This window comes from Sinohyriopsis cumingii, chromosome 3, assembly GCF_028554795.1.
Source record: "Sinohyriopsis cumingii isolate HCF-2022 chromosome 3, ASM2855479v2, whole genome shotgun sequence".
Lineage (NCBI taxonomy): Eukaryota > Metazoa > Mollusca > Bivalvia > Unionida > Unionidae > Sinohyriopsis > Sinohyriopsis cumingii.
This window is the reverse complement of record NC_142963.1, coordinates 134726588-134787535: the sequence shown is the minus strand read 5'-3', so window position 1 is coordinate 134787535 and position 60948 is coordinate 134726588. Positions and strand designations below refer to the sequence as shown.

The following is a 60948-nucleotide window of genomic DNA, read 5'->3' as shown; positions in this document are numbered from 1 at the left end:
GTGATAAATTTGTTCAAATGCAGAAGCAACATCAATTGCTGTTTTAGTTGATGATGGCTCTGCTTCCTTGCATCTACTTGCAACGTCAACGACAGTCAACGTGTATTTGTATGTTCGTCATCTACTTTTTCTGATAGTATCATGTGGTAAAAATAATATATCCGCCTGATGAACTTCATTTGGCATGCTGACATCAAAATGTGCATAAGTGATTTGTTTAGGCAGTGGTAGTTAAATTTGCCATATTGCCTGTGATGCTAACCATTCTGTGGTGGCAACACATGTGACATTTGCTGCGTTGGTGAGTTTATCAATTGCAGATTTACTCTTCCAATATCCTCTTGGGCTAAAATAAATTGATTCCACTATAATAATAATCAGTTGATATAGTACCGGCTCATAAAATTCTGTTTTAGGAAACTCGTTTCCCTATAATAATTTACCTTTCATCACAGATCTTACCAACCAATTAGCTAATGATTCTCTGAAAGAATTTTTTTTTTATAGAATTTAACACTTGAATGAATTTCACGTCTGCAAAGTATTGTTGTTGCAGATCTTTACTTTTATAAGCTACATCATGAACGTGACACGCTTTATCAATAGCATTACTGGATACTCTCTGGGTTTTGGCTGATCTTGTTTATCGAGTCTGATATTAAGTCTAGTACCAGAGTCGCAGTAATTATATCCTGGAAGATGTGTTTCTCCCAGGTATTTTCCTCATGGTGTTCCTGGCAATTTTTCAATGACATAGCGATATAACCACCTGTCCTCTTGGAAATAAATTTATATTTTTTTGTACCACATCATTCACACATGCCTGTAACCACATGCCTGTTATTCTTTGTTGTTATAGTTGTTAGCATACTAGTTGGAGTATGTGTTCTGCATTTTACATAATATAGATCCATATTATAAATATATGGATGTAATTGATTTCCCAGCGACTAGAAAACAAGAACCAGTCAAACATCATCCAAAGTTACCAAATTCTATCAGAGCAATTATCATAGGTCCATCTGGGTCTGGTAAAACAATTGTTATTTAATTTGATAATGAGATGGATTAAGTGGGATAGGTTATATTTAGTAGCTCCATCAGTTAATGACCAAGGATGCTACAATGTACTTAGCGACTTTAATGAAAATGCAAATTTTTTAAATGAAAACGGCAATGATATTATTGAATTTATTACTGATATTGATAAGACGCTGTCTGTAGATGGCCTTGATGGATTGGTAAACAATCTAGTAGTATATGATGACGTAATGCTGGATAAACAATCAAATCCAGCTAGAATTTTATATCAAGGCAGGCATAACAACACAGACTTGATTTATGTTACCCAGCAGTATGCACAAATAACAAAAGTGATCAGGGACAACTGTAATATCTTAGTTGTATTTAAAAGAGTTGATACACATATATTGCGAAATATTCACCAGCCTTTGTGTAGCAGTGATATGGATATAATTAAATTAAAAAATTTCTTTGGTCAGGCACAGTTAACCCCATACAGTTTTATAACAGTAAACCTACATGATCCACGACCATGATATCACATCGGTCTAGATAGGATATTTTGAAGACCACTGGGGGTGGGGGCGACAGACCATGTCGTGCTACCCTGTAGCATGCACGTATGTGTGTTTCTGTGACACCTCAGATGTGAGGTGACAAACAAAAAAAAATTTGTGGATTTTTTATTGCGATTTTTTTAGGCATTTGTTGAGGGTTTGGAAGGGTTATTTTGAAGGAAAAAATGGTTCTAAAAAAGTGGTCTGGTTGCCTCCTCCCCCATTGCTTGTTCTGACAATGACTTGGTATATTTCACAAGGGCAAGAAAAAGTCCAACAGTTAGGAACCCTAGCTGACTTATGTGAACAACAATGGTGCATCTTCAACACCTCATGCATGTTGATGACCATATGATTCAAACCCTACCATGAAAGAAAAAAGTTGCAGGAAACAAACCCAGACAGTTGGTCTCATCAAAAGAACTAGTACTGGTACTGTGTCGTTAGGACACATAATTACTCCTAAAAACCATGCTACTCAACTACAGTGTCTCATTCTCTCTGTCACTTTTACTTTGTCGTTGACCACGATGTCTACCAACCCTGATTTAACACACATTTCTCTTTCCTAAGACCAAAGTATGAAACAGAACAAGTTGTGAAGTTGAGCGGAGGTGTCTAAACAACAAATGTGAAGCCCATATGTTCCAGTTCTGTTTGTGATAATAACTTCTGATACTTCACACTTTCTAACGTGGAAATGTTTAAAAACCGTACAAAAGTTATGTGACTATAGCTTTTGACACTTGCACAGACTCTTCACTTATTAAGTGTCACGAGAAAACTATCTATCCTAATTTTACCATTTTTCAAAAAAGGCCGCCACAGGAATTTATTTAATACGTAGATCGTTTACAGTCTTGCAACGTGACCAGAATCTGTACTTCTTTATTTGTGGATATACCACAGACCCAACCCAGCATATAAAACTGGTTAAGAACTGTAGGAATATCCCCTCATTTTTTTCAGAAATATCAAAGCTTTTACGTGTATCTTCTCTGTTCCACCCTTTATTAGTGCTTAGGTATGTTCCCTAAGGACACAAACAGTTTGGAACAAAATTAAATTTTGAATTATGGTTTCTCTCTGTTTACCGGTATGCATTTTTTCAAGTTGTTGGTGCATGGCAGATTACATCCAAATACCTTCTCCAAGCGAGAGGCATTTCTACACATGCTATTGCTTTTGTTAAAATTGATTTTGTTGGTTAGTCATCCTTAATCTTTAATTCTATTTTCTGATGTACTTCTTTTTTTAAGAAGATGTAAGATTGTTTTTTGTTGTAACTGATTTATGTTATTTAGTCTGTTGCTGCAAAAGAAAATATCTATAGCAAAGTGCTTAACTTTGTTCAGTTTTTTTATTTCAAGCTCACAAAAGGTACATGTACCAAGTTTGTCTTGCAAGGGGATTGAAACTTAAGTTACACGGATGTGAAGGAAAACATACCTTTGTTACTACAGTTTGCTCTCTTTGTGTTCATTCTAATCATGCTTGCCTTATATCTTTGTGTTTTAGAGATCATATTTCTTCTAATGTAAATACATGCATCAATGGACAGACAGCTTTGGTTTATCATCCTTGAGGTTCACTGTACTTTAGTTTATTTACTTCATAGATACCTCTCCAAAATTGTGATCAGTAGTCAGCTTAATTACGTGAACTGTTCCGTTTGTCATTTAATTTTGTTCCAAAACTTAACACCCCAAATAAACTAGTTTAAAGAAAAAAACTACTACTCAATACTACATCATTTCTCTCTACCTATGCGAATGTGTGTATGTCATAATGTCCAAGTGAGAAAATAATTTTTTTGGGTTAGTTTTAAAACGCGAACAATAATGGCACAGTTAAGTATTTGATGTGGCAAGAAGAAATGGTACAATACGCAACACAGGGATTGTAAGTTCACACTCCAGTGTGTCTGCACTGCAATAGTAACAATGCAAGAGCCCAGGCAAAACAATGTGTCAGTCGTTAGAAGCAATTGTCTTGGCTATACCTATTTTCTACCACCTTAGCTCCGAATCGCCTTCAGTTGCTCTTAGTACAGTGACAAGCTCAGACATGTTTTTTCTGAGCCTGACCACTACACTACCTGCCTTGAATTTAGAACCAAACAATGTGTTCCTCATTGTTAGTGACTTCATTAGCTAACCGATATTTTCCACTGCCTTAGCTTCAAATTGGTTTCAGTTTTTATTCTCACAGCAAGAATATCAGACATCTTGTTCTGTACCTGTCCACTAGTCACTTAACAAACAATAAAACTAATGCACAAACAATCGTACCATGGGTGACTCATGGGAATTTCAGTCTTATTGCGAAATACACCATGGCATGTTTGTATGTACTATTCTGTGAGAACTTTACATGACGATTTTGACAGAATGATTTTAGTAGGATATGTCTCCAGTTCACTCTTGTGATATTTTACAATAGTTTTTTTTTCTCCCTATAGTAGTAATTATTTCAATGAGCTGTGTTTTTTAAATTTTGTAAGGAAAATATACCATACAAATGTAAGAGTCGTGATATTTTTATAATTAGGAATAACATTCTCTCTCTCTCTCTCTCTCCGTCCCAGTAATTTTGATTGAAATCTAATGGCATCTTTTCCTGATTGAAGATACCTCTCCAAAATTGTGATCAGTAGTCACCATAATTATGTGAACTGTTCCATTTGTGATGCAATTTTTTTCCAAACCTTACACCCTAAAATTGTAGAATGATTTTTTTATCCATCAGTAAATCATTGGATGAAATAAAATCTTGAGTTGACTTGGGCTTCAGGTATCTTTGCTTTATCCTATTTTTGCGACTGCTCTGGTGGACTAGTGGTTAGACCGTCCGCCTCGGAAGAAGAAGGTTGTTGGTTTGATCCCCAGCCGAGTCATACGAAAGAGTTACACAAATGGTACTAACAGCTGCCTCACTGGGTGTTCAGCATTAAGAGGTTAGTGTTTGGACTGGTCGGCCTGGTGTCAGGATAATGTGACTGGGTGGGACATCATGCAACATGTCTGCGGCATGATGCCCCAGTGCTAGACATCACTATAAAACTGCCACATTGCAGACATCATAGCGATATGACTAAAAAATTGTTAAAGCTATGTTAAAAATCCATATCACATCACACACATCCTATTTTGGCACTGCAATGTGTCACGGAAAAAAAATTTAACATTAGATCTACCATTTTTTTCCAAGAAAGGCAACAAACATGGCTTTTTCAAGAATGATGCGAGTGACATTGCACTGTATAACCCTGCCTATGGTTGACTTTAAATTCTAAAACCAAAACATGCATTCAGAAAAAATGTAACAATGTTTGACCTATTTTCTCTCAGTTTAGACTGTCGATAGAACAAGGCACGTTTTGGTGCTGCTTCTTTTCCTGCCCTTAGATTTGTGAAAACTCTGCAACATTGTTGGTAGCGTGCGCTGCGAAACACAGGACATCTCTTAAATTTGGGATCTACAGCAAAAGGTTAAGCAGTCAGTCGACAATAAGTATCACAATCTATTTTTTATAAAATTGATGAATGAATGAAAACAATGAACATTTCTCACATAGAATGTGTGGTGGTCTTAATTACCTTTGTCCAATAATACTGCAAAAATTAACAGACCCAAAAATGGTGTCCTACGTTTGTTTTATTTTTACCATTCTTTCTTTCTTTCTTTCTTACCAACTATTACACACATTTTTTTTTAGCAAAAGGATGCACACAGGTGTTACTGTAACTCTGTTAATGTTAGTGTAACTCTTACACACATTTTTTAAGTGAAAGCACGCACACAAGTGGTACTGCACTGGGTGACAGTAGAAGGGGCGGTACTTTAGTCTGGAGTGTTTTGAGAGATGGCCAGATAGAATTAACATTACTGGACGAAAGAAAGAAAGAATAAAAGACATTGTTTTCGATTGGCTTTTATGCCTAAGTGTATACAAGACATTGTTTTCGATTGGCTATTGCACCTGTTCATGTGTAAAAAGGTAAAAATTTGCTTTATGTACTTCTGAGTCAAAGATTGATACAATGCAAAGTTGTCTGCCTTGGCAATGTGCACATGGTGAGCATGTTTGTATACCTCTATACCACTTTCATGTACTGTGTCTGAAATTTCTTTACATTTGGTGATTATAGAAAGTATGTACTATCTAAAGCTGACAGCTGATATAAAATGGCTGATTCCATGTATTTGAAATATGAGATAAAATTGTCCAAAGTACACTAAATTGAATAGTTATTAAAAAAGGGAAAATTAATATTACCAGGGGCAGATAATACCAACTTTTGAGAGTGCAATGAATGAAGTAGAAAAGTTATCAGCTCCTTTTGGCAATTCACCTTTGAAATGAAAAAAGCAGAGCTAGCAATTTTTTTCGGAAGTGCACATCTGATGTAAGGCCAAGCTATATACTCTATAACCCAAATTATACCCATCAATCATACACCCCCAAAAAATGAATTACATTTTTTTAACCATACCTAAGATAAACAATGTTTGTTTTAAATATCCAAGATAACTAGTTAGGAAAACCTGGAAAATCTTTTTTTTATATTAAAAATCAAACACTATGCCAAGTGTTAAAAGGTAGAGCAAACCCTTAAACAAAATATGAACAGTCATGTAACTGCTTTTTATATCATGATATATGATTTTCTCCACAAAACAATACATTAACATTGATGTCATGTATTGAAATAAGCCAATTATGCCTATTTTGCTCTTGCTTATACAGAATTAAGTGTGGCAGTATTGTGTATGCAATGAACGTAATTAAGGGTAATTAGAAATCTTTGAACATGTAAATTAAGTCAACTTAAATTTAAAACTGCTGCATTAAGTTAAAGAACAGTAGAGTAAAAAAATGTTTCTTTTCATTCGTTTCTAATATTAAGGACAAAATTATGACAAAACTTGTTACCATTTAACCTATGAGTCGGTGAACCTGATCATTCCATTACTGTTCAAAATGACAAGTCTTTTAGGTGACATCTCAAAAATAATTAAGGAAAGTTTCATGTTCCTGTCTTTTAGCATAACATTAGTTGACTTGATGAGAAAATGCAATATGCATTTTTAAAATAACTCATTTTTCATTGGAGATGATGATGATGGTGGCTGAATGAATACTGTTGTTTAGAAAGAAATCCATTAGAATTATTCAAAAGGGTTGTTTAGATGCTTGTGACTTAAATATTTCACCTATACAACCAAAATTAAATCACACAATAATAATACCTATCTGGTATTTGTGGTAGCACTTGAACAGTTGGTATGGGAAACATACACAGTGGAAAGAGGGACCTGAGTATAAACTGAAGTTGTGTGCAGTGGCAACATGCACATGGAGATAATGTCTGCATACCTTTATGCACGTGTATGTACTGTGGCTGAAATTTCTTTACCTGTGGTAATTATGGAAAGTATATAGAGTTGACAACTGATAAAATGGCTGCTTCCATGTACTTTAAAAATGAGCCTGAAATTAGTCCAAAGTATACTAACTATAGCAATTATAAAAACAGCAAAAATAAATTTACCCAGATTAGAAAACACCAGTTTCTGAAAGTGAAATGAATGAATGAATTATACAATATATAAAAAGTAAAAAAAAGTTTTTATGTCATTTTATTCAAATCTGACTTTGAACTCCAGGATGTGAAAATAACCAAATGGAGCTAGCAGTCCTTTCAGAGATGCACATTCGAAGTAAGATGAAATTGTATACTGAATAATCCCAAAATAACACCCATCAATCATACACTAAAATAAAAGTCATTTTAGCAATACCTAAGATAAACAAAGTCTATTCTAAACAACTAGGATAACTTGAGGAAAGCCTGGGAAATTCTTTTCCTTTAAAAATCAAACTCTATGCAAAGTACAAAACTGAAGAATGGAACCTTACTGGACCCATAATTTGTATGTCCTAGTCCCTTTTATTCCATATGTAAAACATATCTTACTTGTCAGAAGCATTCATCTATTTGTGTGCAGTTCAGACCAGTCTGCTTTAGATCTAAGACCAAAAAAGTCTAAAATTTGGATACAAACTCCAGTTCCGTAACTAGTAATTTTCTGCCAAAAGAAAACAGTGTTGCAAAAACTTATGTTTCTCCACTGTATTTTTTAACACAAGTAGAAACTCTGTTATTTCGTGCCATTGTAGACCTACATCTTTCTCCTTTTCTGCAATACCACCTGCTCTAGTGAATGATGTTGACATTATAGAGGTAAGGAGTAAGGTACTACCCTATGATGCATAAACATGGCACACTGGGATAATGAATTAAGGTATACTACTCTGCACTGGCCAAACAGCTGTTACTGCATTCTATTGTAGTCCATTAGAAAATAATTCAGATTCGTTTTGATTTTTCATCGAGATGTGCTTACCAGTGAAAAATGATGTCACTTGCATTAAATAGAAAGTAGAGTTAAAGCTTGGATAAAAATAAAATAAGTCGAAGCAAAAAATAAAAGTTGATCAAGTTCAGCATTTTTGGTTTTGGTGCAAGATGACAAGCAAACAAATGTAATTTGGCCGGTTCCAGAAAGGTCACTTGTGACATTCATTCAGTCAAATGCATCTATTTTAGGAAATGCAATGTAACTTATGCTAATGTAAATGCATCTATTTTAGGAAATGCAATGTAACTTATGCTAATGTAAATGCATCTGTTTTTCAATGCATCTATTTTAGGAAATGCAATGTAACTTATGCTAATGTTTTGTATGTTGTGATTAGCTTAGTGCCTAACTTAGGTAAGATTGTCTTGGAACATCTATGCTTACAACTAATGTACCAGATTTAATGTACAACTAATGTATCAGTCTTAATGTACAACTAATGTACCAGACTTGATGTACAACTAATGTACCAGATTTGGTGTACAACTAATGTATCAGACTTGGTGTACAACTAATGTACCAGACTTGATGTACAACATAGGTACCAGACTTGATGTACAACTAATGTACCAGATTTGGTATACAACTAATGTACCAGATTTGGTGTACAACTAATGTACCAGACCTGGTGTACAACTAATGTACCAGACTTGGTGTACAACTAATGTACCAGACTTGATGTACAAGTAATTTACCAGACTGAATAAAAAATATGATGGAAATATATAAGGAACTTCATTTGTGAAATAATACCTTAAGAGACATAAAAATGAAATTTTCTTGCTTTTATATTTTTTGTGACGATTAATCTCAAACGTACAATAAAGAACAAGATGGATAATTAGAAATTGATATAATGCTGTAAATGGAAGCAAATACAAACCAAAATTATAACTATGATCCCAACAATTATGAAATTGTCTCCTATGTCTCTTTATCTCTTTAAAAGCTTCAAGTGATCATCCTTTTTAACTGACACAACAAGTGATCATCCATTTTAACTGATACATCAAGTGATCATCCATTTCAACTCATGTGATCATCCGTTTTAACTGACACATTAAGTGATCATCCATTTTAACTGATACATCAAGTGATCATCCATTTCATCTCATGTAATCAGCCATTTTAACTGATACATCATGCAATCATCCATTTCAACTCATCTGATCATCCATTTTAACTGACACATTAAGTGATCATCCATTTTAATTGACACAACAAGTGATCATCCATTTTAATTGACACAACAAGTGATCATCCATTTTAATTGACACAACAAGTTATCATCCATTTTAACTGACACATCAAGTGATCATCCATTTTAACTGACACAACAAATGACCATACATGTTAAATGACACAACAAGTGATCATCCATTTTAACTGACACAACAAGTGATCATCCATTTTAATTGACACAACAAGTGATCATCCATTTTAATTGACACAACAAGTGATCATCCATTTTAATTGACACAACAAGTGATCATCCATTTTAATTGACACATCAAGTGATCATCCATTTTAACTGACACAACAAATGACCATACATGTTAAATGACACAACAAGTGATCATCCATTTTAATAGACACAACAAGTTATCATCCATTTTAACTGACACATCAAGTGATCATCCATTTTAACTGACACAACAAATGACCATACATGTTAAATGACACAACAAGTGATCATCCATTTTAACTGACACAACAAGTGATCATCCATTTTAACTGACACATCAAGTGATCATACATTTTAACTGATGCAACAAATGATCATACATGTTAAATGACACAACAAGTGATCATCCATTTTAACTGACACATTAGGTGATCATCCATTTCAACTCATGTGATCATCCATTTTAACTGACAAATCAAGTGATTATTCAATTAACTGGATCTTTCATGTACAACTGAACCATGATAAATCACATAATGAATGACTTCGTCATGGCATCCCATCTGGTAAATCAAATGCTCCCATCTGAAAACACAATGAAATAATGCTAATACAGATACAAAAATTTTGATAATAATACAAGAAGAAGAAGAAGAAGAAGAAGAAGAAGAAGATTATGTTGATGAAGACAAAAGTATTAGATTTTTCAAGTGGAGTTTTGAAGCAATCGCAAAATGATTGTAAGGACCAATCTGAAGAATAAGTTTAAAGAAATGAATGCTTGACATATGTTTATTTCATATGCAAAATTTATCTTCTTTTTTATATGTAACAAAAGCTCAATTCAGTTGATTTCTCTTTTATCTGAATCATAAACAAATATGTAATATCACATCTTTAAAATCTTGATGAAGAAGAATTTGTAATCTTCAAGATGGAGAAAATATATAAGTCAAATCCTGTTCGAATACATGATGTAAAAGAAAATGGCATTTTAAATATTTCTTTTCAAATATATGTAATTATAATAAATAAATCTAAACAAAAATGATATCAGTTTAGTAATATATTTATACAGAAATAAAAAATAAACAGGTGTCATTTGTTTGGGCTTTTGTATAAATAACTGCTGTATTATTACAAAATACAATCACTAGAAACAGGTTAATTTATATTGAAAACTGGTTTAACTACATAAATTTATTTTCAATTTCACTATGTTCTAAAGAATATTAATTTCATTCATTACATGGTTCACCAGAAACCCTTTGTATAACCATGCATCGGAGTCACTGCAAAGCTATACAAGAAGTGTACAGTACTTACCTGTTAGCATTTATGACCATGAGATTGGCATATTTCCCCTTTTCTATGGAACCATGCATGTCTGCCTTGCCAAGGGCGGCAGCAGAATTTATGGTGGCGGCTGCCAGAACTTCAGGCATTGACATTTTCAGAAGTACGCAGGCAAGATGCATCACCAGGGGCTAGTAGAAACAGAGAACACTAACAATTAGAGGAAAACATGGAATTAATTCAGGTCTATTACTTATTATTCACTGTGTTTGATACTTTCCAATGAAACAGAACATATTATAAAGTTGAACTATATGTACTTATCAAAAGCAATGACAGCAGTAGTTTAGCAAAAAATTCCCACCCCCACTTAATTCTGGATCCTCCAACCATTAAAAAAATTGTTTGAAGGGAATTTTAGGCCCCTCAGCAGTGTGGGGGTTGCTTGAGAATTTTAGGCCCCTCAGCAGTGTGGGGTTTGCTTGAGAATTTTAGGCCCCTCAGTGGTGTGGGGGTTGCTTGAGAATTTTAGGCCCCTCAGCAGTGTGGGGTTTGCTTGAGAATTTTAGGTCCCTCAGCGGTGTGGGGGTTGCTTGAGAATTTTAGGCCCCTCAGCAGTGTGGGGTTTGCTTGAGAATTTTAGGCCCCTCAGTGGTGTGGGGGTTGCTTGAGAATTTTAGGCCCCTCAGCAGTGTGGGGTTTGCTTGAGAATTTTAGGTCCCTCAGCAGTGTGGGGGTTGCTTGAGAGCTGCAACACCACTGACTGAGAGATTAATTTATCCAGATTATGCAGATATTAATACATCATGTATTCTACTTTGTTACTTGCATGACACTTTCAGGTACTCTGCATTGAAATCAATGTCTTGAGACCAATGCAAAACACAGTCTTGAGATCAATGTCTTTAAAGGCTATTCTTGAGACTAATGCAATATAGTTTTGAAATCAATGTCTTATAAGGCTATTTTTGAGACCAATGTAAAATACAGTCTTGGGATCAATGTCTTATAAGGCTATTCTTGAGACCAATGCAATATAGTTTTTAGAACAATGTCTTATACAGTTGTTCTTGAGACCAATGAAATACAGTTTTGAGATCAATGTCTTTTGAGGCTATTCTTGAGACCAATAGAATATAGTTTTGAAATCAATGTCTTATAAGGCTATTTTTGAGACCAATGCAATACACAGTTTTCAAATCAATGTCTTTTAAGGCTATTCTTGCGACTAATGCAATACACAGTTTTGCGATCAATGTCTTTTATGGCTATTCTTGAGATCAATACAATATAGTTTTAAAATTAATTTCTTATAAGGCTTTATTGTGACCAATGCAATATAGTTTTTAAATCAATGTCTTATAAGGCTATTCTTGAGACCAATGAAATACACAATTTTGAGATCAGTGTGATGCAATTGACAATTTAACACATTTCTGAAATAGGATTGCCTCTTTTAACATGGATTCTCTGTAATACTTGCTGGTAAATGCATCCCTAAACTCTGATCAAAGATATATTTATTATGTCTAGTTCATGTGTTCAATTCTCATACAAGAAACTAGACTAAAGAATTCATATAATTCATATAATATTCACTCACCATAGACATACCGAAGGCATCTGAACTGAAGTCAGATAGATTGACTCACCACAGACATACAGTAGGCATTTGGACTGAAATCAGATAGACTGACTCACCACAGACATACAGTAGGCATTTGGACTGAAATCAGATAGACTGACTCACCTTACACCTACAGAAGCATTCGGACTTAAGTCAGATAGAATGACTCACCATAGTCATACAGCAAGAATTTGGACTTGAGTCAGATAGATTGACTCACCACAGACAAACAGTAGACATTTGGATTGAAGGCAAATAGATTGACTCACCATAGACATACAGTAGGCATTTGGATTGAAGTCAGATAGACTGAGTCACCGTAGACATACAGTAGGCATTTGGACTGAAGTCAGATAGACTGACTCACCATAGACATACAGTAGGCATTTGGATTGAAGTCAGATAGATTGACTCACCATAGACATACAGTAGACATTTGGATTGAAGTCAGATAGACTGACTCACCACAGACATACAGTAGGCATTTGGATTGAAGTCAGATAGACTGGCTCACCATAGACATACAGTAGGCATTTGGATTGAAGTCAGATAGATTGACTCACCACAGACAAAGAGTAGACATTTGGATTGAAGGCAAATAGATTGACTCACCATAGACATACAGTAGGCATTTGGACTTAAGTCAGATAGATTGACTCACCATAGACATACAGTAGGCATTTGGACTGAAGTCAGATAGATTGACTCACCATAGACATACAGTAGGCATTTGGACTGAAGTCAGATAGATTAACTCACCATAGACATACAGTAGGCATTTGAACTGAAGTCAGATAGACTGACTCACCATAGACATACAGTAGGCATTTGGATTGAAGTCAGATAGACTGACTCACCACAGACATACAGTAGGCATTTGGATTGAAGTCAGATAGACTGACTCACCATAGACATACAGTAGGCATTTGGATTGAAGTCAGATAGACTGACTCACCATAGACATACAGTAGGCATTTGGATTGAAGTCAGATAGACTGACTCACCATAGACATACAGTAGACATTTGGATTGAAGTCAGATAGATTGACTCACCATAGACATACAGTAGGCATTTGTATTGAAGTCAGATAGATTGACTCACCATAGACATAGAGTAGACATTTGGATTGAAGTCAGATAGACTGACTCACCACAGACATAGAGTAGACATTTGGATTGAAGTCAGATAGACTGACTCACCATAGACATACAGTAGACATTTGGATTGAAGTCAGATAGATTGACTCACCACAGACAAAGAGTAGACATTTGGATTGAAGTCAGATAGATTGACTCACCATAGACATACAGTAGGCATTTGGACTGAAGTCAGATAGATTGACTCACCATAGACATACAGTAGGCATTTGGACTGAAGTCAGATAGATTGACTCACCATAGACATACAGTAGGCATTTGGACTGAAGTCAGATAGACTGACTCACCATAGACATACAGTAGGCATTTGGATTGAAGTCAGATAGACTGACTCACCACAGACATACAGTAGGCATTTGGATTGAAGTCAGATAGACTGACTCACCATAGACATACAGTAGGCATTTGGATTGAAGTCAGATAGACTGACTCACCATAGACATACAGTAGGCATTTGGATTGAAGTCAGATAGACTGACTCACCATAGACATACAGTAGACATTTGGATTGAAGTCAGATAGATTGACTCACCATAGACATACAGTAGGCATTTGTATTGAAGTCAGATAGATTGACTCACCATAGACATACAGTAGACATTTGGATTGAAGTCAGATAGACTGACTCACCACAGACATAGAGTAGACATTTGGACTGAAGTCAGATAGACTGACTCACCATAGACATACAGTAGGCATTTGGATTGAAGTCAGATAGATTGACTCACCACAGACAAAGAGTAGACATTTGGATTGAAGTCAGATAGATTGACTCACCATAGACATACAGTAGGCATTTGGATTGAAGTCAGATCCAAGAGCTACAGCCATTCCACTATCAATCATCTTACGAACTGGAGGTGGATTCAGACGCAAAATGTAAGCAGTAGTAGGGAGAACTACACCAACAGAACCCGACTCCACCATGGCTGCAATTCCGTCATCAGTAATCTCTTCCAGATGACTAATGGCTGTTGCTGATAATTCTGCCCCCATCTGAAATATATTGTTTTTTCCTTTTAATTAAGTATGATTTGAAACTTACATTTATCAAGAAAAAAATGTATTTTATTTCTTAACATAATCCATGGCTGATCAGAAGACTAAACTGACCAATGGCTAAAAATATCTCAACTCAATATCCAATTCAGCCTAGCAGATGACTACAAGGCAAAGAAAAACATGAAAAGCTCAGTGTCTACAAATTAAAGTTGGAGAACATTAAACAGGTGTTTGCTGAGGAACTGTGCATTCAGCTAGTAACAATTCATTAAAACAGAGGAAAACTGGGCATCTTTGAGAGACTTTGTGAACTTGATTGCATACGTCGATGGTCCCTCTACACATCAGCTACAGATGGCCTTTTGGGAAAACAGCACTACATCATCTTTGATTCAGTCACACATAGACAGGAATGACATAAAAAAAAATCTCTATGAAGTCTTGAAGATAATTTATGGACCACAGCCACAGGAGTATCTCCAATACTGAGTGCTGATAGTACAACACGGCTCAAGGACAAGGACAAGATACCACAAAAATGGGCAGAACACAGCAATAACTTCAACGGGCACTACTCTTGCAAATGAATGACTGCCCTAAGTGGAAATCAACATTTCACTTGCTGATCCTTCAACTCTAACTGAAGTAAATAAAGCAACTGTTGTCAAATGGCACAGCACCTGCAGCAGATCTTATACCAGCAAAAGCTGACAAAGCTGGAGGCTCATACATGATTCTGAAACTGACCATACCCTTCCCATCAATGTGGAATCAAGGAACTATAACAGAAGAGTACAAGGATGCTTCCTTCATCTATTTATGCAAGCAGAAAGGCTTCAAACAACCATCAAGGCATCTCTGCGCTGTCAACAGTTAGAAAAATCCTTGCCTGAGTTCTGCTGAAACATGCTTCTGTCCGAGAGTCAATGTGCTATCAGGAAATGGCATGGTGTGTGCAGTTTGTCAACTCCAGAAGAAATACCAGGAACAGAACTCCAACTGTTATGTATATTTTATTTATATTGTGTGCTTCACCATTGTCCATGACTGAAGGTGTTGTTTCAGTCCTCCTGATTTTTGTCATGTTTGCAAATTATAAATACTGTCAGTTGTTTACTGATATTTCAGTTAAAGGTAAAGTCTTATTTACAAATGTAGAATCTTCTTGAAGTGAACTTGTGATGCACATCCTGGGCATTTTATTGCATCTTAGGTCAAGTGAAATTAAGTATATATGAATGAATCAACAATACTGTTCATTCCTATTTTAATCTCTCAGTGTATGGAATTACCTTTAATTGCATTAAGATATAATTTCAGAGGAATTTGTTTTAAAAATTATTCTTTAACACTACAAAGTGCTCATTTACTTCTTGGAGAAAAAACCCCACTGCTTTGGAATTATTGATGACTCATTCAAAGATATTCTGATTATAGCCTTGTGGTACATCAAGACTCCTGGTACATCAATTCATTCAAGACTTATTGGTACATCAGCACATTACAGATCACAGGAATTCATTCAGAATATTCCATACTTTTGGGATTGATATTTAATTGACTATGACACTGGGACTGACATCAGAACTGAACTGAAGGCATGCTCTTCAATCTGAGGAGAATATGGGCAAAGCATTAAGTACTGCCTTCACTAGTCGACAAGACTAAAATATGCCTCATATGTATGTCAGCACTGTAACTTATTGAAAAATCATATTTTGTTCACAGGAAATTTTCTCCCATCCCAATCTATTAGATCCACCTTGACTATTTCTGAATTGGATTGACTGTGGAATTGATTGAGATGTTAGTTAAGAATGAAAACAACAGTTTGACCAGCTATAACTTGCAAACTAATCCTTGTTGCATAAATAATCAAAGTGGTCCAAATGAGAACTCTCCACACACATTTTAGGTACGATCCATAGGTTGTGAATGTAAGATGAAGTTACAGGTAGTGACTCTTCATGATTACTGAGCACTGATGATGGTTCCCTGAATGCTGAATCTAAGTCTGACATGCAACAGAATATGTACCAGTAGACCATTGCTCAACATCTTGTGACAATTTCAGTCTCACAATCAGTATCAAGAAGATAGAGGTGATGTACCAGAATGCACCAGGAAAGTCTTACTAAAAACCTAGCAACACAGTGAATGACCATACCTTCCTGGCAGTGGGCATGTTCACCTATCTCAGCAGTATACTGTCACATTCAGTCCACATCAATAATGAAACTAATGCCAGAATCACCAAAACATGTATGGCTTTCTACAGACTATGCACAAATGTTTCACTTTCTTCAGACTATGCACAAATGTGTAGGAGTGCAGAGGCATCAGACTGCCCATAAAAGTAATAACAACAAAGCCACCATATTGCCAGCCCTTTTAACCTGGAAAGTGTATAAAAGTCATGCCAAAATATTGTATGATTTTAGCAGCCTGAGGAAATGGATGAAAATATGATGGTAGGACGGGGTCACAGACCCAGAGGATTTTACATTGGCAGGTGTAAAAGTAAGGCTAAGATGGGCAGACCAAATCACAAGGATATCAGAGTAGTGACAATCAAAGATGATCTACAGTGATCTGAATTGGCAAAGTGATTTTAGGGAGGTCAGAAGAAACACTTCAAAGACTCACTCTAGTCATCCTTGAAACAATGCGACAATGACCCTGTGTCCTGTGAAAGATCTTACATTTCATTTGGTACAGTCTCATCCATACTGAAGCTACAGACTATGAGCTGTGGAGACTCACAGAGTCAGTGCAGAAGCACAAGCTGTGTAAATCTTGGAAATGCAGGATATCCTCCATTGATCAAGCCATCCCAAGTGGCATCTCCTCTCCGGTGGCCACATATAATTTAGAGCACAAGTAGGCCTGATGAGCCACTCATGTTTTCATAGAAACCAAACCAGTTAACATCATGGTCATCTTCAAACTTGAAGGGCAAATAACACTTTACTCAAAGATAAAATAAAAGTAAAGTAAATTAAACAAATCATTTGAAATGAGGAAATATCTGGTGGTGATCAACTAGCCATTCTTCTAATCCTTGAAGCTGTCATTTATCAAAGTTATCGAAATATTTTAGAATAAGCAATGGCATTTTATTTCTTCTGGAGCCATTTTTTATTCAAAACACAATTCATGTTAATCAGAAATTAATAAAGTAGTTCAACTGGTATAGCACTGAACTCCTAATCCAAGTGTAGCAGGTTCAATACAAGGCCAACCTTGGTCAGCTGCCTTAGTGTGTTTTTTGGGAAAGGCACTTAGCTTCCATTTTCTTGGCACAATATTGCCATTAATGTGGTAAAACAAAACCAACTGCAGATAAATGAAGCAAAGCAGACCTACCTCTGCTGAGTGAGTTGGATGGAGTTCATCTCCATGAAAATTAATCAGTAAACCCATCTCCTTCCCAGCCTGAAGAATTCTTCTGGACTGTTCTGTATCAAAGACACCCTGTTCACAGAAGACATCAATATTATCAACCGTCAGTTCTCCATCATTCATCATTTCTTTTATTTTTGGGAGCTGGGCATTGATCACATCTTCTGTAGCTTCAGCTGATGTTTTTCCTCTGAAAGTGGAATGAAACACTGAAGTGCCATTGTGTTCTGCAGAAAATCTGCATGGACACAAAATTATTCATAAGTTCATGAATGAATGATTTTACTTTAAGATTATCATTCAGATCAGACAAAAAAAAAAAAGAGTCCCTTGAAGGGACTGATGCTTTACTAGTCCAAAAGAATTTTCAGGAATCAAGATAACCATCTGGCAGCCATATTGGATTTAGGATTGGCACTATTTCAAATGAAAACCAACTAACCATTGGTGTATTTGTTGAACATGAAATCTCAGTATAACAATTCATTAAGGAGGAGTAGCAATAACAGGATATGCAAAATGGCCACCATAATATAATGGTTGTAAAAGCATCATCATTTTCATTTATAACCAACAAGACATTATAAAAAGCATTCTGGTGAAAACCCCATGTTGATATAATTTCTGTTTAGGATGAACAGCAATAACACAAGATTGCTGTCATACTGGCCATATAGGACCTAAGGGTGGCATTATATCCATTTAGGACCAACCAGACATCATAAGAATCATAATGGCCATATAGGACCTAAGAGTGGCATTATATCCATTTAGGACCAACCAGACATCATAAGAATCATAATGGGCATATAGGACCTAAGAGAGGTATTATATCTATTTAGGACCAACCAGACATCATAAGAATCATACTGGCCATATAGGTCCTAAGAGTGGCATTATATCCATTTAGGACCAACCAGACATCATAAGAAGGTTCTAAGTATAAATCTGATGTCAATACCAACACCCATTCAGAAGAAGGCATGATAACAAGATTTTTTAAATGGTTGCCATGGCAACAATAGTGGATGTGAGATCAAAATCATTTTCATTTAGGAACAGCCAGACATAATAAGAAGTGTTTCCATGAAAACCTCATGTTGATATAACAAACTATTAGGGAAAAATATAAATACATGTAACTAGATTTTCAAATTGTGAGTCAGATCAGCACAATTTTCATGACAATCATCTAGATATATTAATAAGTCTTTTAGTGAAAACCCTATGCTGATGTGACCATCCATTTTGAAAACTGTGGCGACTAAAAGATTTTCCAACATAGCAGAGAATATTCACTATACTGGATGTCCGAGGGGCAGCATTTTTATTTAGGAACAACTAGACCTTCAGATAAACATTTCTCACCCATGCAACAAAGAAATCTAGATGATCTGCTAATCTTGCTTTTCATATCTTAGTCTGACTGTCTCAGTCTGGCTGTCTCAGTCTGACTGACTGTCTCAGCCTGGTTGTCTCAGTCTGACTGTCTCAGCCTGGTTGTCTCAGTCATGGTGTCAATGTACTAAGGAACTCCTTTTCAAGAGAAGAAACCCTTGTTGTTTCTTAAGTGCCTGATGGAGTTCTTTTAAAATCAAACAACAAAAAGAGCAACTTGTATATTACAAAAAGATCATTACCCATAAAGCATCTTATGGTTACACAAACTTTGATAAGATGCTATACAAACATTTTGAGAAAGACAGATACACACACGTAAGCCAAGCTTTTTGGCAGAGCACATAAATGAATGTATATCAATTTATCCCAAACTGCTCAAGTCATCAGTGCTGATCATATGAATGAAATGTCTGAATCCTTGGTGTTAAGCCCTAACACAGCATCAACTTTTTTAAACACTTTATGGCTTAAAAAATGTTGCACTCTGGGATATTGGGAGTTTAAGGAGAGACAGATGAGGAGAAGGAAAGATGAGGACTTTAAAACACAAGGAATGAAAACCAAGAATATACACTAACTGCACATTTCCAGATAAGTGTCCTTTATCTACAAATATTTTAAGAACAAATATCCCAGTGATTTTTGTGATCTGACCATACATTCTACCTCACCCGCCTAACCCATGTGGATGCACTTGGGTCAAATAAGCAATGGATTTTTATGGGCACAAGTTGGGGCGGAAAGCTGAGTACCTAAATGAGAAACAAGGCTTTGAAAACAAACCTGCCAAAGCTGACTTCTAAGCAACACACATAAGCAAGTGTGAGAAAACATTTATGCTAAAAGCTAACAGAAAACAGTTTCAGTCACAAAGGTTATACACAACACTGGCTACAAAAGAGCTACTGCAAAGTCTGCAACAACCAAAAATGTGTTATGTTGAACCTGCTCTCTTCAAACTTTGTCAAATACCCCCAACCCACCCCAGCTGAATCAAACAATAATGCAATTGCAAATTTCAACTCCCACTCTTATCAATCCAAGTGGTTCAATCAATAGTCCACACAAGAACATTTCCATGTAGTGTATAATTGCACTATTAATACCAATACATGTACTTGTCGGATTTCCAAGAAAATTGTAAATTTCCAAGAAAACCATGAATTAGAAATCTTCTCACAGTCATTACACACTTCGTTAGAGCTGTGTACCTAATACCATTGGGTACCATGGTACATTTCCAAATTAGAACTGATGATAATTAAAAGTTATCTTTAAAAAATTTAAAAAATTGTCTCATTCATAAAACTTGTGTACTTAGGGTGCTAATGATGCAACACATGTAACAATTATAACTTTTTCCTTTCCAAGAACAGCATATATTGCGAGATAATTACTTAGATTTTCATAAAAGAGTATAAGACTTGAGCTATACAAAATGTGAGAGGCAAAATAACAGTACCTGAATAATACTGTACATGTTGACTCGCTAACTATATTGCTCAAGTGCAGGGTTATTTTAATTTGAATGGAAAAAAAATGGGTGAGAAAAATAATCTATGTTGGTGTTTGTACCAAGACAAAGAAATCCCAGTCACTTATCCATTACTTGTCTCCCCAGTAGGCTCTGCTCAGTGGAGATAAAAATAACGAAACCCCATGGCTCGATTTCCCTGTCTCTGTGCAAACCCCACCATAGAGTCTATAAGCCTGGATAGATTAGTGGTAATAATGTGAGTAGTGATAGCGAACTTATGCTAATGAACTCCATCACACAGTCATCATGACCAGTGGAGATAAAATCACATTGAACAGTATCTCTGGTCTGCAGTTTAATGAAGCAGTAAAACTAAAAACAAGTCTAACTTGACGCTCAAGCAAATTACATAAAAATACAAACAATTGTCTTGAACCTTACTGCACAATAAGATCTGAATATTCATTATTTTAAATAGAGTAATTTGTCATATATCTTTATTTATAAACAAGAAAATAAAATTAAATAAAATTAAGTTACTTTGGAACTGCATGTGCTCCACAATAGGTTGAAGAGATATCAATATGGAAATCTGTCCTTGCCCTCTCTATGACCCGCAACATTTTAATTTCTGTGTCCATATCCAAACCATATCCACTTTTGCATTCTACCAAAGTAGTCCCTGTTTTGATCATGGTGCCTAGCCTTTTCTTGAAGCTACAGTACAGTTCATCTTCAGATGCACGCCTCGTATGATCCACAGTAAAATGTATCCCTCCACCTGCCTTGTGTACCTCCATGTATGTGGCACCTGCTAACTACAAGAAGAATCAAATTGATGAAATAAAAAAGTGATAATTTTGTTACAATTCAATATGTGTCGATCATTAAGACATTATTAAATATATAATGCTAATGGATTTAGTTCTTTTAAAGCAAGCATTAAACAATTTAGAGAAATACAGGCATGCGGCTTATGTTTTATTTTTCAAAAGGAATTATGGAGTTAAGCATACTGCTCTAACAAATGTAAAATCATGAGCTGGTAAAACAATAACTTACCTTCATACCAAGCTCATTCATGAATCTGAATGGCATCTTAATAATTACCTTCATACCAAACTCACGCATGCATCTGAATGGCATCTTAATAAATACCTTCATACCAAGCTCATGCATGCATCTTAATGGCATCATAATAACTACCTTCATACCAAACTCATACATGCATATCAATGGCATCATAATAACTACCTTCATACCAAACTCATGCATGCATCTTAATGGCATCATAATAACTACCTTCATACCAAACTCATGCATGCATATCAGTGGCATCATAATAACTACCTTCATACCAAATTCACGCATGCATATCAATGGCATCATAATAATTACTGTCATGGCAAACATGAGTAGTAGGAAAAGCCTACGTTCCAAAACAGTTGTCCCAATTTTTTTACCCAGCTCTTAAATTTTGGTAATTTCTTCATTAGATTTCATGAAAAACATTTTATTAATGGATTTTTGCAATAGTTTAGTTTTTTCACCCATTGTGTACGACTTTCAGGTCATTTTCCTGGCCTTTTCTGTAAGACCTAAATATCATTTCCTCACTGTTTGTTAGATACACCAAAACACATTTTAAAATCACTTTTACCCAATTTCATAACCAATATCTAATTTGTGTGAATTTTAGGTCAATTGTGGTCAATTTTTCTGTGAAACAACTTGTCAAAACTTTTACTAAAATTATAGTGGTCTTGACATCTCATCTGGCAATATTATAACAAGTCCATATAACTTATTTTAATGACATACAATAAAAATAAACAGTATTTAAGATATCTATACAAATACCCTAAAAGTCGACTTCCTGTTGAAAATATGAATCAGTTGTAGAGGCCAATTAAACTTGACTGCAAAACAATCATTAAATGTAAAAAGGAGCAATCGTTAAAACCTATAAAATATTCTGAACTATGTCATTGGATGATAAAAAGTCTACTTACACATGACATACAAAGGACAGAAAATTATTTCTCTATTGAAGAGTTTATGTTAGTCATGCCAAGCAGACATCATTCATTTATAAATATATAAAAAATGTAGTCATGATTTTAGATTGATTTCATTTCAACAGTGATAGATGTCTTCATAAAATATGCCTGGGCTAAAAATGTAAAAACACAAATTAGGGAAGACAAACATGAGGTCTTCATGGAAATATTTGAAGAGAGAAAGATGGTTACAATAAATCAAATCCAAGAGCCAAACGATGTGAGCAGGGAAAAAAAGATCTAAAGTACCGATTAATGAATTTTACTATCTTTCAACAGATGCTGATGAAATGCCAAATGTAAAATAGGTGATAAGGTCAGGATCTCAAAACATAAAGGCTATCATCCTAATTTCACAGAAGAGATTTTTTTTAATCGGAAAAGTAATTTTAGGAGACCATGAAGTATAAAAAGCATAAAACTTAGGGGAAAGAATACTGAGTGAATCTTTTATGAGAAGGAGTTTCTCTATATGACTAGCAAGATGCTGTCTTCAAGATTCAAAACTTTATAAAAAGTAAAGAAATTAAAGGCCAAAAATTATGTGCTGGTAAAAATGGAAAGATATGACAAACATACAAATATCTGGAAGGTGGAAGAAAATATTCTCTTACTAAAACAGGCACAAATGTCAAGTTAAATTAAAATATTTTCATGAAATAAAAAAAATGTTGAAATTGAACCAACAAATGATCCAAAGATTATGAAAATATAATAAATTGTTACTGGTATAACAAAGCAAGGAAATAAGCAAATCTGGTAATACAATCAAACTACATGTGAATTTGGAAAAACAAACAATGGAATTTTAACTCGTAGGAAAGCAAATTTTGCACTAGTTTATTTATGAGAAATAGTACAAATAGAAAAATAAACAAATCTGTTTGCTATGTAAATCTCACAAAATTTACATGAAACAAGAATATCAAAATCTAAAAGAAGGTAATTACAGCCTTCTCTAAATTGTTTTCTAACTAGAAGAGAAATAAAGATAATTAAACAACAAAACGTTTCGCAAGAAAGTTACAAGACAAACACAGATTTGAAGCTGGACAAGAAACTAAACAGAAATTTTATTTATTTAAAGAAGTTGAGCTATACTTTTCGAAACTTATGACCAGAAGATCTAGGTATTTAGGATCAGTATAAATTCAATTATATTTATCGATTCAACTTGTATGAATAGAAACAGTTGAAGATAGTTATATCGTTACTGGCATCTACACCGGTATAATAGAACAAAAGCAAAAAACATAATGAACAAAAATAAAACTTGAGGAATTGTTTAATATACTAGGTACAAAATCTCATCAGGTAGATACACACCATTTTTAATAAAATAAATTATTTAACTCATGTTGATAGATCTAGGCCAACAGCAGGAAAGTCATATGTAGTTTTACTAGACTGGATAAAAAAACAAGCCTGCCTTAATGTACAAAATACAGATGACATATATTTTCACAAGCAACAGAATCTACTTTACACACACATATGGATCATCTGTATATCCCACAAAAATATAACTGTGATAAATATAAACATTGGTTTAATAAATGTCCAATAAACATACAAGGTATAACAACACCTGAAACTGAATTTTTATCTCAGTCACTGCCCATGAACCAGCAGAAAAAACCTATAGGACCAGTCACAATAACAATAAAAGGAAGACAGACAGACCTGTAGATCATTTAATCATATCTAAATGTGACAATGATAATTCTTTCCATGGTCATTATTGTGGAATATAGAATTTATCAAAACTGGTATCAACTCAATTTAACAAAGACAAAATAAAAACCCATTAAATCCTGCATTAAAACAAGAACACAGAAAAGTATGTAACTGAATATCTAACACAACAGCATAATGCCAAATATCTAACACAATAGACATAATGCCAAATATCTAACACAATAGACATAATGCCAAATATCTAACAATAGACATAATGCCAAATGAGAGTTGTTTAGTCCAATTTAAAAACTAATAAATTAAGCGAAGACTCCTCATGTTCTTTATTGGGACTGTGAAAGTATCATTGGTGATCATTTATATTACAGGCAGCCCATCCATTATGTCACAGGCAATAAAAACAACAAAACAAAATACAAGAGATGACTGAATATATTGGATACATTCCAAAAACTGTTTATCAAGGACCAAATAATACTGCTGAAATTATAATCACTACTAAGGATAAAAAGCATAATAACTCCACCAATAAATGATGAAGCCAATGACAAAGTAAGAGATCATAATCACTTACATGGCAAATACTTAAGTCCAGCACATCTACTGTGTAATTTATGTTATAGTTTTTATTATAAATATTCAAAATTTGTTTGCATATGATTCTCGTCTCATTATCAACAAAGCTTCCATAAAATTTTTTTATTCTGATCAAGAAGTATCAATTATATCTTATTATATATATATATATATATATATATAAACACCTTTTGTGTGTAAGCTATTGGTATATCATAAAATAAAGTTGATATAAGGTAATGTGTGAAATTAAACGTGTTACATTCGGTTGTGGGAGGATAGGGTACAATCATCCTGCTTGTTAGTTTCTTAAACCTGAGGTCCATTGTCTATTTATATCAAATTTGGGGATAGGAGCTGTCATCTTACCCTGCATTTTCCTTATGTCAGGTAGCCTTGAAGCAAAAATAGCCAGAGGTCTGGGACAGTGGGGTTTTCAGACCAGAATAGTTGCAAAGACCAGTGGCCTCACATAAAAGTCAGAGGAATGCCAGGTTTTGGGTAACATTTTCGCAACCAGTAGCTTATTTGTAAGTTTTGACAATTATTTTGAAGACCAGTGGGTTCATTAAAATTCTGGCTATCAGTAGCTGATGCTTCTTTAGTAAAAGTTCGGTGACCAGTGGTCTCGCATAAAGGTCTTTTTTAAAACTATATAAAATCCATAAAGATTTGGTAAAAGTTGAAATACTAGATGAAATGCGATTTTAAAATGTATTGTTCTAATTTTTTTCATAAATCAAAGAAATAGTGAGGAAAATTATATGTCTGTAAAAAAAATGTGGTTAAAAATTAGTAATTTAGATGAAATTCCACTTTTGACATGTAATTTTGATATAATTTGTGAAAAGAAAAGTGATTTAAATTTTTTTTAAAGTGGTTAAAAAGAATGGGCTAAGTTGCCACAAACCTGGACTTTACCTACTACAACTGACCTGTACATGTATTGACATTGTACACATGAGTACATTAGTGTAAATACCTTCATCGCAAACTCATGTACTCTGTCACCTGCCCAGACAGGATGGGTGTGAGCATCTACCAATCCTAAAAAAATAAAATTGAAGAAAATTTGTAATGTAGAGATCCTTACATGAACATTTATGTACAGTGTATCTGTAATTTATAAAATGAATTGATTGAGATAATATGAGATAAGCCGACATTCAATTGTACTCAATATTTGTAACAGAAAACACTGGCATAAATTATTAATATCTAATTTAGACTTCAAGCATTATAAGTCACTATTGATCTCAGTGGAAAGAATATCTCCATTTACACATGTGGCAGGTAAACTCTGCCATGCTCTCATAATGTTTCTCAAACAGCCGCATAACTAAAGAATTCTACATCCCTCTTAACAAACTTTTCTGGGGATATATTGCATAAATAATCCATGTGTAAGTCTGAGTAAAGACATTGATAGTATCATAATTGGCTACATGTTAAGTGTTTTACTTTTTAGTCATGTATATTTTGCTGTTAGCCTAACTGTGGCTTTTGATGCATACACCAAGTTTAGATGGATTTTCCTCTCCATCTTGGATGTAGCTAGTTTAGCTCTGCCTCTTGTGTACCCTTAAAGTGTTACAACTCTATGGTCTTAAATGGAGTAAAAGCAAAAGCAAAACCAACAAGTTTTGTAAATTTCAACTAATAATTTATTTCTCTAGAATACAAAGTGAAAATTGAAAAGCAACTTAGAGTATTGTGAATTAAATTCCGAACAGTTCTAAATGTTCAATCACAAGTCCAAAATTATAGAATTCTGAATGAATTACAATACTGAATGTGCTGATATGCCAATAGTCTTGGATGAGCTGATGTGTAAACAGTCTTGATGTTTCAAAAATATATAATCCAGAATGTTCTTGAATGATCTCACAATATAATCAAAATAGTAATTTAGACCAAAATGGCAATGAACACTTTGTAATTCCAATTAATAATTTTTAAATAAAATAATTCCTAACTGAATATAACTAACAATAATTTTAGCGACAGAACTTTTAAAGTAAGAATGAAGAATTTTGTTTGCTTCTGAACCTTATAAAGAAACTTGAGACAAAATAAGATTACCATTATGTGGGACACTTTCCCATCAAATTCATTAATAAGTTCTCTTGTAGTTCAAGAACACTGTAAGGTTATACCTGAACTCAACTATCAGTTAACAACTTATTTATCACATACAATGAAGACAAAAGACAGATATGACCTCTAGAACCTTCTAAAGTTAAAAGGACTTGTCAACATGTTTACATTATCCTACAGTATAATCTACAATCATGGACAAAAGTTAAACACAAAATATTGACATAAATTACAAGACTTAACTTCTGTTTTGTTGTTTAGATCTGTAAGTTGATTTTAATTCTCTAGTTTTGCTCAAAGCTTATAATTACTTTTTTAGTTTGTTAGTTTTTGCTTGTAGGTTTACTTCCTGCACATTTGTGTGTGTGTGATTTGGATTCATAATGCAGCTCTGACAATGTTTCAGTCATATTGTTATGATGTGTGCCGTGTGGCAGATTACTGTGATGTCTAGCACTGGGCATCATGCTGCAGACATGTAGCATCATGTCCCAACCAGTCACATTATCCTGATAGCAGGCTGACCAGTCCTAACACTAACTTCTTAATGCTGAGCACATTTGCAAGTCAGCTGTTTGTACCACTTTTATAAGCCTTTGGTATGCCTTGGCCATGGTTGAAACCCATGACCTCCTGCATCCAAGGTAAATGCTCAACCTCTAGGCCAGTGGAGTGTTTTCCTGTGTATTTGTTATCTTAATGGTATATATTTCCCTGTATATGTTGTCAGTTGCTCTTAACATAATTGTTATAAGATATGTGCTTTCATTGCATTTACACCAATCGTGTGTGTGTGTGTGTGTGTGTGTGTGTGCATGTGTAAAGCTTCCAAGTGGTTTAGGAGGTGTAGCAACAAAATTATTGTGTTAACAGACAAAACGACAACACAGAATAGAAAGCAGGATATTCCAAAGGCTTTTCTTATTTATGGCCAGTGGAATCAAAACCTAAATTACTAATGCTGACACCTGGAGTCAATTAAAGCCTTCTGGTGGTGATATCATTCAATTAAATCACTACAAGCCAATTACAAGCCTTTCTGTGGTTATACCATGAAATTAAAATCATTGCAAGCCAATTAGAAGCCTTTTCACTGTGAAACCATTCCATTAAAAATCCTACAAGCCAATCAGAAGCCTTTTCATGCTGAAACCATTCCATTAAAATCACTACAAGCCAATTAGAAGCCTTTTAGCATTGATACCCATGCCATTAAAATCACTACATGCCAATTAGAAACCTTCTGGCATTGATACAATGCCATTAAAGTCACTACAAGTCATTAGAAGCCTTTTGGCATTGATACCATGCCATTAAAATCACTACAAGCAAATTAGAAACATATTGGCAGTGATACCATGCCATTAAAATTACTACAAGCCTGTTGCAGCGATATCATCCCAATAAGATCTTGCCATTAAATCACTACATGCCAAATACAAACCTTTTGGCAGTGATACCATGCCATTAAAATCACTACAAGCCAATTAAAAGCCTTTTGGCAGTGATACCATGCCATTAAAATCACTACAAGCCAACTACAAGCTTTTTGGCAGTGATAACATGCCATTAAAATCACTCCAAGCCAATTACATGGCTTTTGGCATTGATACCCATGCCATTAAATCTATATCAGCCAATTAAAAGCATTTTGGCAGTGATAATATGCCAATAAAATCACTGCAAGCCATTAACAAGTCTTTTGGCATTGATACCCATACCATTAAAGTCACTACAAGCCAACTAAAAACCTTCTGGCAGTGAAAACATGCCATTAAAATCAGTGCAAGCCAATTACAAGCTTTTTGACAGTGATACCATGCCATTAAATCCCTACAAGCCAATTAAAAGCATTTTCGCATTGATACCATTCCATAAAAAATCACTACAAGCCAATTACAAACCTTTTGACATTGATACCATGCCATTCAAGTCACTATAAGCCAATTACATGCCTTTTGGCATTGATACCCATGCCATTAAAATCACTACAAGCCAATATAACATCAAATCATATGCCTCGAACATTTTCGTCCTTATTCTATTTTTTGTATTAGATTTGATTTTATATTTATACTTTAATTTAGCAGTGAATTTTACCTGGAATAATACATTGTCCAGATGCATCTATTCTTCTATCCACTTTCAGATCTGGATGCCTCAGCTTTACTTCTGTATCTGTACCAAAATCCTCGATTAAGCCCTTCCTGAAAATGTCCATCCATTACATGTACACTTTACTTTTTTCTAACAGAATGCTTTTTCAACACTATATATATATATATATATATATATATATATGTATATGTGTGTCAGTGTGTATATACACACACAGGACCCCGAGTGGCCGAGTGGTCTAAAGCACTCTCCATTATGGATCACTGCCATCTCACCTCTGTTTGCGTGGGTTCAAGTCTCAGATTCAGCCAATGTGGGTATGTGAGAAAGCTTGCCAGTAGCTTCTCAGGGGTTGGTGGTTCTTTCCGGGTTCTTCCTCCACCATTAATACTGGCCACCGTGTATAGCCTATCATGTGCTGAAAAATGGCATTAAACCCTACAACAACAACAACAACAAAAACATATATACACACATTACAATACTGGAATTTCTGCACAACACAAATTTCACTTGCAAGAAGAATAATGTCTTCCTCACTGCATGTGGAAATTTTCATTGCATCCATTATCAATTTCATAAATATGAATTGTTCTTAAATCAAGGACAATGAGTGGACATTGAATCATTAAATTGTATGCATTGTTTTCTTTTGCCTTGAATATGATACAAAAGAAACATAGATGATATTTTTTCTTCCAAATATTGAATTTATGCAGCAATTATGAAATTTCAGTGGATTCAACTTCTGGAATGTAATGTAATGTAGCAAATTAAAGATAAAAGAAATCTCACTATACTGGCATGCAAAGAACATAATTAGTAACATTAAAGTCACAGCACTGTAAAAGATTGACTGCATGGCAACCTCATCCAAAAACTTTTCTTAATCCTTGCCATGTTCTATTCTGCAAACAAACTGCACATGAAATAAGTTGGATTGTAGTCCACACAATGCCAATGAAATAAGAAGTAGTCCAGTCCACACAACGCCAATGGAATAAATTGCAGTCCAGTCTACACCTTGTTCAATAGCCTAACACTAGCTTTATATACTTGTGTCTTCTCTGGTGATCATAGTGACTATACAGCAATGTCATTCTTTTGCTTTCAATGATCCCTAGTACATGAAACATAGGAGCATCTCTGGTTGATAGTATCAAATATAAATATTTTGTGACAGCTATTAAGAAGAATGTACAGTATTGGACCATTTCTAGTGACACATAATAGAATACCATTACATGAACAACATTTAAAAGTAAACAAACAAAACGTTGGGTAGCTAACAAAAGTTCTTCACTAATTTGCTGGTAAAATCTTTGATGGCACTGATGAAATATGGAAATTTATTATTATACATAACTTACTAAAAAAAAAATTGCTTTCTCATTGGAATGTGTTCCCTGATCACATTAATGTTAGAAGAATAGGTAATAGGTGAAGGGAATGTTGAGCCTCTAACCTATACCTCAGGTAATCTCTCAGAGGAGATTTTTGGATTTCCCCTCTCTAAAAACAATGTGAGTGATTTAGTCCTATGAAGAAAAAAATTTGACAAGTCAGAGAGGTCTTTGTTATTACCAAGATCCTCCCTACCATAATGATGGGACATTCCTTAATAGTAATCAGAGCCAACTTTCTCTCCTTGAACAGGTAAAGAAACAACAAGTGAGCTACTTTTAGAATAGATGAACTCAATGGGACAATGTTTCTGACTTTGTGTCAGCCCCAGAATTTGTGCCACCTTCTTCATAAGCTTTGAAGTGGAGGGCCTTCTAGTTGTTGCAATTCTTTCCATGACTGAAGGGTTGAATTGTAAATTGAAGTGATTGTCTATAAACAAGATATTATACAGCTAAATTTTTATCCATGTGTAAATATTCTATTTTACAGATATTGAGCTATAAATCGATGTTTACAAGTTAAATTCAACTTATATATTTAACATGCTTACACGTTTTGAGTAATATCTCATTGGCTAGCGAGGTCATGGTGGTTCTCAGAAGAATTGAGTTATTTCCCATTGGATAGGCAGGTAAGATGGGCTCTTTTACCACATGGAGTATTGTGAAATGTCATGAAGTGAGTAGGAGAAAACTGCATTTTAGGAGGGTAAGAGTGTATTTAAGGAGATGGAACTGGACAGTTAAGGAATTATTATTTCCAATGATCTGGTTTTAACATTAGTCTGCAGATATGTTTAATGCTGTGTTTAGATATAATCTGAGAGGAAACATTTGCTTGGATTATTCACTGGAATTACAAAGTGATCATTGGACTAACATTTATTCTGGGAGTATTGTGAATTTATTCAAAGGAGTACTGAACAATGCCATTGTGACAAATGAAGACTGCTGAAACATCAGCATATTCAAGAACATGGAATTCATTTTGAAGACTTGATTCTTTTTGAAATGTGTATAACCTTTTAGAATTATTTTGGATTTAATTTGTAATACTGTAAGTTCCTCTTAAATTTTCAGGTTTTACTTAGAGATCTAAATTATTTGTTTAGTTTTAAAAAAACTTGTTGGTTTTACTTCTTTCTATCTCTTAGATGGCTATCTCTAGTGCTAAAGCGAGAAGATGGTTGATCCAGGATTTGTCACAGCAGCAGGGGGCAATCAGAATCATTTGCACTTCTGGGCCCTCAAGTTCTGTATAATCTTAGGAATTAAGATCATTGGAATGGGTAGGCAAAGGGTCACAGACTCTTCCAACTGAAAGAAAGAGTGTAGATTGACTGAACCTCGGGATCAAGTACTGAGGAAATGAAGGTGGACAATTTGTAATTCTACCTGGTTAAAAAAAAAACAATCATCAGACATTCTCACAGCCTGCAAATTTGAAGAAAGACCAACAGATGGAGGGACCATTCTGTAAGGAGAATCTTTTCCCTCCATGACAGACAATCAGCCAAAACACTGACTGTGACTGCCTGGAATATGTCTGGTCAGTGTTGAATTGTGCACACCTACAATGGAATGCCCTGACCAAAATGCAGAGTTGGGGTGATTTGGTACCGCCTTGTGTGATGAGGTATTTAACCACTGCCAAGTTGTCTGACATGATTAGCTCCATCTTAATTATGAAGATGGTCACTCCAAAATGATTTGAGGATAGTTTTCATCTCCAAGAGACTGATATGGAGACCTGTGTTCTCCGGAACCCATTGGTCACTGAGAGTGTTGAAATCCAGTAACAAAGGGGTTGTGTCTGTACACATGGTCACATCTGGGTGCAACTGTTCGAGAGATATTCCTGTCATGAGACAACTTTGGTTGTATCACTGGTCCAGAAATGATACTATCACACTTGTTACACTGATCCTGCAATCGGGCAGCATGGGAGAGGGACGCCCTTGAGGTAGCAAGGTCATCTGCAAAAGTCGCATGTAGAGGCAACACAGCAGGACAAGATCCACTGTTGCAAGAACAATCAAAGGAGTTGCAGAAACTCATGGGTTGTGATCCATTTTGTGTTGGAAATTGATTCTGCGAGGACAAGGATTCAGACCATCTGAAGGTGGGGAAGACATACCAGGTTTAAGGTGGGCAAGAAAATACATACCCAAATGGATGAATGATGTGATGGACAAAGATAGGGCTTCCCAATTGATCAGAAATCCTAGATGATGTATACAGGAAATAAGATCATTCTTTCCTTTGACAAAAATGGAACAGATTATATGTTTCTGGAGGATGTCATCAAAATACGCCACTGTGAAAATATCTGAAGTAATATGGAACTGGAATATGATACAGTAGAGAAGTTTCATAAAGGCCCATGAACTTATGTTCAAGCAGAGAGAGTACAAAACTGAAAACAATTTCTTCAGTATGTAAATCGCAGTAATTTCCATAAGGGCAGAAAGACTGGAACATGAAAATATGCAACAGTCATATCAAGGCAGATGGTAACATCATTCAGACGGATGGAGTGGATGAAAGGGGTAGGAGAGAGTATGGATCACCCACTCGCTTGGCGGAAAGAGACCGATCCAACTTGGTTTGAAAAACAAACAAGAGTCCTCCGTGTAAGAGTCTGCAGGCAGGTGGGGACATGAATCAATGGCAAGAAAGGAGAGGCGTGGTGGTAGAGAAACTTTGTTTTCTTTCCCTTTGATATGGCTGCCTCTAAAAATGATTACCAGGTTGTCTTCATACATAGGTTTGGTATCACAGCTGGCTCTTGCATTGATCAGAGAACGATCCCATATCTCCTTTGTCTCCGGTCATCATGTAATTGAGGATGCCTGCGACCATGCTGACTGATGTTGGATATCTCTTAAATATTGGGTAATTTTTATTTTTAATTGTTGGATTGCTGAGTGCAAATTTTTATTCAGAGAATTTTTCATTTTCCATTGTGTGTTAACTCACACCTCCGGTGAATCACTAAGTGCGAAATGAAATATTAGAGATTCAGAGGCTGTCCAGGCTGAATTTTAGTTTGTTAATTTATGATCAAGCACGCCCCCCCCCCCCCCCCGTGAAATCCTGGGCACTTTAAAATGAATGCCCTTGGGTATGAGGGAGTGTCAGTTTTTTTATTATATAGAATTACCCATTTAAGTATATCTCGTCTTTTATTGATGCGTCACAGGTTCCCCCAATTATAATAGCATCTGCTGCAAATGCTGACAATATGTCTACCACATTTTTTGCGAACTGAACTCATGAATTTGTTTTCACTGTCTAATGCTCTTACCACTTTGGCCACTATCTTGCTTAAGAATATACAATGAAATAATTTATAGGAGCATACACTTACTGAACAGACAGACACCATGTATTTAAATTGTTTAATTTATTTCTCAAGTATTTTTATTTAACGTGAACAGATATATTTCTTCAGCGAATAACAATAACTGAATTTATCTTTAAATTCCAGTGACTTTAACGTGTTGAACCACATGACCAGGCAATGTATAAATAGCTGGGGATCCCAGTGAGTTATTATGCATATAGATTTTTTAGTGCAGTGAGTTAGCTGAGTTAGTTAAACAATTCGCAACAAGCTGTACTGAGAGTGGTTTGATATCGAAATATTTTTTCCAGCAGCTGTAATAGATTTAGTTTCTATTATTTCTCTGGTCTCTAAATTTACTGAACTAACTGGCCTCATTTTTTGTGTTTGCCTGTCTTTCCATGTATTGTGTTTTCGCTTCATGTGATGGCATGTAAATTTTCCAAATGGATATCTGTTCTATTGGAGTTCACACGGCCAACAACTAACTCATCATTGATAACGTCATTAAAACACTCATATACAAATCTATGTGAGATAGTGTTTTTCTTTTTTTTACTGCCTAGGATTCCTATACCGATCATCATGTAACCCATGTTACTGAGATTTCCAAGAGCTTTTGTAATATGACAGTTTCTGATGATCCCAGCTCTGCTCACTTTGTAATTAACAAATATTGGATGACATCAAAATTCATTAAGATCAATAGTTGTTTCAGCTTTCTCGATTATATTATTCTACTTTCTCTAATATGATATTATTTTTGATGTACCTCTCTATGTAGTCTGGTGTGTCTTTTATTTTTATGTTATCGTCAGCGTTAATTATTTAAAAAAAACTTTTAAATGCGTGACCGGTAAAAGGTAAAATAGTGTTAGGAGCTGGCAATTAAACACCAACGATTACATAATGGAGTTGATTTATTATAGTCCAATCGGATGCTAGAGAGGTACAGCAGCAATTAAAACTCACCGGTGCAGTAGGTGTCACGCGAGCTGTAGCCGCAGATCGGTTGTCATGACAGGCCATATGGCAAATTTATCTTCCATGTCCCTAAACGATTCAACATGGACAGTTTGATGTCAGCACACCCAACGTAGTTCATCAGGCAGATATCTTGTTTTTACCACATGACGTATATAAACGGCGCATGTACAAATACGCATTGACTGTCGTAGATGTTCCAAGCAGATACAAAGAGATAACTGTAATTTGTTTGGTTATTTTTAACGGGGTTAATACACATACGCTTCGAAATATTCATGCGACATGGTGTCCTGACGACATGGACACATGTAAGTTTAAAAACTTCTTCACACATGCTCAGAAAATTCCGCATTCATTCATCATGATAAGTTTACAAGATCCAACAACACGTTATCGAATTGGTCTAGATAAAATCTGTTATTAAAGAAATACATCTGTTATACAATGAAGAAGGAAAACATCAACGAGATTACTCTCCTTGACTGAACAATTGCAACTAGATGGTCTCCCGGTTCAACCCAGATGTTGAAAAAATCAACGACGATTTTGAGATGATACAGCAGCGACGTGAAGTGGGCAGATAAACACTAGCGGCCGAGTGTAGATTTATCAAATTACTCCAACGCGAAGTGGAATTTTCCTTGGCAGATTTACACGAACAACATGATATAGCGAAATTTGTTCCATTTGCAAGCGCGATTGAGAAAATAAGATCAGATTTGTCTCGACAATATGAACTAGAGCGGCTGTAAGTGCACATGCAAGACAACTAAAGCGACTTGTGTTGGAGTCTATTAAGATTGCCGCAGAATGAGAAGAATAGCCAGAACAACAACATAAACAAAATTAACGACAAAAAATGTTATTTTATTTTTGTAGGGTTTTTTTTGGGGGGGGTAAACTTTTTTTTATTAATGGTGTGTCGTTATGCTCTGTCACGCACATACAAACTAACAGTCAGTTCTTCACCATGTGCATCCAATAAATTACTGGCCTGGTCGGTTAGACCTAAACGTATTTGTGACAGCGATGGATTATGACATCATAAATAGCCAGGATTAATGGGCAAGGACACAATCAAATGACCCGACGGGACATCCGGAGAAAAAGCTGTAAAGAACATATCCCTGCTTGGGCCTGCCCTAAGGCTTGCCCAGATGCGTTATAGCTACCATCGAGAGCGTCGCAGACAAGATTTACAGAAATCGTCAGTGTCATATTGACAAATGTTCGTTAATTATGTCATCGAAATCTGCTTAAATTCAGCGTTATCCAACAACCCGAGTATTTTGAAAGTAAGAAAAATAATCATGAAATAACTTGTTATAATCGGGATCACTACGGTCTGCCCTGACAACCTTACTTGATAAACCCTCGCTACTCACCATCGTCAGATGCTTTATTGTGTCAATGACTTTTTTTAAGATCATCATTTGGATATTCAAACATACTGCTCAAATAACGTTGGTAGACTGCGCTGTGTATTTTCATATTCTCGCAAAATCTTGCTTGCGATTTTTTCTATTTGAGAAACTGGTATCATATTATCCCGACTTGACCATCCAGGGAAGAGTCTATTGTACTCTGTTTCTCTCATACAACCAAACATTTCCGGTGAATAATCAGATCGCGTTGGTTGTGGAAGCCCAGCATAAATCGGCGCTTCCAACGGCCATCCCAGCACAGTTCTGATCGACGACTTGTATATGTCAACTGTGTAGTCAGACGTCAATATTTCTACCGTGGTGCTCAGCATTGGCTTGTGTACCTTGATATCGATCTTTGATTCTTTTCCTGTTATTAATTTGATTCTATGTTTAATTTCATCGTTGACTTGTTTGAATTGATATGATCCTGTTGGTGCACTGACAACTTCCTTGACTGGGGCTTGCCCACCAGCTGCATCAGCTGCGCTTTTATGCGAGAATGCCAGCGAATTATTAGCGTCTAATCCACCAAATGATTTTTCTCTGATATTTGGCCAACTATAATGAAGTCGTCATTGTGCCAGTGCGATTTCAAGTTAACGACCATTGGGGGCTTTTATTGGAGTTGGAAAACCAATATCGAATTCCGGCCGTGTTGATGTTGCTGATATCATGTAGTCGTCGGTGGTGTTGTGTTAGCGATGATCTAATCCAGTCGTGTCGTTATTTCTGTGGTCATTATTATCTATACGCGGATTCTAAATGTGCTGTTGGAAGGTTTGCTTTCTTGTGATATCGATAATAAAAATATCTCTAATTGCGGAAAAATTCATTATCTGATATTGCACCGTATTTTAACCCCGATGACAGTATCGATGACATATTTATGCACGCATATGTCGCAGCGTAAGTCATTTCTATGTGCTCATGCATTTTTTTGCTGGTATATGTAGATATTTTTTCGCGATAATTTTGAGGATACCAGCAACCAGCGAGTAAACCGCGTATACGAATATTATCGATGACGATGATTCGTCCGCGGTATTTTGTTTTTGTTTTGTCATGTGCATGTCGATGATTTCTTCCAGCGATATGTGGTTGCGTTTAGGGTTTTGTCTTTTGGATCAATATGAATATTTCCTCGGCATTTTGATTTAACACGACTGAAACAGTTCCGGAAAAAAATCTATCTGTGGAATGACACCATAGATATGTCGTAAATATCCTAAATTTAGCGGTGTTCAACACGGAGAGCCTGTACCTAAGCGGTATGTTTGACGGAGTTGTTTTATTGCGACCATGTTGTCAATCCAGACGCTACTGTGTATACCAAGCTGATGAGCGAAGTTGCATGAACAACTGGAGCTTGAATGGCTTTGATTTTTTTGGCGCTGTCAACGAGGCGTGTGCGAATTTCAGCGAACTAAATATCGACGACCGTTGGATTTCCAAAGAAATTATTTATGGTCCAATTTATATTTCTACGAAAATTTCCTAATGTGGTTACATGATTAGCAAAGATCTGAATGTGGTCAGTCCATCATTGATTGCCATTAAGGAAGTCATCATCGAGATGTTGCTGTTCTCCACGTATTTTTTCTCAGCGTCATCGTTTGATTCTGGTTTTCTCAAATTAGCAATGCTATTTCCGCCCATGTTTAGTTCACTAGTCATTGTATCGCCGGTTTAGCAACGTACATACTGATCTCAGTTCTGATTGTGGTGTTATTGTTTTCCACGTATTGTTTGTTGCCATGTCATCGTCTAATTTTAGTTCTCTCGCACTGATAATTGTATTTCTGCTCATGTTGAGATCGCCATACATTATATCTCAATTTTTTCTAACACGCCCAGTTATCTCTCCTATGATTGCACTGGTCAACAGTGAAATCATTACTGACTTGAAAAGGCCCTAATCTGTAGTATTTTGGTGTGCCGAACACGAATATAACCGTGAAAAATTTGTATTGGCTCTCGTTTTGAAGATATTCATATACCTCATTTTCTATGTTTCACTGTGTAAATTTCTCCAGTAGGACTGCAGCAACATCCGGAATAATGATGTAACATTGCATAATACCATCATGCTCACATCATCCACAGTTGATTTCATCAATTTCTGATGCAATGCAATACTAATGCCATGCGGCTGCTGAAGTAAGTTGACGTCAGCAGTGTACTACACATGTGTAGGCCTATTATACTAATGCCAGGCGGCTGCTGAAGCTGACGTAAGCAGTGTACTATATAAAGCCCAATCAGATAGGTTCAGCATTTAAAATATTTTAGACATTGTGCGAGACAGTTCAAGCTACTGTTACATAAAACTTATTATTTTATCCATTTACGTACAATAAAGAACAGTAATGCCTCGAAAGTGTGTTAATACCGCGGACAATTTTTGCTATATTTGTGGGGAAGTGACATTTGCCAACCAGAAGAAAAGTATCAATTCTCAAGTGAAGAAGGCATATCATCTTTACTTCGGATGCAAGGTTGGTGACCAAGACAAGCCTTGGGCTCCGCATATATGCTGTGCTACATGTACAACACAGCTTTCACAGTGGTTGAATTGCAAAAGGTCATCAATGCCGTTTGCAGTCCCAATGGTGTGGAGAGAGCCAAGCAACCACCTAAATGACTGTTACTTCTGCTTGGTTCCTCCTCTTTCCGGCGGAATAACGAAGCGAAAGAAGTCGAGAATAGTCTACCCAAACATTCCGTCTGCATTGAGACCAGTTCCACATGGTGAGGGACTTCCTATTCCAGAACCTCCAGCAGAATATTCTCTTGATTCATCTGACGAAGACAAAGGTGAGTCGACCTGTTCTTCTCCTGGTCCATCAGCATGCAGTGATCCAGATTTTCACTGTGGTGCATCATCAACCCCACACAGAATAACACAGGAAGAACTAAATGACCTGATTCGTGATTTGGACTTATCAAAGAACAAGGCAGAATTGCTAGGATCAAGACTCCAACAATGGAATCTTCTAGAAGAAGATGTCACAATTACTGCATATCGAAAGCGCCACCAGCAATTGGAGCCTTTCTTCAGAAAGGAAAGTAATCTGATATTCTGTTCCGATATTGAGGGCCTCATGAATGCTTTAAAAATCACTCATGACCCACAAGAATGGAGACTATTTGTGGACTCTTCGAAACTGAGTCTCAAGGCTGTGCTTTTGCACAATGGAAACATTCTTCCATCTATTCCAGTAGCGTATGCTGTCCACATGAAAGAGACATACGATAACTTAAGGCAGCTACTGAATTCCATTGAGTATAACAAGTACAGCTGGCACCTCTGTGGTGATTTGAAGGTAGTTGCCCTTTTAATGGGACTGCAGCAAGGATATACAAAATACATGTGTTTCTTATGCGAGTGGGATAGCCGAGCAAGGGAAATGCACTACATGAGGAAGGAATGGACTCACAGGCAGAATGTAGCCATTGGAGAGAAGAATATCCAACACCCAGCTCTGGTTGAGGCTCAGAAAATCTTGCTACCACCCCTTCACATCAAACTAGGTTTGATGAAGAACTTCGTGAAAGCCATTGACCGGACTTTGCCAGCATTCCGATACCTGCATGAAAAATTCCCTCGACTCAGCGAAGCAAAGATTAAAGAGGGAGTTTTTGTGGGTCCTCAGATTCGAGAGCTTTTCAAAGATGACCGGTTCAACAACTTGCTGGAAGGTGACGCGAAGCAAGCATGGAATGCTTTTCGCCTAGTTTCTACAAACTTCCTCGGAAATGTTAGGGCAGAAAACTATAAGGAACTAGTAGAAGACATGTTGATGAAGTATAAGAAACTTGGCTGCAATATGTCTCTAAAGATTCACTTCCTTCATTCCCATTTGGATTTCTTTCCTAGCAACTGTGGTATTGTTAGTGATGAACACGGCGAACGTTTTCATCAAGATATCGCAACAATGGAACAAAGATACCAGGGAAAATGGTCCACTACAATGCTGGCTGACTACTGCTGGACACTCCTCAGAGATGCTCCCGAACAGCTGTACAAGAGACAGGCGAAGAAATCTAAGATGTAGTCAATGGCTTGATTTTTTATAGGTAGGCTATTACAGTTGACCTTTTACTATTGGAATGCATTTCGTTATGTAAACATTAATTTCTTGCAGATTACAAAAAAACTAGAGCCAATTTTGCAATTTGACTGTCATATTCGTGTTCAGCACATAAAAATTGATAAGAATTGACTAATTTTATTTCAGTAACATGACTTTTGTAAAAATTTGTTGTCCAGTGTTGTTAGAAGTGATTCTTCTGAGTTTTTAATTTTACCGGTTTTAGTGAACACCACTAAATTATCTTCGGTAGCGCCTGGAACTCGAAGAATAATGTCAACGAGATACTGCTCATCTTTAACCGTCCTTGCTGATCCTGAAAAACAACATCATATGGGTCATCTCGTGTAGCATATTTGGATAAATCAATGTCACTGGGACCTTTGCGCGTAAGAGATCTTCCCTAAATATCTACCATTATAAACCATTAACCTGTTTAAAGCGATTGTTGTGTCTGATCTACTGTGTCTCGGTCAATAACAGCTTCTCAGCAAAAACAATTACTTTAATAGTCTCAGACCTCTTTGTAAATTCTGATAATGTTCTGTTCATTATGCTAATCTTACTTGGATTATTTATCTTGAAAATGATAAAGAGTCTTTTGTTGATGATTACCCTCTATAAAATGAACTTCAACGCCATTTATATCTGCCCTATTAACATCACAACCATTCTCTTCTTTGCGAGAAAATATGTGCGACAGATAGTCTAAAATATTCTTTTGATAATACATTCTCAGCGTATGGGATTCTCAACAAATTAACGTTGTTCACCCCGGGAATGATGGTAAATGAAACAAGTATAAATGGTCTCTTCATAATGACTCGTACATCATTCATTTTAGTGTTATCTGTATTTGTAATATTATCATTTTGTAATATTATCATTTATCCTTGTGATCTCTTCTAGAAATTTTTAAACCGATGCTGATATTTGAGAGCGATGTGAAAATCTATTCGATTGAGGTTTTAACTCTGACTATATCATTGATCTGTGTGTGAAGGTCAGCGATCTTACTGCTGGTGGGTATTGGTCTTCCCAAAAATCGTGGGCGACGTGAAGTTTCTGAGATGGCTCGTAAACGTGGTTACATGACCATCACACTCAGACCATAATGTGGTTCATCTATCACGAAGTTCTTATCGCAACATTACAGTCGTCCACGTACTTCGTCGTTGCAGCGTCATCGGCTAGTTCTCCAAAACCAGCAATTCTATTTCTAGTCATGACGAGTGAGCCGATATTTGAGCCACCGAATATATTAACATATCTACGAAACTCTGCAATGGATATATTCGATTTTTTATATTTTTCCGTCGCCGGTAAACACCATGATGTTATCGTTGGTTGCACCTAAAACTGGCATGATAATATCGACCCATTTGATACTGCTCTTCTTTAGCTACCCATGCTACTCCTGAAAAAAAATAACGACCTCATCCGTATCAACCCCGGTGAGACTAATAAGATAAGCAAATCCATCTCACGTCACATACATAGAGAGATCAGGTTCACTTGGGGATCTACGTGTAGCAGATTTTCTGTAATTATCTACGATTATAAACCATTAATCTGTTTAAAACGACCGCTTGTGTATTCGTGCACGACTTTATGCGGCGATGCTGATGATCTTGACACGGTGTTAAGTACCGCAAGCACTTCTGGACCGCATATTGGTGGATCCGTTATCGTGTGTGTTGGTAATGTTGAATACCAGATTGGTAAGCCACTATATCGTAAATATTCTCTCGATGGTGCCAATCCATACGAATCAAACGAAACAAATCCACGTGGATCCACCGCATATGCAACTCAATAAGTACCAGGGCGGGAACTTCCATCGAGATCAGTGATACCTGTTTCAACACGATTTGGTTTTACTGGTAATTGATCATGCATGAAAATACCTCTGACGGTTTTTATGTTTAATCGCCAAGCATCATCAAGTAATTCAAAATTCGACATGGGGAGTTTTAGCGAAACGTCCCGTCAGCCTTACACACTGACCATACCGCGTTCCTGGTAATCTTAGACCGCGTCCTTTTTTATTGAGGTGTTTATATTATGTTCTGTTACCTTTTTCAGTGCCATACCGGCAGCTGTTCCAAAAGCACCAAGTGGATCTGCTTTTTCAACAATTGGAACCGCTGCTGAAATTAACGCTGGTAACACCACTAGAATAGGAAATTTACCGCCGGTTTTTGTTGTGTCGCTGATCGCATGCGCAGAAAAATGAAGTCTCACACCAGTTCTTGATTTCTTGGCGTCATTGTAGTGTTTGAGTTAACGTTCAGTCAAAGGTAATTTATTTGGGCCTTAAAACGCCGCTGATTTCAGAGATATTCTTGCCCTAGAATTCTTATTCGATGCGGATTGAAGTTTTTTTAAACTGACAAGGTGTCAGAGTAACATTGACGTGATAATATGACATTATAACATCATGAATGATCTAATTAACATTACACATTTTATACGGGCGCACCAATGACTCTCAATCGTCCACCAACACTTTCAAGCAACACTGTGTTATCTGACATTATGACAGCGATTGCTCTGTAACCACCAGCTGATAATCGTGCTACACGAGCTCGGAAGCGTATGTCGACAACAGATTGTCTAAACAAATCCAAGTGTTCCAGTGAGAAATAATAGCTCGGATATAGCGCTGAGAAATCACGCTAAGATATCTGCAAACCAGAATCAAAATCTGATCACGCCCCAAGAATGATGTCAACCGATGATACCCACGTGCAACATGATTGTTTTCAAAATTCAATAACACTTCTTCAAATGGTTCTTTATTTCCATTTATTCTCAGAAAAACTTCACTATCCCCGAGTGTCAAAAACCATTGGGTTTCGCTCTTGTGAGTCTACTCTGACAGTTTCCTTAAACGCTATAAATATATGTCATGGCGCTGACACTCCCTGCTGAGATGCTATCTGCCATGTGAATAGCCCAGCAACGTTACTCTGAACGCTGTCTGTGGTCATAGTCAACCAAGACAGAGCTGACTTACCGCCGCTATCCATGAAAGAGAGTAGCCATTGTCCTTCAACAATTGATGGTGTCATCGTTGGCATCCACAATGAAAGTTTGTCAGTCTCACTTTACCAGCATCAACTGCTTTGGGTCGACAGATTGCATCGTTGTCGGTGGCTTTTCGAAATAGAACCACCGTGTGTTTGGCACCAAATATAACTTTTCTGACATGTCTGCAGAATCCAAAGATGTGTGACAGCGGAAATTCACAAGAAAATTCTTCTTCATCATTTAACATTGATCTATGTGCTGCGAATCCTAAGTTGAAATCTTCATTCATCGATGCGACTGCATCTCCACCGCCATTCGTTATCACGTTGCGACTGTCGGGGTGATCAGCGGTGTCCTTGGCGAACATCATTGACGGACCAACAGACCTTGAATAATCATCGGAATATCTTGCGAGGCCGAGTATTGTCGTGGCAATGTCAACGTTTTCGAGACATGATTCAATGTTTTTTTTCCGTCAATAATGTACGTGGCACTGTTAAACAACACCATAACACCATTATTAACAAAACTAGCTCGATCTAAAATTACATATTTTGTATTATCTGCTTTCAGAAGTTTTCCTTCAATCTCACTGAATGCCTCGTCGGGCAGGAAATATCTGTCTGTATCCTGAACTTGTAGCTCGATTTGTTCACGTGCGTCAGGTACACGTGCATCATAAGAATAATACTGATAATCATGCACTGATTCATCTTTGAGGACTGGTACGTCCATGTCAAATGCTGGATTAGATACACGCTTGAACATTTTTATTATAATTCGTTGTTGTCTAAAACGATGTTCTAACACCGATCAATATCAACAACGATGACGGGCCAGACCACTACCCGCTATCAGGTTTGCGGTTATGTTGGTTTTTTTTTTTAATATCGTCTGTGGCTTGTTTTGTCGGTGATGGCACACCAGCTAATTCTTTCAACCGCTCATTTGCAGTTTGATTTATTATTTTGCTGACATTTGGTGGCATCACTTCCGCGCTGGGCAGTTTTACTGGCTGTGGGTTTCGTCGTACTAATCGTGCGAGTCTGTGTTTGACCGCAGAAAATGCTTTACCAGCAAGATTACCAACAGTGCCAAAAGCCTTATCACGAACAACTTCGATGGCTTTCATACCTAATTGTTTTTCAATCGGAATAGCTTTTGGGACCATGCTTCTAAAAAGAAACCTTGAACAACATCGCCGAGTACATCTCCGTAGATCATTTTATAAACCGGTAATCGTGAATTTATCACCCTGACGCTTTCAGGTCTGCGTTGGGCACTGCTTATAATCATGTTATTTTGCTATCGCCGATCTAACTGATCACTCACTCGTCGGTACTCGCGGGTAATTTCATCGATCAGCGCCCGATAGACGCCAATGTCCATGACGCCACCGGTAAATGAACGCTGACAAAAAGGAATTGTTGCCGGCTCGTCTTCCACCAATAAGAATTTCTATTCGACCAACATCAGCGATGACGTTATTGGGAAAAAAGTTTATCTTGAATCACCGGCGATTCAGCTATCATATTACCACCGCGTTTCCTACGACGTCAATCGCGAGTTGCAAGGTCACTTCCGGTTGCTCCTTCAGGTGGTTCTTTTTCCTCTACACAAGGCGGTCCAAATCGTGATCTTTTGATCGATAATAAATCTCAAAGTGATGGGGATTTTCTAGCTTCTTTGACCTGTTTCTTTGACACGTTTCTCAAATTCTTCAAATAAAGGTTTTTATTTACCATTAATTTGATTTATATAATAGTAATTTCGAAACTAATCCAGGTTTTTTTTGGGTGACATTGGCGGTCTCTGGATCTAATAATTTGCTGCTAATCTGGTATCCTTCTGCATCAACCGCTATAAATTAACAAACTAAAATTCAGCCTGGACAGCCCTCGGAATCTCTAATATTTCGTTTCACACTTAGCAATTCACACGGGGGGGGGGGGGGTCACGCACAATGGAAAAATGGAAAAAGAAAAATTCGCACTCAGCGATCCAACAATCGAAAAATATAAATTACCCAATATTTAAGAGATATCCAACGTCAATCAACCTGGTCGCGGGCACCTACTTTAGCTATTTTTTTTAAGGTCAGAATTACTGTATTGGTTGGCTCTTTGAGTCTCGTATAAATTCAGATCGATCGCGAGAATTTGTTTTTGTTTCTTGTTCAAAGAAGCGTCTGATTCCACAATGGAGGGTTTATTGATTCGGCCGCCATTTTTATGGTCGGTCCACCCCCTCTTGCTGCTGTATACCTAGTTTTCGTGGTTGATTCTGAAACGACAAACTAAGAAAGTGAAAAAAAAGAAATGCTTAGTTAATTGCGTTTGTCTGTCTGAACAAATCACTTCTCTCTTGGGGCCCCGAGTGGCCGGATTCTTCACCACCACGTATAGCCTTAACTTGTGCTAAAAATGGTGTAAAACCCAACAACAGCAACAACGACAGCTTTCCTCTTACCCAGCTTAGTCATACCACCATGTTAGGAGAATAGAACCGAATTTTTGGGGTGGAAGGATTCTCCGGTGGTGATGAGAAATGGGTGAGGGTAGGAGCAGAGGGTTGGAGACGCAGGAGCAACATTCGATACTTATACTTCTGTTTGAAGATATATAAAAAAAATCTTCCACAACTGTAGTGTTTCAATTTCAAAACAATGTTCTAAATTTTGACACACAGTTATGGCCCTTTATTCCTACCAGCAATTCCGCAACCTCTTTGGTTTGTAAACAGTAAATTTAAGTAATACGGATATGCTATACACGATATGATCTATATACCTCAGTTCACTTCAATGTTTCATATCGATTATTTCTGCCGTCCACATTAATTTAGCTTGGGGCCGACATGCAATTTTCGCGGATGGGGCTGGTTATGGGGCCTTTCAGTCATCAAATAGCTTGAAATAAACATCTTTCAGATTTATTAAAAAGAGCTAACTCTATCCATCACATATGCTGAAGCAAGAAAAAAACAGTATCTAGAGATACCTGTTTACTCCCCTCCCAACCTCATCCTAATTGGAGAGGTTGTTGTTTTGGGTGTTTAACGCCATTTCTCAGAGCAAGAGAGGCTGAACATTGAAAACTGTATATCTCGTGGAGGAAGAACCCAGAAACCCCGGTAAGAACCACCGACTCACATGAAGCTAATGGCAGCTTTCTCACATACCCACAAAGTGAGAGAATGCAATAAAGAAGTGAGGGGACGCGTGCTACTCAGATGCGGCGCGGGGGTGGGGTGGGGACAATGGCAGGAGCAAAAAAAGGGTAAGAGAAAACGCAATGAAAGTTAGGTGACATGTCGGTGATGGGTGTAGGCGAGCGCTTTAGACCACTCAACCTTTCGAGGCCCCTTACTTGGAAAGGAGAATGCAAGTCCTCCACATGGACGGGACTCACAACCATCGGACCTGCCCGGGTCAACTACCGTGGTGCATCCTTGGGCAAGGTACTTTACGCCATCTGCCTCGTCACTAAATAACCGTTATGTGTTACTATGCCGTAAAGTAGGTCTCTTTGTTTCTGATGACAATACTGGTATTCGTAAAGTCAGGGTGAAAAACGCGGGGATCTACTTCTTGGTCTATATGTTTGTATGCAGAGCCGAATACATGACTATAGTTTCCACTTAAATATCTGTGTTGTGGAGAAAGGGAACAAGATACACTGTCAGTTAATACTTACGGTGGAGACTGGGGTAAAAGTGTTTGAAAAAATAAAATCCTTGTCTGAAAGACCCCTCCCCACCTCCTTAATCGGTCGCTCCTTTAATCGTTGTCCTTATGAAGAGACATGTTGGCTCATTTATTTTATATCAGTAGTTATGAAATTGTACCCTGACGAAACACATCTAACGGAATAATGACAATGATAACACCAAGTGTGTGTGTGTGTGTGTGTGTATATATATATATATATATATATATATATATATATATATATATATATATATATATATATATGAAAGTGATCAACTATATCATCAAAAGAATGGTAATGCATACCTGTTCACCAGCAAGCTCAAATATTCCGAGTCGCTGCCTTCCAGAACAGCTATAGTGCTCATATCACGGCCCCTAAGGGCCCTCTCTCCATTGGCCACCACTTGGACAATCTGCCTCGCGGAATGAATGAGAAGAGGATAAGTGTCCATCTTGAAATGGAGGAAACATAAACACGCTAGCTAATGTAAATCGTAGTTATCTCTCAATGAGGGACCGACCATTACATTTTAGAGGGGGAAATATTAAGGCCTTGACATTGTTTTTAAAAGTCGATTCCCGGTAGTAAAGATCATTAAAAAGAATTATATTCTTCTAGTTTGAAGTGAAAGAATCACCTTATTGTATCCAGCATGTCAGTTGAAAAAAATTATGCGGTAAATAAAGAAAAATATAACCTGGTTGGAAAGAAAATCAAATGCAGCCGCCCTACCCAGACGATAAATGAATGGTCGGCTAGCGTTAGGTAAATGTGCTAGCTATAGGCGGACAGGTATCACGGTATAAATTGGCTTCTGCAGACCTCAATGCTTACGTTTAGTGAAATAAATATACTTTCTACCCTATTTCAGCAAGCGTGTCTCAATGTCATCAGTGCCGGATTACCAAACAGACAGAGTAGGCACCGGCCCCACGCCTTTTAGAGACCTGCGACAACGGATAAAAATAATACTGATAAATCGTATTAGGAGATAATTTGCGGGGGAGGGGGGGCGGCCAAGATTTCGACTGCCTAAGGGCCTCCATAGGGTTTAATCCGGCACCGAATGTCGTACAGAACAATCTTAGATTGTCATTTTGACGAGGGTCGACTCGTGTTCCCCACACACTAAAGAGAGGTGACTTTGCCAGAACTAAACAGTAGTAAGAATTAACATGTCAAAAAGTTATGTTTTCACAGATGTGAATCGCACTGTTTTGAAAATCGTATAAAGTGTACAACATGACCAGTGAATTAACAAAAGTGACTGACCATTTTATTTTCAGCGGGGGGGGGGGGGAGCTGAGATTTTGAACAAGGAAATTCTTTTACCTCGGGATAATTTACCTTTTCAAACTGATATAATGGAATAGCTACTACTTTTTTTTCTAAAGATCAGAACTAGAATATTTTTTCAAGCCATTTGGCTGTCAGATACATTTGTTGACAAAATTCCAGACCTCCTCACTCTCCCACCCCAAAAAAATTAAATGATTAGTCTCTAATCTCACATGCAGCTAAGAGCCTCCAGAGATGGATCCAGGGTGATGCATAATTGGTGTGCCTCCCTCCTCCCCACAAGCATGAAACAACCAGTACATATCCATGCATCAGTTTCTTTACAGTTGTTAAAATTATGCCCTGGAAATGGTTTAAATGCTGAAGCTTCCAGGAGCTTGGCCCCTGGATCCCTACCAATGGTTCCATCCTGTAGATTCTTTACATACTTATTTATGACACACACACCTGCCCAAAATACCCCCTCCCCGCTATTAAACATGATTTCTGGATCTGCCCCTGGACTTCTTTTATTTTAAAGCTAACAGAAACAAGAACTCTTACATCCTGCACTGTATCACAGGAAACTTTGTTGCTTATTTCTTAATTTACATGATGCCACGTCTCTGTGGCATGATTTCCCAGTGCTAGACATCACTATAAACTACCATACTGTAGACATCATAGCGATATAGCTCAAATTGTTAAGATATGTTAAAAATTTAAAAAACCCACAAATAAACATATTTCTTATTTTGCCTCCACATTTAGTTCTGCTCCCAAGGTGAGTGCAATAGGTACCTTTTTCATCAGTAAACTCCTACTCTAATGGATGCTTGATAGACTGAAATAACGGTTGAATGGACCTAAACAAACAGCAATTAACCAATGCAAGTGAAAATTAAATGGAACAAAACCAAAACAAACCAGAATTAAACCACAACAGACTTAAAATCAATCAGAATGGAACATCAACAAATACAGTTATGCTGTATATGTCTAATATTTAGTAATAGTTTTTGTTTAATTTAAGTTTTAACATGTTCCAACTTTCATGAACATCACTTTTGAAGCAAAGTACACAGCATCAGACATTTAAATAAAGCCATTATTGTCAAAATTTAAATTATATTATTAATGTATAGATACCATCATACAAAGGAAGAGGTTGGGTATCAATTATTTATTATGCATATATTTACAATCCAACATTCAATCATGAGTAATTATGATTTATGTGTACAAATATAGACATTCAAATAGAGAGGGTATTATTTTCATACATATAAATATACATGGGAAGGGGGGTATTTTTTTCACACACATACATGCACACACACACACATGATGGGTACTTTTGTGTTTACACACACGTTTTACAGAGGTGTAACTTTCATCATGCATGGCTCTTCAAGTGGGATGAGGTTGGGGGCCAAGGGGTTTCAATATGGCAATTCTCGGAGTTGGACAATACTAGATAACCAATGCCATTACAAAAACACAAACTGTAATGCTAAGTTGGAATAAGTTGCAAAAATCCTGTAACTGTCCACCACTGACTAACTGACCCAACAGGCTATGATCAACATCATGTATAAACTGATTGAAAATATGTACATGAAAATGAGTCTCAATACAATAGACTTGAGCAAGACACCAGCAATTAAATAGCAGTAATCAAAGATCGACTCTGAAGCTTTTAGTTGGGGTCTGATTTCTTTTCTTCATTTTATTATCATTATTCTTTTTGTTTTCAAGTTTCTATTTACTTTACTCATCCTATTCTCATTTTGATTTAAGTCACATACCAAAAGTGGAAATGTAGAGTACCACAATTATATAAAATGATCTACAAGTAGAATACACCCCACATAAATACTGGCACATTTTTCCTCTCAGGAAATACATGTTAGAACATCACACTATACATCATTTTGGTGTACAACACGCTAATTCCAGTTCCATTTGATTTGGGTTCATTTCATTCTGAATTTGTTACAGTTTATTTTTTTATTCATTCCGGTTTATTCCAGTTATTTGGCCTAACCTAAGCTGCAGGGCGATGGCACTAGGTGGCAAAAGCTACTAATAGTTGAGGTAATTCAATGCCTGCACCTCATGTAAAGTTTGTTTAATTATAACAACAACAGTAATAATATTAACTTTATTTTATAAGTGCTAAATATTTAGCTTATGATAATCTTGCCAAAATGAGACATTAAACAGTGTGGCTTTGAGAAATGAGAACCAAAGTTAACTCATCTAGAATGACAAATGCCTAATATACATTTTGACCCATTTATGGATTATATACACCTTTTCTAAGGGTAAGTAATGTTTATTTGAACTTCAATAGTGATAAGTTATGTTGACAGTGTTAACAGTGCCTAACAACTACCTTACTACACTTGACCAAAGATGCTGGGAAGTCACCAATATCATTTACTTCTCTTGTATAGATGTGTTGATTTAAATGCAAAATAACTGTACTTCCAACAAAAAAAAGTTTCCTTGCCAAAATCATATTATATTGCAACAGTGCAGTTCTCTTTCTCTCTCGCCCTCACTCATCTTCAACTCAGATTATCTTAGCTGTGCATTTAAGTTCTTTCTTTAATTTACTGATGCGAGGAATTTAGAGCTTGGGACAAATAATGATTTCCTGCTGCTATGCCAGACCTGGGAGATCTAGCACTTGAGGCTGGCCAATCTGTGTTTATGCATCAGTTTGACCAAAAAGAAATTGTTATTGTATCAGAGTAATGTGATACTGGACAACAGAAGAGAGATTCATCTGTATATATGGGGTTTTTGTGATGCATTCAATCATTGTTTGTTTCCTTTACACACTCCGCCTTTTTTAGAAGAAAAAAATTCAACTCACTAAACCATTAAATCTGATTAATATCAGGTTTCCACTGCTCTATGAGAAGATCTGACAGTAAGCACTTAGGGGTCATGTTCTGGTGACCTATATTATTACCATAATCACTAATTCTATCTACCAATCAGATGAAGTCTTATATCTTCATGTGTGAGAGACTGACCAGTGTGGCTGAAAAGTATTAGCATGTGCTGAATGATCTGATGAGCTTTCAAATTTCTGAAAGATGCATCTCCATTGGCTAATTCAAAGGTCACTACTTTCTGGAGTAATCAAATGGATTTTTTAATGTCTGCCAAATTTTGTTGTTTTTTTTCTTCTAAAAAATGTTAACATTTTTTACCATAATTCCATTCTTGAAATGAACAAGAAATCGCATTGTCTGTTGTACTTCTAGCACCATAATCCTGTTTTTTTATACTATTTTATTCTCACTTTAAGAGGATAAAAGTTATATATGTAAGGGTTCATATGTGTGGTAACCCGAGTTTCTGTGTGCTTCGTCATCATAAAACTGTGCACTAGATATTAATGTTTTGAGATGAACAAACAACCTGTGATATGGATGGTTTCCTCTCAAATTTAGGTTCCAAATTTTTTTTATTTTTCCATTATGGTTTAGGAAGACTAGATTTCATCATATTTGCTGTTATCAAAAGGACAAATAACATTTCTTTGATAAAGCGAAACTTTGCACGTTAGGCACCAAACCGTTCTTAAATTTTATATAAAAGACAGTGATTTCAGTGAATCAGTCTTAACCTGTATTGGTACATTGGTGGTTTGCCATGGTACATGGGTGGTTTACCATGGTATGTTGGTTGTTTACCATACTACATTGGCAGTTACCATACCAGCACAGGTTTGAGGCCGATTTATGTGACTAAAAACCACAGTCAAGTAATAAACAAACGGCATAGGTGGGCCAAAGAAACATGTGCCTAATCACCAAATACAAGATCAGTTAGACCAAGAAATCTGGGTCAGAAGAATGGTTTCTGTTTCTTCTAATGCTGTTGTTTATGAAAGCAACTGTTTCAAGGTTTTTCTGGTCTTTCTATCTTCAGCCATATTGGATAGCATCTCAGCATCATTTGTCAAATATTAAAATACTGGATGCTTTGTGTGAAAGATAGTCAACTTTCTGTTCAGCTGTTTTCGAGATAAAGTTGTGTAAATGTTTTTCTACTTCTCAAGTTGGATTGGCATCTTTCAATTAGATCTGAAATTAAGCATTTAAGGCCAAGATTTTTTTTCTTTAAAGTTTGGTCAAGTTCTGAAAAGCAGTTTTTCAGTTCAAGTGATTTATAGGTTTTTCTGTTTGTATCAACAATGACCATATTTCATGGCAGACTGAAAGATTTCTGTGTCAATATGCTTTCAGTCAAATTTTATGAAATTCTGTTAAGTAGTTTTATGATAACAAAGTAATTTAAAGGTTGGTTTATTTTTAATAATGTTGGCAATAGTTGATTACAGATTATCATCAGTTGTATAAAAAAATGTAAACAGTATATCATGATTCTTTCTGTTGAATGTGTTTAAATTCAGTTATGTGGTTTTCAAGAAGTAACCATTTTTCTATTTTTAGTAACAGTGGCCATTTTTGATAATGGATCTGCATTATTCATATTAATATGAAAAGTCTTCATGCTAGAATGCTTTCTTTCAAGATTGATAAAATTAAATATAGTAGTTTTATTTAAGTTATTTAAAGGATTTTCTATGTTTGTGAAGGCAGCCTTATTTGATAGTGGATTGACATCACTTTAAAGGTTTTTATGCCTTGATGATTGCTATCAAGATTGGTCAAATTCTGCAGTTTTGCAAAAGCTGTTTATCATTTTTCTGTTTTTAAAACTGGTGGCCATATTTGATGGTAATTCAGCCCATGTTGTACAAAATAAAATTGAAAGCTATCTATGCCATGAAGCCTTCTGTTAAATCAGTCCAATTCTCTTAGGCAGTTTAAAACTGCCTAAAAGTTTTGAAAATATATTTTTGCAACAGAGGCACATTTTGACGGAATATGAGCATCAGTTGTAAAATGTGAAAGCTGTCATGGAAAGATGCTTCCTGTCAAATTAATTTGATTGATTTTTTAGAAGTAATTTAAATATTGATCTACTTTTTGCAATAGTCGTCATATTTGGGAGCTCAGCATCTTAAAGTTCTTCATCCTAAGGGGCTTCTTATCAAGACTAATCAAGATAGTGGTTAACGATTTTAGTGAAATCATTTAAAAGTTTTTCTGTATTTAGTAATGGCAACCATATTTGTTGGCAGATTAGCAGGTCTTCATAACAAGATGCCTTCTGTCAAGTTAGGTAAAATTCGGTTTTGAAGATGATGTCATTTTAAGGTTTTCTGTATTTAGTAACTATGACCAAGTCTTCACGCAATAATGTTTCTATCTGTCAAGTTTGGGCAAATTCTATTAAATGGCTTCAGTGAGGACAATTAAAAACTTTTCTATCTTTAGTAATGACAAAAATAATTGATCATGGATTGACTTCAGTTGCATAGCCTTGAAAGCACTTCATGCCAGGATGCTTTATGTCAAATGTGGTCAAAATCCATTCAGTGTTGTGAAGAGGACATAGTTTCAAGTTTGTTCTCTTTTTTGTAATGGTGGCCATATTTGGGAGCAAATTAGCATCTTTTACATAAATTGTAAAGTCCTTAATGGTAGGTTGATCTGTGCCAAATTCAGTCAGACTTGCTCTGGGCTATTTTGACAAGTTTAAAATAGTAATTGTCAATGAATGTACAATGGATGCTGGGCTTTACCATAATCTCACATGGCCTTACAGACTCATGAGCTAAAAATAAAGCTTGGTCAATAGACACTTGCTGAGAAAAAGTGGAAGTCTAACATAACAAAGATTCTCTTACTCAAAAAAAAGACATCTTTGATTGATAACTGTGAAATAATAAGTTTGATGTGTTTTTTTCTCACACCAGAATGATTGATGTTGTAAAGATTCAGAGATTAAGAATCCCTCAAATTGTTTCATCTTTTCTTTTATTCATTTTTAAAGATGAGAGGTCAAACAATTCCTGATATTCTTCAGAAAGTCCAATATACCATGCTCACAAGATACCTCTAAGTGCTGTACAAATTCATTGTCACGGCATCTGACATTGATTTTGATATCTTGGATTGAAGATCACTAAACATAACTGTCTCAGACAATGAAATGTCAAGATATACCTACATGAAAAATTTGGTTAAACCGATTTTATTACATATGGTCATTAAAGTAGCATCTTTTAATGAATTCTTCAAATATGTCCACAAACTGGATTTGATTTTAAGAAAATCCATACATTCATGTTATCATGCTTGCGATTCAGTCTAGTTAACAACCAGTCTAAAACATGTATCTTAAAATCAATTATGATGACCAACTTGGTTATTGGTATGCAAATAAATACAAAGTTTGGTCAAAATGTATTTGCATATATTCACAGCAATGTTCATCAGCTCAATGAAACAAAATGCAGCAGTGACCGATAATCTTATTAGGTCTGGTTTTCAGACTCCTTTACAAACGTGCATGCATGTTAGTGGTCAGATCTACACCATTTTCTTTCATAACAAATTACTTATTGCAAGAAATATTTAGTTAAAATATCATGTGAATACCAACATTTGTACACAACATATAGCTATACCAAGAGTTTCCAGATGGAGGTCAGAAGAACACCATTTTTTTCTGAATCAGTTCTATATTGCTATAGTATTTGTAAAAACCCAATGCCAATACAACCATCGATTTAGGAAGAGTAGTCACATAGCCATATTCAGGTGCATAGTAAGAGGATGGATCAACACTATTTTGATGAAGAAATAACTATACATTGCAAGAAAGAAGCAAATTTTTAAAACAAATGACAGTTGTGGTCAGCAGCTATAACAAGTTTTTTTCACATTTTGGATAGTTGCTATGGTCATCATATTGGAAGTCTGGTAAGTGCTATTTTCATTTAGGATAAACTGGGTATCCTAAGAAGTTTGTAGTGTAAAAACCCCATGTCACTGCAACTTAGTCCATTCAAGAAAGTAGCAACAACATAATTTTTTATGATGGCCACTATGTCTTTAAGTGAAAACTCCATGTTGATTTAATCATCCATTCAGACGTGGTAATAACAAGATCTTCAAGATGGCCATAATGGAGACCATATTGGATATCAGATCTGCACCATTTTCATTTTGGACAAACAGGGCATTTTAGAAAGTCTTGCAGTGAAAACCCCCATGTCACTATGGACACTGCTTAGAAGTAGCAATAGAATTGATCTGCAAGATGGCCGTCATTGTAGCCATGCTGGAGGTCAAATCTGCTAAATTATTCACGACTAGTATGTTAGGAGTTGTCTTAACAAACTTTTCTGGGCCCCGAGTGGTCTAAAGCTCTCTCCGTTATGGATCGCTGCCATCTCACCTCTGTCTGCATGGGTTCAAGTCAATTCGGCCAATGTGGGTACGTGAGAAAGCTTGCCAGTAGCTTCTCGTGGGTCGGTGGTTCTTCCCAGGGTTTTCCTCTACCATTAATACTGGCCGCTATGCATAGCCTATCATGTGCTGAAAAATGGCGTTAAACCCTACAACAACAACAAACTTTTCAAACAGAAGGATGATGGGCAGCAGGCCATCTCATAAACTCTCCTGGATTATAACCAGTAAAACATAAAACTGAAATTTGCATTTTGTCTTTCTGAACAAATGACCATATTATTTTTCCTGTAATGGGAAAATATATTGTTTTCTCTTTCTATCATGTGAATTTCATTAGAGCTTACTAAAACTAGGTATTTCTTTTGGAGTTCATCTTTTGCCTTGAAATATCTCAGGGATCGTCCTGGGCTTCGCCAATGTCGCAAATTGCGATTTTTTTTCCTTATTGGCGAAAAAAATATCCCATCTGGCGATTTTTTTGGCGACAGACTTTTTGGTTATTTAATTTGTACATACAATCATGGAATTGGACTAGATAAATTAAGAGGGAGAATGAAAGGAAGCCACAAACTTGACTAAGCAATGCATTGGAATCGATCTGTTACACAAACGATCCTTTGTTCGTATTGACAACCCCATCTTTACAGTGCATTGTTACATCATAATCTGCTTATGCTGACATCTAGGCTGAGTACTGTATGCTGTGTTACAGTCAATCATGCTACCGAACTATACCTACAACTGACCGACTTCTGAAGACGCGAATAATTAATTGAATGGCTAATCCTTTTGTTTTTTGTTTTTTTTACATATACCAATACAATAGTTTTGTTGAACCTTCATAGAAAATGGATAACCTTTGAAGTACTAACTACTGCGTATAAATACAAAGCAAATGGAAAAAATCTCAATCACAATTATATCTGTCGCTAGTACAGCATTTTACTCATTGATCTTTTCCTTTTGCCATCAATCCGTGTTACCGCTGCAGAGACTTAAACTCCGCAGCAAGAAATAGCAAAAAAAAAACAGCTTTGCATAATTAATAATAATTATTTATTTCTCAAAATACAGGAGTGAAAGAATCCCTAAATTGGGTGTGAATTTATGCTTATATATACGGTCCAATATTGCCAGGTGTTGACTCATGTAAGTTTCATTCGTGGGAATGGAGATCCTATTTTGCTTGTCGAGAAAATTTATACAGCATTCAGTGATCATTCTTGGGATTTTGGAAGCAATTCCCTACAAGCTCTGTGAAGCTATCTATAAGGAGGGGGGGCTGCTGAGACTACTGGTGTCACCTGTCAGCACTGTAGACTGTGAACATGGATTCAGTAAGATGAACCTCATAAAAACTGACATCAGAAATAAACTCTGCATCTCATCTCTCGAGAATTTAATGAGAATCAGCATGTACAGATGTGAAAAATTAGACTTTGAAACTGCATTCAATCAAGTGGGCAGCCCTAAAATTGCGACGGATCTTCATGTAACACTTTGTAACATTTTGTTAATGCTTGTTGTAATTAGAGCATTAACTAACCCATCTTTTGTAATTTTCATTGCCTGTTACATTAATAGACTAAATTAACACTTGAAAAAATGTACACTACTTGTTCTGGCAACACTTTTTGAAAATTGGCGACAAAATATTGAGGTTGGCGATTTTTTTGGCGACAGCTTTTTAAAAGCCAGGACCATCCCTGTATCTTGAGCATTTTTCCCTCTCCACATGTTTGTTTCAAACAAGAATCCACTTTTGGACAGCCTGCCTTTTATTCAGACAGAAAATATATTAAAAAAACTTTACCACTGAGGTTAATCTAAAAAAAAATTAAATACTGACTTTAATCTAGGGCATGGATAGACAAACAGACAGATAGATGATTACTATTCTGAGCTTCTAAAACTTGACCAAAAAAATCTTTATACTTCTACTGGATTACTAATATATGATTTTCTTGAAAGACTCTGTTTTTTTTTTGTTAATACAGTGTCTAAAATATTGGATGAAGGCATGCGGGTGAGTTTATCTCAGAAAATGTCAACAATACTTGATAAACAGAACCATACTTTCTTTGTTGAACACATAACTAAGGACTTATAAGAAACTAAGCCCCCAACTAAATATCCTGATGAAAGAATCTCTCCTAAAGATTTTGTATGCTCTAGATAGGAGACTCAATTCACATTTATGACAGAGGTTTTTTTTTAAAAAGTATCCTATCATGTTTCTGGATGGTTTTTAATTTCCTGTTTGAGGTTACTGGAAAGAAATGCAGCATTGGTGATAAATCATTTCTACTCTAGTCAGTTGAAGGTAAGTAATACAGACAATGTGAGAATAAATACATATGCAATGCATATACATTTTTCATCTACTGGTATAATAACTTTGTATTCTTTAGAGATAATTTGTTGTTGCCTAAAATAGCTCTAATTTTCAACAAAGAAATGTTAAGATGTGATTGATGATATCTGTTGCTTTCGTACTAGTGTATAAACAGCTTATATTTGTGCATGTATCTGAATGTTAGAAGAAATGATAAGACATTTAAATCACATCCATATTTAATAAAGTCTGGGGGAAAAAATGCATTTTTTACATTCAAGTTTGAAATTTACCATCTAACTTTAAAAAAAAGAAAAATCAAAAACAAAAATACAAGAAAACCCTCTAAGACAGTAATATTAATGAACATTTAATAGCATGTTAATATATCTACCTAGCAGCTCATTTAGTCTGATATAGTGGAATTTAAATTATTCATACTGCAGAATCAACGACTCTGTAACACTGGCACATTTTCACACAGACAACCCTGAAACCCAGTTTATATGTTTGTTTTCATATTAGTTTAATTGAGTATCTACATCTTCTCTGATAAATCTTAGGTAAAATATGAACAATGAAAAAAGGAGTACCGTAAATGACATATTATACACCCACCTCATGCTTAATAATCCTCCAAGTAGATAAATGAACTAGTTGCACACAAAAAATGTCTTCTTTCAGTTAGAGTGAACCTGACTATTGCCTCTTTGATCCCATTATTGATGTACTTCCACCCTGCCTAAAGTGTAAGTCAGCCACAAAGCCTGGACCAGTCTTTGGTGTACAATTTATGTTATTGTTCCAAAAGGATTATCTTCCTTCAATCAGTGAACTTGACATTTGTACCCCAAAATCAATGTCCTTCTTTATCCCAAAAGCAAGAGTTGCACAATATTTGGTCAATACAGATAATGGAGAACTCAAATTATAGTGTGAAAATGAATTGCCATCGTAAAGGTTTTATAGCCTTTGGTGAATCTGGCCACTGCTAGCACTATCAAAACACAATGACAAACTTGCTCTTAAGAAAACTGGTACATTTTTTAATGTTTCCAAAACAGGAGTCAGGCTTCTGGATTCATCAAAAAAAACCTGCAGTAAACATTATCCCACACAACACTATATATGTATATAATACAAATTAAATAAAATTAACCGAGAATAAAATTATTACTTTGATAGCCATACGACAAAGCATAAAAGATACATCTGTGGTATGCAAGTATGCTCATAATCATTTACAACAGTGCACACTAATTGATTGAACTCTAAATATACAGACCAAAACAGTGGCAGGTTAAGCAAGGATATAAATTATAATGCTTTAAAAAGATACTTTAGTAATTCTTCAGCCTACTTTGAAAAAGATATATGTGATTGATAAGGAAAAAGAAAAAGAAATTTAATGTTACTAGTATATGACAAACTAAAGTTTTCATTATTTAGTCTATTGATTCATCTGTTAGGTTAGACACCATTAATTTTCTTCTGTCATAACTCTGATTGGCTTGATATGTTGTAACTAAATGATGACACTGAATATAGGATCGTCTTCAGAGCAAGTGTATTTCTGCAACACAAAGTATCTTGACAAAAAACGTGGACCATTGGATGAGATGCTTTCTGTCGATTGTCCTTCAAATTTAGGTTTGGTTCCTTTGTCTGGGTATCATTATAGAGCATATAAATTATTAGCTTAGATTCTAAGAATGAATTGGTCTTCGTCCAACCAGCTCCAATTTGTCTTCTTGTAAGCCCAATTTATAATAAAGTGGACTTTGTCCATATTGTTACCACGTAGAAATTATATCTCAGGTATATGCAATACAATTAAACAGTATAGTTCTCAGAAGAATGGCTGACACACTGCGAGATACACGTATCCATTAGCAAACATTCATCCATCCAGGAAGCTTGTATCACACTCATATTGCCGTCATTCGTGCCCTTATATGAGAAATTCGCACTCTGCTGCCAGGTTAATTTGTACTCACAAATCTGGATTTGAAATGATAAAGAATTATATTAATAAGTGAAAAGTCATGTCTATAATGAGAGTAACCCTTTGGTTCCACGCCCCTGCTCATCGCAACGATCACGAGTTGTGTACATCATTTCAGGACGCCCTTCTCCTGGCGTAGTATCCCAGACAGGCACAAATTCCCAAAATTCCGATAACGAGTCCTAAAACCAAAGCAATGGCATCCCCGGCATCAAATGCCTCCACACCAGGAAAGAAGATGGATAAAAAGAAAGTAACCAGGAGCATATAGCTTCCTACACTGTCTGCCATCTTGACTCAGTGAACAATCACGTGAGAAATCATATGACAAATGCGTTTAAGGGTGGTTACTCTGGTAGTTTATTAAGTGTGAAAAGGACTGCTTTTGTGTTGCAAAAGGGAATGTTTTTAATTTGTTGTTGTTGTTGTTGATACGTTGTGTGCAAAAGATTTCGCCGTGCATAAAAGTATTTTGTTCTTTCTCTATTATTTCCCGAGTTAGTTTACGAGACCAATTTTCAGTTTAATAATGTTTTTTATTTGGTTATACAGATCTAAATGCATGAATAGAACTATTTCATTTTTTAAAAGGGATTCCCGATGTTCAAATGTACCGAAAGGATCTTTTATGTTAAATACTAATGGGAATTTTTCC

At 36.0% G+C, this 60948-nt stretch overlaps 1 protein-coding gene across 1 annotated transcript; it reads right to left on the bottom strand.

The window, feature by feature from the left end:
• Positions 1–5498: 5498 nt before the first annotated feature.
• On the bottom strand, positions 5499–48146 carry LOC149803910 (putative imidazolonepropionase). Its single transcript, XM_089953725.1, has 8 exons — positions 47629–48146; positions 29306–29412; positions 26091–26155; positions 21315–21592; positions 17861–18086; positions 14270–14488; positions 10738–10898; positions 5499–9996 (listed from the first exon to the last, which is right to left on the bottom strand). Exons 1-8 carry the CDS (start codon positions 47775–47777, stop codon positions 9903–9905), a joined length of 1299 nt encoding a protein of 432 aa, XP_089809851.1. The 5' UTR covers positions 47778–48146; the 3' UTR covers positions 5499–9902.
• Positions 48147–60948: the final 12802 nt, after the last annotated feature.

Coding starts and splice junctions, on each gene's coding strand:
- LOC149803910 (XM_089953725.1), bottom strand. CDS start 47,777: ATGGACACTTATCCTCTTCTCATTCATTCCGCGAGGCAGATTGTCCAA. Junction 10,899..14,269: donor ATGCCTACTGTATGTCTATG/GTGAGTCAATCT, acceptor TGTTTCTACTAG/CCCCTGGTGATGCATCTTGC. Junction 9,997..10,737: donor ATGGTCATAAATGCTAACAG/GTAAGTACTGTA, acceptor TTGTGTTTTCAG/ATGGGAGCATTTGATTTACC.